Raw genomic sequence first — 72,089 nt, 5'->3', positions numbered from 1 at the left:
TGGAGACTAGTGTAATGTGCTGTGAATGCATAGAAAGAAAGCTCCTTTAACATTTAGCTACAATATAGCAGGTCAGCAGCTGGAAGCAGTTAATTCCATAAATTATCTAGGAGTAGGCGTCAGGAGTGATTTAAAATGGAATGACCATATAAAATTAACCGTCGGTAAAGCAGATGCCAGACTGAGATTCATTGGAAGAATCCTAAGGAAATGCTATCCGAAAACAAAGGAAGTAGGTTACAGCACCTCTGCCTCGTGATGACTGGGTGTTGTGTGATGGCCTTAGGTCAGTTAGGTTTAAGTAGTTCTAAGTTCTAGGGGACTAATGACCTTAGCTGTTAAGTCCCATAGTGCTCAGAGCCATTTGAACCATAGGTTACAGTACACTTGTTCACCCACTGCTTGAATATTGTTCACCAGTGTGGGATCCGTACCAGATAGGGTTGATAGGAGAGATAGAGAAGATCCAACGGAGAGCAGCGCAATTCGTTACAGGATCATTTAGTAATCGCGAAAGCGTTACGGAGATGATAGATAAACTCCAGTGGAAGACTTTGCAGGAGAGACGCTCAGTACCTCGGTACGGGCTTTTGTTGAAGTTTCGAGAACATACCTTCACCGAGGAGTCAAGCAGTATATTGCTCCCTCCTACGTACATCTCGCGAAGAGACCATGAGGATAAAATCAGAGAGATTAGAGCCCACACAGAGGCTTATCGACAATCTTTCTTTCCACGAACAATACGAGACTGGAATAGAAGGGAGAACCGATAGAGGTACTCAGGGTACCCTCCGCCACACACCGTCGGGTGGCTTGCGGAGTATGGATGTAGATGTAGATGCCCACAATCGCACATTCTTTGGACCAAACAGCAGTTTGTTGTTCATGGGTCACACACGATTACAATATTTTGTTAGTAGCTACAAATTTTTTATCTACTAATAACGTACAGTTTAAGAAGCACCTGAAAGCAGTATATGTAGCCAACTCATTCGATTCCATCGACGAATTTCTTTGCACGACTAACTCATGTGTACCGAGTGTCCAGAAATTTGCATTCAGGATGTTCACCGTGAGAAGCGGTGTGAATTTTAAAGCAAAGGTATGCTTTACGGAAAATGTTTACTACTCGCAGACACGCGGAGCGGCCGCCCGGTTGGAGGCGCCATGTCACGAATTGCGCGGCCCCTCCTGCCGGAGGGTCGAGCCCTCCTTCGAGAATGTGTGTGTGTGTGTGTGTGTTGTTCTTAGCATACGTTACGAGGGGCATTTGAAAAGTCCTGCAAAAATAAAGACTACTTATGTGTTTGGGGTAACCCTTTTTAATTTTTCGACATAGTCTCCTTTTAGACTTATACACATCGTCCAACGCTGTTCTAATTTGTTGATCCCTGCCGAATAATAGGAATTGTCCATGTCTGCAAGACAGCTATTAGTTGCTGCAATCACCGCTTCGTCTGAATAAAATGTTTGTCCCACCAGCCATTTCTGCAAATTGGGGAACGAATAGTAGTCCGAGGGAGCCAAATCTGGAGAATAGGGTGGGATGCGAAACCAGTTGGAATCCTATTTCCATTAACTACGCGAACACAACTGTTGAGGTGGGTTCTGGCGCATTGTAGTGATGGAAAAGGACATTTTGCGGTCCAATCGCCGGCGTTTTTCTTGCAGTTCGGTTTTCAAACAGTCCAATAACGATGAATAATATTCACCTGTAATAGTTTTACCCTTTTCCAGATAGTCGATGAGGATTATCCCTCCAGAATCCCAAGAGACAGTCGCCATAACCCTCCCGGCCGAAGGAATGGTCTGGAATGGTCTTCGCCTTTTTTGGTGCAGATTCTCCCTTGGTAACCCATTGTTTAGATTGTTGTTTGGCCTCAGGAGTATAGTAATGTATCCATGTTTCATCCATAGTGACGAAACGACGCTTAAAGTCCTGCGGATTCTTCCTGAACAACTGCAAACCATTCTTGCAACACTTCACAAGATTCCGTTTTTGGTCAGGCGTGAGAATCACGGAATCCATCGTACGGATAGCTTTTTGATGTCCAAATGTTTATGAGAAATATTATGTACCCGTTCATTCGAGATGCCCACAGCACTAGCAATCTCACGCATCTTAACTCTTTTGTCATCCATCACCATATCATGGATTTTATCAATGATTTCTGGAGTCTTAACCTCCACAGGGCGTCCATTACGTTCAGCATCACTTGTGCCTATATAGCCACTCCGAAAATTTTGAAACCACTTATCTGTTCTAATCGAAGGTACAGAGTCACTGTAATGTTTATCAAGCTTCTTTTTAGTCTCCTGAGGCGCTTTGCCTTTCATAATGTAATGTTTAATCATCACACGAAATTCATTTTCGTCCATTTTTTGACAGTCGCTCGACTTCCTTCATTCACAAGAATGCCAAAGATAAAGAAATAGACTAATATGGCTGAAACTTGGTGAGCGTTCTTTCCAAAGATGCTGCTACCTAAACATGACCTCGGTACGCGACGGTGGTGCCATCTCTCGGACTTTGAACGGACTTTTCAAACGCCCCTCGTAGTTTCAGTAGTGTGTAAGTCTAGGGACCGATGACCTCAGCAGTTTGGTCCCTTAGGAATTCACACACATTTGAACATTTACTACCCACATTTTGAGAGAAACATCTGATACAATACGTCATTTGACAGCGCTGCATCTTTGGAAGAAGTCTGTACTGTAGACAAATGATATTGAAAAACTAAAACTAGCTGAAGCTCAGGTTTTGTAAAGTAATCGGTCCATGTTTAACATTTACAACGCCGTTGACACAGATAGATGGTGCATGGACTCACGGTGAGCGCCTTGTTCTGCATCATTTACAGAATTAGTAGCCAGATCAGTTGATTTGGCATGGTGGCACCGTTGGGTGGCCAGTGATGTCTCCTCGTTTTAGTTCCATAGATTTCTTTCTGTGAGACAACTGGATAGCGTTGTTGCATTAATACAAACCAGACACTACGCTTGAGGTGACAACACTTCTCAATGCTGCCACGACTACCACTACTGCTGACGGGTTGCAGAATGTTCACATTCATATTATTCATACAGGACCGTGTAAAGTGGCCAACGGAAGTAATTTTTAACACTGTCAGTAAATTAATGCTAAAGCATTTAATGATTTTCATTGTTATAAGTTGTGGTTACTGCTGTGCTTGTAACTGCATCGAATTTCGACAGTGATCACCATACACCCTATATATTACATTCGATACACATATGCTGCGTAACATTCGACTCCTACACGTTGTCTGTGTGGCATAATATGATTAGTATAAGCAAACATTGTACAGGGCTATTATAAATGATTGAAGCGATTTCATAAATTCACTGTAGCTCCATTCATTGACATATGGTCACGACACACTACAGATACGTAGAAAAACTCATAAAGTTTTGTTCGGCTGAAGCCGCACTTCAGGTTTCTCCCGCCAGAGCGCTCGAGAGCGCAGTGAGACAAAATGGCCACAGGAGCCGAGAAAGCGTATGTCGTGCTTGAAATCAGTCAGTCATAACAGTGCAATGACACTTCACGACGAAGTTCAACGAAGATCCACCAACTGCTAACTCCATTCGGCGATGGTATGCGCAATTTAAAGCTTCTGGATGCCTCTGTAAGGGGAAATCAACGGGTCGGCCTGCAGTGAGCGAAAAAACGGTTGAACGCGTGCGGGCAAGTTTCACGCGTAGCCCGCGGAAGTCGACGAATAAAGCAAGCAGGGAGCTAAACGTACCACAGCCGACGGTTTGGAAAATCTTACGGAAAAGGCTAAAGCAGAAGCCTTACCGTTTACAATTGCTACAAGCCCTGACACCCGATTTGAATTTTCGGCGCGGTGGAGATCATGATCAGCAATTCATGTCATGGCCTCCACGCTCTCCCGACTTAACCCCATGCGATTTCTTTCTGCGGGGTTATGTGAAAGATTCAGTGTTTAAATCTCCTCTACCAAGAAACGTGCCAGAACTGCGAGCTCACATCAACGATGCTTTCGAACTCATTGATGGGGACATGCTGCGCCGAGTGTGGGAGGAACTTGATTATCGGCTTGATGTCTGCCGAATCACTAAAGGGGCACATATCGAACATTTGTGAATGCCTAAAAAAACTTTTTGAGTTTTTGTATGTGTGTGCAAAGCATTGTGAAAATATCTCAAATAATAAAGTTATTGTAGAGCTGTGAAATCGCTTCAATCATTTGTAATAACCCTGTATTTATTTCTTCCGCGATGCTTAGTTGCAATAGAGTATAAATTACTTTATGCAGATTAGTATATGTACAGCATGGTTCGAAACAATCTATAAAGCTTGAAAGGGTGTTGCGAGGTAGGCTGCGCTGCGAAATAATTGTTAAGAAAAAAATTAGATTCATCGCGTCGTTTCCGAGCTAATTAACATCGAAGTCAGCCAATCAGGCCATTCCGCCCGCAGATTCAAGCAGCCCGTCAGATACAACTAGTGTCAGTCGTTCTTATAGCGTAGATGATGGCGCACGAGGCTCCTCAGCTTTTGGTTCGGGTTCGATCCTTACTACCGGCCCACGTCCACTTACTGTATCGGTCTCTTGCTGTGTTTTAGGAAGCTAAACGAAGAAAATATTTGGCGACACTGTCTCTGGCGGTTGCTTGAATTTCCGCGTGCAACGGCCTAATTGGCTAATTTCAATGTTAATTAACTCGTGAACGGCGCAGCATATCAAATTTTTTTTTCTGAATAATTAATTACTCAGCGGAACCTACCTTCCCACACTCTTACAAGCTTTCCGCACTGTTTCTGACCACCATGTTTGTTTAAATGTCTATGACCACTTTCGTATTCATTTGTGAATGGAAAATTTTTTAATTATTTTATGCGTTACACATTTCTTGTGGGTCCCCTTTTTACGAATCTGTCGAATGAAAAATCCAAGCATATTAATTATACGCTGTATTACGTCTTCCTGACATGTTCCACGCTCTTTAGAACAAACTAACTAAGGACCCATTTTTTAAAAAAGTATGTAAGAAGTAAATAGTTCATTTTGAAAAGAAACGAAGTTTTCTGAGCATAACTACTTCTGTTCTCGGTATAAATTATTTCTTTGAAGAAAAAAACAAAGACCAGTTTCCGATACGTCACGTCGAAATGGCTTCACAATTAACGATTTTTTCCAGTACAAAACAAGTTTGTCTTCCCTTTACTTATAGAGTTTTTCCCAAAAAGTAAGTGAGGATATTGAATGGTCGTAGTAGTCATTACTATAAAGCTGTAAGTAATTTAATAAATAAGTAAATGAAATAAAAAGATAAATAGCACAGAAATTTTAATAGCCAAACAATTTTGTAACGTGGTTTACACATGCAGCGGTTCACACAGAATTTTGTGCGTAGCGGCAGTATTTCTTATGTTGTTTTAATATATCTGACAAAACCTTCCCCGTTCCAATTTGGCAATGCTTAACCTCTGCTTATATTATTTTAACACAGTTAATTGCTGTATCATAATTCTAACTAGAATGCATAGGGCAGTCAGCTATATGTACTATTTGTATTTTGTGCATTTATTGACGACCTGCTAAGATATTCCGGATGGCAAACTTCATTGTAACGATCAAATCGATTAAAAATTATGTACGGGAAGTAAAAATCACACGTCTGGACCATCGCATGTAATACGGCTATCAGGACCATGGGTATTACGTAGTTTAGTGTGTATGCCACGGAAGTTCAAAAGGAAATAGTCGATATTACACATTGGGTAAGACGATGTCCAAGTTGTTATTCTAATCCGGAGCTCTTTGCACCATTAAAGGTTGGGTATACGTCCAAAACCACTTATTACATGCTTCCTGCGTTACTATCTTAAATCTTTATCATAATTCTCCACCAATAACTTTTGGAATCTAAAACGCAGTACACATCAAAAATTTTCCGTGCGAGGTGACGCACTGACAGGAGATGGCCGACGTTTCAAATCCTCAGCCGGTCATCGAGATTTTGGTTTTCCGCAGTTCCCCAAATCGCTTTCAACGGAGAGCCCTCTTTGAGCGCATAAAAAATATGTGATGTTCGCAATTTTTTAAGTAGATTAAAATGTAGTGCTAAATCTGATGATATAGTTTTATTCCTTACACTTTTGTCTACAGTTTGTTTCATGGTTATTGATATTTCAACCTGGACTTTTCATTGTTTGATTTTACATTTTTGTCTTTAAGAAATGATTTTTGTGTTCACATCGGTCGCTCTCTGTAACCGTTGCATCCAGCTGAAGGAACCATTGCAGCCGGAATATTGATCATCGGCAGAAATTCCCCAAGCCCTGCTTTTCGGCCAGTAACAAATTAATTTTGTGGAAGTAATTTTCAATATACACTGAGCGCCAAAGAAACTGCTATAGGCATGCGTATTCAGATACAGAGATACGAAAACAGACAAAATTTGGCGCTGCAATCGGCAACGCCTATATAAGACAACAAGTGTCTCGTGCAGCTGTTAGACCGCTTACTGCTGCTACAATGGCAGATTATCAGGATTTAAGTGAGTTTCAACGTGGTGTTATAGCAGCATCTCCACGGTAGTGATGAAGTAGGAATTTACCCGTACGACCATTTCACGAGTGTACCGTGAATATTAGGAAACCAGCTAAACACCAAATCTCCAATATCACTAAGCCCGGAAAAAAATCCTGCAAGAGCGGGACCAATGACGACTGAAGACAATCGTTCAACGTGACAGAAGGACAATCCTTCAGCAAATTGCTGTAAATTTCAGTGCTGGACCATCAAAAAGCGTCAGCGTGGGAACCATTCAACGAAACATATCGATATGGGCTTTCGAACCGAAGGTTTACTCGTGACTGTACGACACAAAGCTTTATGCCTCGCCTGGGCCTTCAACACCGACATTGGACTGTTGACGACTGGAAAAATGTTGCCTGGTCGGACGAGTCTTGTTTCAAATTGTATCGAGTGGATGGACGCGTACGGGTATGGAAACAACCTCACGAAACCATGGACCTTGCATGTCAGCAGGGGACTGTTCAAGCTGGTGGAGGGTCTGTAATGATGTGGGACGTGTGCAGTTGAAGCGATATGGGACCCCTAATACGTCTAGATACGACTCTGACAGGTGACACGTAAGTAAGCATCCTGTCTGAACACCTGCATCCATTCATGTCCATTGTGCATTCTGATAGACTTGGGCAATTCCAGCAGGACAATGTGACACACCATATGTCCAGAATGACTAGAGTGGCTCCAGGAACACTCTTCTGAGTTTAAACACTTCAGCTGGCCACCAGTCTCCCGAGACATTAACATTATTGAGCATATCTGGTATGCCTTGCAACGTGCTGTTCAGAAGAGATCTCCACCCCCTTGTATTCTTACGGATCCAACCCTGCAGGATTCATAGTGTCAGCACCACGTCAGACATTACTCGAGTCCATGCCACGTCGTGTTACGGCACTTCTGGGTGCTCGTGTGGGTCTTACCCGATATTAGGCAGGTGTACCTGTTTCTTAGACTCTTCAGTGTATTTTCAATCAGCATACATACCGTAATCGAAAAATATTAAGTTCTACCACGATGAGGAGGCGTTGAAACAAATGTCATTTTCTTCGCCCAAAAAATCTAGACGAAAGCAGGTACCTAAAACAGACTTTTGAAAATATTACTGAACGACTCCGTACGCTGACAGAGAATTCAGTTTAGAATGCCAGCATCAAATTCCGATCAGAATCGTATGTACCGTTCTCTGGTTATGTTAACTACAACGTTGAAAAATACGTTTTCGGGGAAAACGCGTTTAAAATTTTGGGTTCCGTTTTTTGTAGTTAAGCTAAACATACCCCTAGACAGTGATATCTGAATCATACAGCAACCCTTCCACATCCAAAAGTGAGTCATCCTCCATCTTCTTCGTGCCCATGGTGGTACTGCGGGCCACTTCGGCAACTTCTGTCATCTGCTGCTCTGCCTGCTAGATACGATTTTCGTCCGCTTTTGTGCAGGAGTTATAGCAGGCTGGCGCGATCTAAAGTCCGACGACGTTCGTAATTTTCATAATGTCTGTTAGTCCGGCTTTGAAATAACATGCTGCCACATCGGCCGCGATGTCGACCAATCTTTTCGCACTGTGATTTGTGTTCGGGGACAGTTTTTCACAAGTCACCGTGTTACTTGTTAACGGAGTTTCTGGGGGATATAAGATTGACACTAAAACTAATTAGACATCCCAGAGGATATTTGAAGCAAAATAACATTTTTTTTTTACTTTTCATAGAGGGCTACCCCCCCCCCCCTGCCTCCCCCCCCCCCCTCTTCAAGGGAAATGCCGGGGTTGTTCCTTTTGAAAGGACGTGGTCGATTTTCCTACACACCCTTCACTATTTAGAGTTTGCGTTCCGTCTCTAATGAGTCGTCAATGACACGACGTTAAATCCTAACCATCCTTTTCTTTACATTAAAAGTTCATACTCTAAAACTCTTAAAATACCTCTCAACCATGTTCAACTAATCAGGTATGAAGTGCAATATTTTCTTCCCAGTGTTCGCTTTGTATCTCATGAAATATCTGCCCTTGTGGAAGTTTAACTGAAGATGAGTAAGGTGTATATAGCCCGCCCGGTTAGCCGAGCGGTCTAACGCACGGCTTTTCGGAGTGCGAAGGAGCGCCTGGTCCACGGCACGAATCCGCCCGGCGGATTTGTGTCGAGGTTCGGTGAGCCGGCCAGTCTGTGGATGGTTTTTAGGTGGTTTTCCATCTGCCTCAGCGAATGCGGGCTGGTTCCCCTTATTCCGCTTAAGCTACACTAAGTAAGCGATTGCTGCGCAAACAAGTTCTCCACGTACGCGTACACCACCATTACTCTACCACGCAAACATAGGAGCTACACTCGTCTGGTGTGAGACGTTCGCTCGGGGAGTCCACCTGGTTCCGAACAGCACAATAACCCTGGGTTCAGTGTGGGACGGTTCAAATGATTCAAATGGCTCTGAGCACTCTGCGACTTAACTTCTGAGGTCATCAGTCCCCTAGAACAAACCAAACTAACCTAAGGACATCACACACATCCACGCCCGAGGCAGGATTCGAACCTGCGACCGTAGCGGTCGCTCGGTTCCAGACTGTAGCGCCTAGAACCGCACGGCCACTCCGGCCGGCAGTGTGGGACGGCGGAGGGGTGAAGTGGACAACGGTAGTCGTCGTGGGGTTGTAGACCACTAAGGCTGCGGCTGGGACGGCACCTCGCCGTCGTTTCTAGGTCCCCGGTTAACATACAATACAATACAATACAAGGTGTATATAAGCAGATCTATATTTACTCGCCACAAAATTGTGTCTGTCGTCCACCAAGAAGTTCCGTGGCGCGGTTGTCTTACTGTACAAGGACTTTACAGCAAACCATTGCACCACACCCCACCAAGACATCGCTGGATGGCAGTAATTACGCAATTCACCTCTCATCCGACAGTTAATGTCAGATTTCGAGGTACTATTGCTCAGTCAAGCAGCTGCTCACTCCTCCTTGCGAACCTGACTAGCAGCCGCCCCCGGTAGCTTAGTGCTCAGCGCGACGGAATGTCATTCCTAAGGGCCCGTGTTCGATTCCCGGCTGGGTCGGAGATTTTCTTCGCATCAGGAACTGGGAGTTGTGTTGTCCTAATCATTATCATTTCATCCCCATCGACACGCAGGTCGCCGAAGTGGCGTCAGCTCGAAAGACCTGCACCCGGTGAATGGTCTACCCGACGGGAGGCCCTAGCCCCACGACATTTGCATTTACCTGACTATCGCAAGTTTAAATCTCATTATAAAGTAAATGAATTACACGTTCAATATCTCAAATTACATATGAAGTATAAGATGATGAACAGTAAAGAAAATACTTGGGGACTGATAAACCAAAAAGGTCTCAAAATTATACCACAAACGTTGAACGAAACCCAGCACAAAACTCGCTCTTACTGTCCGGCCAATTTTCCTTTCTTTGTGTCTTTTATTAGAAGAAGCTGCGCAAGATATACACTCCTGGAAATTGAAATAAGAACACCGTGAATTCATTGTCCCAGGAAGGGGAAACTTTATTGACACATTCCTGGGGTCAGATACATCACATGATCACACTGACAGAACCACAGGCACATAGACACAGGCAACAGAGCATGCACAATGTCGGCACTAGTACAGTGTATATCCACCTTTCGCAGCAATGCAGGCTGCTATTCTCCCATGGAGACGATCGTAGAGATGCTGGATGTAGTCCTGTGGAACGGCTTGCATACCATTTCCACCTGGCGCCTCAGTTGGACCAGCGTTCGTGCTGGACGTGCAGACCGCGTGAGACGACGCTTCATCCAGTCCCAAACATGCTCAATGGGGGACAGATCCGGAGATCTTGCTGGCCAGGGTAGTTGACTTACACCTTCTAGAGCACGTTGGGTGGCACGGGATACATGCGGACGTGCATTGTCCTGTTGGAACAGCAAGTTCCCTTGCCGGTCTAGGAATGGTAGAACGATGGGTTCGATGACGGTTTGGATGTACCGTGCACTATTCAGTGTCCCCTCGACGATCACCAGTGGTGTACGGCCAGTGTAGGAGATCGCTCCCCACACCATGATGCCGGGTGTTGGCCCTGTGTGCCTCGGTCGTATGCAGTCCTGATTGTGGCGCTCACCTGCACGGCGCCAAACACGCATACGACGATCATTGGCACCAAGGCAGAAGCGACTCTCATCGCTGAAGACGACACGTCTCCATTCGTCCCTCCATTCACGCCTGTCGCGTCACCACTGGAGGCGGGCTGCACGATGTTGGGGCGTGAGCGGAAGACGGCCTAACGGTGTGCGGGACCGTAGCCCAGCTTCATGGAGACGGTTGCGAATGGTCCTCGCCGATACCCCAGGAGCAACAGTGTCCCTAATTTGCTGGGAAGTGGCGGTGCGGTCCCCTACGGCACTGCGTAGGATCCTACGGTCTTGGCGTGCATCCGTGCGTCGCTGCGGTCCGGTCCCAGGTCGACGGGCGCGTGCACCTTCCGCCGACCACTGGCGACAACATCGATGTACTGTGGAGACCTCACGCCCCACGTGTTGAGCAATTCGGCGGTACGTCCACCCGGCCTCCCGCATGCCCACTATACGCCCTCGCTCAAAGTCCGTCAACTGCACATACGGTTCACGTCCACGCTGTCGCGGCATGCTACCAGTGTTAAAGACTGCGATGGAGCTCCGTATGCCACGGCAAACTGGCTGACACTGACGGCGGCGGTGCACAAATGCTGCGCAGCTAGCGCCATTCGACGGCCCTGGCCAACACCGCGGTTCCTGGTGTGTCCGCTGTGCCGTGCGTGTGATCATTGCTTGTACAGCCCTCTCGCAGTGTCCGGAGCAAGTATGGTGGGTCTGACACACCGGTGTCAATGTGTTCTTTTTTCCATTTCCAGGAGTGTAGGTTACAATTATTACAACTCAGGGGACAGTGCCACGTCAGGGACTGCCCTCCCTATCGAAAGATTGATGCCAGCAGCTATAGCCACGCGAGTGAGACCATAGATTCATGTTGACTTAGTGCGTCACGTTATCGCCTGGAGATTTCCTGATGGTCTTCGGCAGTAACTCGACTGAATTAACACAGGGAAAGTACCAGCAGCTAGCCGTGAAGTCCATACCGGCATTCCCCTGAGGTGACTTAACTCAGCAAGACATGTGAGCACCGCTCCTCTCCTTACGCCACCTAGTACTGTAAATAGAACTTCGCAATATCTGACCTGTACTTGAAATCTAAAATCAGGTTTATGACCCTGCGCAAAAACTGTGGCCTTTCTACGCCGTCTCTTGCGGCGCGTCATGTAGCTTGTCCAAGCGAGATGCATGACGAAAAAACAGATGCAGTTTCAAACTGTCTGAAGAGTTCTAGGACCTGGGCGTCTTAGCTGTTTATTACATTTCATCCTTTTTCCGGAGAGGAGGCTAACAGAGGCAATGAATGTTTGCCAGCCATTCCATTTGTCATTTGCACTGAGAGAGTGAAAAACTCAATCTTCTTTCCTCCAAAGCACACTTGGTTTAGTCGGTCTGTCTTCATACACGTGTCTTTTGTTTGTAAGCACTGTGTCCAGTCAGAAGTCGCAGAAGATGAGTGGGAAGATACTGCGAGTCTCTCATCAACAGAGAACGTGGCAAGAAAGATTGTTTCACTGAGATTAGTAGGTCGTCGTGTAAGCTCTGGTGCCCGGCACAACGTGATTCATTGCTTTCTGGCCCATCACTGTTAACCGCACAACATTAATAAATGTTTCTGCTTGGAACTTCGTAAGTATAAATCATAGATAGCAATCTCACATTAAATGACGTAGTACACCGTAACACTCATTTACTTCTCAGAGTTAAGATGAAGCGTAATTAACTCATACCTTACTACGCTACTGCTGTGCTCTTACCGCCTCCCAGTTCTCGTTAGAGGAATTTATAGCTTGGCACTTTTGCCCGTGCAGCCTGAAATGCCAGTAGTTTCGAAAAAGAAGTTAGAGGTGTGGAATACTGACATATCAAAATATGATGACGTTATTTATTTAAAGATAAACACATACATTTTGTATTACGATTCCGGCTTTACTTCTCTAATTTATTTAACTCGATTAAATAGAATACTATCTTCTACTCCCAGAACATGATGCTTCATTAGTAATGACTAGAGCTCGGAATTTTAGCTAAATAAATATTTTTATGCAAATACACCTCCTAAACATTTTTTTCTACAGTAACAAAAATTTCTGTTTTTTAGTCATTGTCACATAATATTTACATATTTTTAACTATATGCTAGATTTTTAAAAATACTTAATTTATTTTTTATGTTACTTAAAGGACGATAAATGCTCTGAGCTGTTTAATCTAAATATACTAGACTAAACTAAACTCCACCCAAACAGGCTATGAAGGCCCAACGGTACCGACCGGCCGCCGTGTCATCCTCAGGCCACAGGCCTCACTAGATGCGAATATGGAGGGGCATGTGGTCAGCACACCACTCTCCTGGCCGTATGTCAGTTTAGGAGATCGGAGCCTCTAGCCCAGCCCGACAGCATCGGTGATCTGAGGGGGACCAGTGCTACTACTGCGGCAAGGTCGTTGGCAATCTTAATATAAGGGGCAGTCAAATGAAAATGAGATAGATATATAGAAAAAAGTATTGTACGAGGTGCATTCAAGTTCTAAGGCCTCTGACTTTTTTGTAATTAACTCCTCACCTGAAATCAATGAAACTGGCGTTACTTCTCGACGTAATCGCCCTGCAGACGTACACATTTTTCACAACGCTGACGCCATGATTCCATGGCAGCGGCGAAGGCTTCTTTAGGAGTCTGTTTTAACTACTCGAAAATCGCTGAGGCAATAGCAGCACGGCTGGTGAATGTGCGGCCACGGAGAGTGTCTTTCATTGGTGGAAAAAGCCAAAAGTCACTAGGAGCCAGGTCAGGTGAGTAGGGAGCATGAGGAATCACTTCAAAGTTGTTATCACGAAGAAACTGTTGCGTAACGTTAGCTCGATGTGCGGGTGCGTTGTCTTGGTGAAACAGCACACACGCAGCCTTTCCCGGACGTTTTTGTTGCAGTGCAGAAAGTAATTTGTTCTTCAAAACATTGTCGTAGGATGCACATGTCACCGTAGTGCCCTTTGGAATGCAATGGGTAAGGATTACGCCCTCGCTGTCTCAGAACATGGACACCATCATTTTTTCAGCACTGGCGGTTACCCGAAATTTTTTTGGTGGCGGTGAATCTGTGTGCTTCCATTGAGCTGACTGGCGCTTTGTTTCTGGATTGAAAAATGGCATCCACGTCTCATCCATTGTCACAACCGACGAAAAGAAAGTCCCATTCATGCTGTCGTTGCGCGTCAACATTGCTTGGCAACATGCCACACGGGCAGCCATGTGGTCGTCCGTCAGCATTCGTGGCACCCACCTGGATGACACTTTTCGCATTTTCAGGTCGTCATGCAGGATTGTGTGCACAGAACCCACAGAAATGCCAACTCTGGAGGCGATCTGTTCAACAGTCATTCGGCGATCCCCCAAAACAATTCTCTCCACTTTCTCGATCATGTCGTCAGACCGGCCTGTGCGAGCCCGAGGTTATTTCGGTTTGTTGTCACACGATGTTCTGCCTTCATTAAACTGTCGCACCCATGAACGCACTTTCGACACATCCATAACTCCATCACCACATGTCTCCTTCAACTGTCGATGAATTTCAATTGGTTTCACACCACGCAAATTCAGAAAACGAATGATTGCACGCTGTTCAAGTAAGGAAAACGTCGCCATTTTAAGTATTTAAAACAGTTCTCATTCTCGCCGCTGGTGGTAAAATTCCATCTGCCGTACGGTGCTGCCATCTCTGGGACGTATTGACAATGAACACAGCCTCATTTTAAAACAATGCGCGTGTTTCTATCTCTTTCCAGTCCGGAGAAAAAAAAATCGGAGGCCTTAGATCTTGAATGCACCTCGCATTGTATGGAACTGGGGATCTAGAAACGACGAAGAGGCTTCGTTCCCGCCATTGCCCTCACAACCCTCAGTGGTTCACAACCCCATAACAGGCGACAGCAGTCTACTCGCCTCACCATCGCCCCACACCGAATCCAGGGTTATAGCGCGGTTCGGTGCCCCCCAGCAGTGGAAGCCTCCTGCCCTCCCCTCCTTCCCCCCCCCCCCCCGGGGACGTTTTACTCCCACCAAACGAGTGTATCCCCAATGTTTGTGTGGTAGAATAATTATGGTGTACGCGTGAAATGGTTCAAATGGCTCTAAGCACTATGGGATTTAACATCTGAGGTCATCAGTCCCCTAAGCTTAGAACTACTTAAACCTAACTAACCTAAGGACATCACGCACATCCATGCCCGAGGCAGGATTCTAACCTGCGACCGTAGCAGCAGCATGGTTCCGGACTGAAGTGCCTAGAACTGATCGGCCACAGCGGCCGGCCTGTATGCGTACGTGGAGAAAGTGTTTGTGCAGCAATCGCCGACATAGTGTAACTGAGGCGGAATAAGGAGAACCAGCCTGCACTCGCCGAAGCGGATGGAAAACCTTCTTATAAACCATCCACAGACTGGCCGGCACACCGGATATCGACATTAATTAGCCGGGCGGATTCGTGCCGGGGACCGGCACGCCTTCCCGCCCGGAAAGTAGTGGGTTAGACCGCACGGTAGAAAAAAATTAAGTAAACTGTTCATTATTTCAAAAGTAATTACCATAACTGTCAATTCATTTATCCCACTGTAAGACGAGACATCAATGCCTTCATGGAAAAATGTTTCTTTGCCTACGGAGCCATGATTGTACCCACGAGTGAACCTCTCCATCCAGAGAAAATCGATGGCCACCAAGGTCTTTCTTCAGAGCTCCAAAAACATGCAAACCGCATGGGGAGAGAGCGGAACTGTATTGAGGATGTATATGGACTTCCTAGCGAAACGTCTGCAGCGTAGTCGAAACTACAACTACCTTGGCAACATGTTTGCGGGGACTGTATCAGATATTTATACCGGAGACAGGGTAAGCGGGAAACATCTTCCGTTAAGTCACAACGCAGACGAAAGTGTGTGTTGAATGATGGTGATGGACAGTACTGAAGAAGATTGTGAAGAAAAATAATAGGACGACAGCTGCGAAAGTCATTACAGAACTTTATGTCGAGCTCGCAGAAGCCGCCTCAAAAAAAAAAAAAAAAAAAAAAAAAAAAAAAAAAAAAAAAAGGCTAAGGAAGATCCATTAGCTGGGAATTGCAGGGGTCAGTTGGACGGACGAATCTTGTTTTACACTGCTTCTGACTTCTGACAGAGTTTACGCCCAAAGAGTGACACATAATTGGAGTCGATGATTTGGGCAGCCGTATCGTAGTATTCCATTGGTCCCATGGGTACTCTGCAAGGACGCAGTACTGCCAAGGGTTATGTGACCAATTTGGCTAATGATGAAGACGGCAGGGCTTCTCATACAGCTCGCATCCCCATGACTACGAACACGGGGATGAATTTTCGTATCTACCCTGGCCACCACAGTCATCAGATCTTAATATTATTGATCCTTTCTAGTCTACTTTGGAGAGAAGAATGCGTTATCGTTATACACCTGCGTTATTGTTACCTAAACTTGCCAATATTTTGCAGGAAGAAGGGCCTGCATTTATCCATTCCGAGATGATTGGAAGCAGTTTTGAATGCCAACGGTTTTCTTTCGCGGTATGAGGCATGGTAAAGTGCTGAGTTTTTGGTGTTTGCATATTTTAGTCCCTCCCCTGTATTCCTGCATATCAACTTGCAGCTTTGTGTTTGTCGTCGTATCGGTCGCAGTCATCACAGAATCCGGGATTTCCTCGCTCAACGCCAAACTGCACAATGTTTCTCACGTTCCTCCTAACTCACTCACATGTAGTTCTCAGGTCCTGTGAATTGCAAGACAACAATAGAGCGGCTAAAGTAAAAGAAAACATAAGTGATCGTCTGCAGCAGTACTTTGCGTAATTTATGGATGATTGTAGTTCAAAAGGACGCGTACTGTTTTGCCAGCCATGTGAGAAAACAGTAAATGCTGAATAGCGACCTTAAGTTACGCAACACCTGTAGGGCAAAAACCATATCTCTGCAATTCCGAGCCTGATGGAAAAACAACCTCCAATAAGTAATGAAGCTTCAGGTTCTTCTGCTGCACCTGGTACATTTTTAGTTTATCGTGAAGATTTGTATCTAGCACTTGTGTCAGCCAAGATACCTCTTTCTAAGGTAAATAATCTAGAGTTAAGAGAGTTTGTCTCGAAATATTCAAATCTTAACTCTCCTGAAGGGCCAACGGTGAGAAAAGAGTGTCATCCAAAATGTTACCAACAAACCCGTTCCCTGTGTGAAAATCAGAAAATCTAGATTACATTAGTCGAAACTTCAGATTCTGTTTCCAGGAAGGTTGGTCATGTCATTTCTGGGATGTTAAAAAACGATGAAGTGATTTCGAAGTAGTGTTGCCTGCTGACACGCCAAGAAATGACTACTGTTATTTTGGGCCTAGGCGGAGTAAAGTCTGAAAGGCACGAAGAAGGCAGCGTCACATTCACTGTACATGATTTACCCAAAGTGAATAAATTAGAGCAGTATATCCTCTCGTGAGTAGCTTGAATGCTGATGGGAAAAGAATGTTCCTTACGTCACCAAGAATTCGCGTTTTCAAAACTAAAAATTCCACCGCACCATTGCCACCTACACAAGTTATAGAGCGATGGGGAACATTGCTCGCTGCAGTCCGGTATTTTGCAGAAAATTTTGATGGTTTTGCCTTAGTAGTTAATGCACTAGTCAAATACGACACAATTTCAATTGGAATCCTGCAGGAATTGTTTAGTTGCACAGTGTTAAGAAATGACTTGGCATATAGACCTGTTAACTTGGGTCTCCTTAGCAGCACAGCCGACAATCTTGAAGAACGAGGGATCCTTCTGGTAGAAACAGCTTAGCATGTTCATAACGTCGAAAGAAAACTTAGCGATTTTAAAGGATCTACAGAGCAAATGTTACGAAATAAATTCAGACATGTGTTTAAAAACAATATTTGGTTTCGGACTATGTGCAGAATTTCAAATGTGTGAGATGACCATCAAAAAGAAGATATCGATCTGAATGTGAGCGACGTGCCCTGCTATAAACTTGCCTGAACGATTCTTGTGACACAGAGCGCTCATTTTCCCAGTACGAGGCAGTGTTTCGGGATAATCGTCAGTCATTTTTGGTGGACAGCTTGAGGATGAATGTCATGGTGCATTGTACTTCTTCAGTAGGCAGTGAGGCATAGCATAAATTAGATTCGTGAGTACGGCATATTGTTCACATTCGTGTATATAAACTGTGTTATAATTAGATATTTTTACTTTTTGTCATATATTTCAAGTATTTTAAAACATAAAATTTCCTGATTTTTAGGACCTAAAATTCGAGCCCTAATCATGGCTGTTAGAAGGACGTCATGTTCAGCTTAAGCTGTCTTTCTTGCCATTTCAACTGCAACATCTGTGTCATTACATGAATAATTGGGGTGAAAGGAGTGAAAAGGAAACGGGATGGGAGAGAGAAAGGAAGGAAAAATGTCTTATAATGCCTTCTAGCCGCACAGGACGTTGCAGCAATGAAACAGTGACAGTTGAAAACTTGTGCCGCACCAAGATTCAGACTCGGAAGCTTCGCTTATCTAGAACTGTTGGTTTAACCGCCTTCGCCATCCGGACACGCTTTCCATCAGACCCACATTCCCAACTCCCTGCTTGCCGCACCGCATTGACCTCCTCGTATCAACCCCCTAATCGCAATACTTCAAATGGCTATGAGCACTATGAGACTTAACATCTGAGGTCATCAGTCCCCTAGAACTTAGAACTACTTAAACCTAACTAACCTAAGGACATCACACACAGCCATACCCGAGGCAGGATTCGAACCTGCGACCGTAGCGGTCGCGCGGTTCCAGACTGAAGCGCCTAGAACCGCTCGGCCACTCCGGCCGACTCCCTAATCCCAGATCTCTGATACCCGTGGGAGTTCGGACGTTGGTTGTGCGTTCCCTCTGGAACTTTGTCATCAAACAACAGTCGCGCCCATAGAATTATACATATTAGTGGTGTTTGTTCTGTCGGAAGTATCCAACACAAGAGACACCATTCATAAATATAAATTTATGTAATTCACAATCATTTCGTGCCATTGAATGCTATAGTTTCATCTTGGGTGATAGGAACCATTTTACACCACGATCCACTTCGCAAATCCATAGCAAATGACAACACACGCGTCTGAGCGACCTACGCTGATCCGATAATGAGGGATCGTGATAAGTTCTTAATTATCATCTAGAAAAGACCGTACTGCTGCGACGAAACTTGACGGTGCTAGCCTTACTCTGCATATTCAGCCTTGAATGCGACACTGTTTTGGCCAACGATGGATGACTTGGCGGAGACCTTGGCTATAGAAGTCTTCTTTTTTTTAACTATACCAAGTGTTCCATAGTTCCTACAACAGGCTTCTAGAAGTTACAGAGAGGACATTGGAGGTAGTTTTGATAAGAAACTCGTGCATGAAAACGCACCGTTTGGATGTAAAATAAGTTTGAAACTCAGATTACTTTCATATTTTCAAAATATTGTGAATCAGATATATCGATATTTAAACAAATGACACCGTCGGCTCACGATATATCGAAGAAAATTATAGATATCGATAGATCGGCGGAAAAAATGTCGCTGTACTGGCCAAAAAAATATCGGCTGCACTTTGTAAATATACTTCCAGTTTTAGAACTGTATATTTAAGTAATAATTTATTGTCACATAATCTGTACATCATCGAGCTAACAGTCTGCGTATCCCCCTTAAGAGGAAGATTTGAAAGTAAAACGATGCACATTCTTACTTGGAGATAACCACTTTGCTAACAACGGCAGCTGCATGTAAGTGACACAATAAAAGATGTCGTATCGGTACGTCGTCCGGTTTCGTCACATATCAGATTTGTCTGGAACGCTTCATGCCAACTTCCGTCTGCCCCGATAGCTGAGTGGTCAGTGGGACAGATTGCCGTCCAACGGGCCCGGGTTCTATTCCCGGCTGGGTCGGGGATTTTCTCCGCTCAGGGACTGGGTGTTGTGTTGTCTTCATCATCATTTCATCCCCATACGGCGAGCAGGTCGCCCAACGTGGCGTCGAATGTAATAAGACCTGCACCAAGGCGGCCGGACCTGCCCCGCAAGGGGCCTCCCGGCCAATGACGCCAAACACTCATTTCCATTTCCATGTCAACTTCCCTGCTTTTTCATTTCTGCAGACACCAGCGAACTAGCGGTCGTAGTGTCAAAACTGCGTGACGAAGTTAAATGTTGCAGCTACTGTTGGTAGCGACGATCTCCGATTACGTCAGCATTTCCCCCTCACACGTCTTCGACCAATCTTGTCATCCTGATTGTTGTCCGCCTCGATAGCTGAGTGGCCAGTGTGGCGGAATGCTATGCAAAGGGGCACGAGCTCTACATCTGCATCTACATATATACTCCGCTAGCCGCAAGGCGGTGTGTGGCGGAAGCGGAGGGCACTATTCGCGCTAAAGTCATATTTATCCCCCTCTCCCCCCGCCCCCCCACCCCTCTGTTCCACTTGCGGATCGCTCGAGGGAAAAACGATTGCTGAACGCCTCAGTAGGAGCTCTAATTACAATCACCTTTGAATGGTGATCATTGAGCGATATGAAAGTTGGTGGCAATAATATATGCTCTACATCCTCGGCGAAGATCGGGTTTTGGGATTTAGTGAGCAGCCCCTTCCGTTATGCGCGTCGCCTATCTGCAAGTGTGTCCCACTTAAAACTTTCTGTGAGGTTTGTAACGCTCTCGCGATGGCTAAATGTATGAGTCACGAATTTTGCCACTCTTCTTTGGACCTTCTCAGTCTCCTGAATCAGACCCAGCTGGTAAGGGTCCCACACAGACGAATAATGCTCTAAGACTGGACGAACTGAAGTATTTAAGTAATTTCCTTTGTTTAAGGACTGCGTCGCTTATGATTCTACCAATAAACCGCAATCTAGAGTTCGCTTTACCCGTTACTTGTGTAATCTGATCGTTCCATTCATTTCGAATAGCCACACCCAGATACTTGACGGATGTTACCACTTACAAAGACTGGGCATTTATTTTGTACTCTTACATCAATGGGGATTTTCGCTTTGTTATACGCAGTAGGTTACACTTACTAATATTGAGAGATAACTGCCAGTCATTACACCACGCATTTATTTTCTGCAAATCCTCATTCATTTGTTCACAACTTTGGTGTGATACTACTTTCCTGTAGACTACAGCATCATCGGCAAACAGTCTAATGCGGCCGTCAGTACCATCAATCAGATCGTTTACGTAAATAGTAAAAAGCAGAGGACCTATTACGCTGCCCTGGGGTACTTGATGTTACGCTTGTTTCTGTTGAAGTTTCCCCTTTCAGGACGACATACTGCTCTCTGTCTGTTAGCAAACTTTCTATCCAACGGCATATGTCATCGGACAGACCGTAAACGCGCACTTTTTGGAACAAGCGACAGTGCGGAACTGAGTCGAACGCCTTTCGAAAGTCGAGGAATAGGGCATCAACCTGGGAGCCGGTATCTAGAGCCTGTTGTGTATCATGCACAAGGAGGGCCAGCTGTGTCTCGCATGACCGCTGTTTCCTAAAACCGTGGTGGTTTCTGCAGATGAGCTTCTCAGAGTCTAGAAATGTCATTATGTCTGAACACAAAATATGTTCCATGACTCTAGAACAAATCGACGTCAGTGAAATTGGCCGGTAATTATGTGCATCCGATTTTCTACCCTTTTTATAGATTGCTATGACCTGGGCCTTCTTCCAGTCCCGTGGAACTTCCCGCTATTCCAATGGTCTCTGATAGATGATGGATAAGAATAGTGCTATATTTGTAGCATAGTCAACAAAAAATCTTACGGGGATACCGTGTGGGCCAGATGCCTTCCTGGCGTCTAAGGATCTTAACTGTTTTACAGTCCCAGATACACTAAACACTATGTCAGCCATCCTTGCGTTTGTTCGATAATTGAAAGGGGGAATGGTGTTGCAGTCCTCTGCCGTAAACGAGTGTTTGAAAGCTAGAAATAGAATTTCGGACTTCTGCTTATCATCATCCGTTACGTCATCCGTACTGTCAGCAAGAGAAGGTATTGAATTATTTGTAGCGTTAATAGATTTTACGTACGACCAAAATTTCTTGGTGCTATTTTTAGAATCTGCAGATAAAATATTGCTTTCAAATTCGTTAAAAGAATATCTCGTTGACCTTTTGACAGCTGCTTTCATTTCGCATAATTTCTGTATGTCAGCGGGGCAGCGAGTTCGATTCCCGGCTGGGTCGGAGGTTTTCTCCGCTGAGGGACTGTCTGCTGTGTTGTCATCATCATCTCATCCCCATCGACACGCAAGTCGCCGAAGTGGCGTCAACTGAAAAGACTTGCACGAAGCGACCGGTCTACCCGACGGGAGGCCCAAGCATAGGACATTCCATTACATCTAGATTGTTGTTCATAACTTTCAGCAATTGCTTCTGAAGAATGCCGACGTAAAGCAGTAGCACACTAGTTGCGTTAAAAAATTGTTAAGGCAACTGGTGAGCTGTTGCTTCACATCGGGTATCTTGTTATTCCATTCACACCGCCACTCCCCACTGCAATCGAGACTACTTCTTTGCGCCGCATATACTTGCCTCACACAGCCAAAGAGAGAGACTGGACGTGAAGAAAGCTCAAAAAGTAGTAAGGCTCCTTCACACAGTGAAAATAAAATTATGTTCTACCACAATTTAAACTATTTGTCGAATATATATATATATATATATATATATATATATATATATATATATATATATATATATATATGTGTGTGTGTGTGTGTATTGAAACGCGTACGTTTCATATGTATTCATTACCAGCGATGGCGAGGCATGACAGAATCTCTGACCAGAGAGTTATTTATCGTTGCTAGTCTGCGCTTGACCGCGCGAGAGTTCAGTTGCGAGTTGCACTCTGTCTGTAGTAGAAGTCGGATACAGTTGTGTGTGGCGAGGCGGCATGCGTCCGCGGTGTGCTCTGCCCACGAGTCTGGTCAGGAATGTGGTGGACGATATGTATATTATTGTAGAAGGTAATGAAGCAGCATTGCGCTCAGCTAATAACGTATGTTAATTGTAATTAATGTGTTCAAAAAAATGCCCCAATAATATTTTTTATTAAGTAAATCTTTTAAAGAAAAGTAATCATTTCAATTTAAAGAATTTTTCCACTCTGTTGAAGAAAAAGCTTTCATTTCAATTTAAAGAATATTTCCTATGCATTTCCTCCAAGAATCAAAATTAAATATACGCCAGCATTGCACAGAGCTGTGCCGAAAAATAAGAGCAGATATAGACGCAGTTTTACTGAGGTAAGAATTTATCAGGTTTAATTATTTCACAGGGCCGAAGGTCAGCGGTGCTGCCCTTATAAAATTTATCAGGTTTAATCATTGCTGTTGAGATGTTACATTCAGTTCCTAGATCATTATTTAATTAACATTATTATGGGTTTAATGATCAATTATTATTCTTTAATTTTGCAAGGAGGTTACGCTTGACTCATTTTTTATTATTCACTTTTGTGGAAAGACAACATTTGGCACACTTTTTTATAATCATTGACTTTAAAATTTTTGATATATATATATATATATATATATATATATATATATATATATATATATATATATATATATATATATATATCAGCACACGATATTGGCCTTTCGACATTAGTATATCGATATATCAGTAAAAGAATTATCGACAACGTACATCGATATTTTCTGAAACACTATCGGTATATCAACAGCACTAGGATACAAACTGAAAAGAAGACTCCGTTGTCAGTCCGTTCAAAAATGGCTCTGAGCACTATGGGACTTAACTTACATCTACATCTACATCTACATCTATACTCCGCGAGCCACCTTACGGTGTGTGGCGGAGGGTACTTATTGTACCACTATCTGATCCCCCCTTCCCTGTTCCATTCACGAATTGTGCGTGGGAAGAACGACTGCTTGTAAGTCTCCGTATTTGCTCTAATTTCTCGGATCTTTTCGTTGTGATCATTACGCGAGATATATGTGGGCGGTAGTAATATGTTGCCCATCTCTTCCCGGAATGTGCTCTCTCGTAATTTCGATAATAAACCTCTCCGTATTGCGTAACGCCTTTCTTGAAGTGTCCGCCACTGGAGCTTGTTCAGCATCTCCGTAACGCTCTCGCGCTGACTAAATGTCCCCATGACGAATCGCGCTGCTTTTCGCTGGATCATGTCTATCTCTTCTATTAATCCAACCTGGTAAGGGTCCCATACTGATGAGCAATACTCAAGAATCGGACGAACAAGCGTTTTGTAAGCTACTTCTTTCGTCGATGAGTCACATTTTCTTAGAATTCTTCCTATGAATCTCAACCTGGCGCCTGCTTTTCCCACTATTTGTTTTATGTGATCATTCCACTTCAGATCGCTCCGGATAGTAACTCCTAAGTATTTTACGGTCGTTACCGCTTCCAATGATTTACCACCTATGGCATAATCGTACTGGAATGGATTTCTGCCCCTATGTATGCGCATTATATTACATTTATCTACGTTTAGGGAAAGCTGCCAGCTGTCGCACCATTCATTAATCCTCTGCAGGTCTTCCTGGAGTACGTACGAGTCTTCTGATGTTGCTACTTTCTTGTAGACAACCGTGTCATCTGCAAATAGCCTCACGGAGCTACCGATGTTGTCAACTAAGTCATTTATGTATATTGTAAACAATAAAGGTCCTATCACGCTTCCTTGCGGTACTCCCGAAATTACCTCTACATCTGCAGATTTTGAACCGTTAAGAATGACATGTTGTGTTCTTTCTTCTAGGAAATCCTGAATCCAATCACAAACCTGGTCCGATATTCCGTAAGCACGTATTTTTTTCACTAAACGTAAGTGCGGAACCGTATCAAATGCCTTCCTGAAGTCCAGGAATACGGCATCAATCTGCTCGCCAGTGTCTACGGCACTGTGAATTTCTTGGGCAAATAGGGCGAGCTGGGTTTCACATGATCTCTGTTTGCGGAATCCATGTTGGTTATGATGAAGGAGATTTGTATTATCTAAGAACGTCATAATACGAGAACACAAAACATGTTCCATTATTCTACAACAGATTGACGTAAGTGAAATAGGCCTATAATTATTCGCATCTGATTTATGACCCTTCTTGAAAATGGGAACGACCTGTGCTTTCTTCCAGTCGCTAGGTACTTTACGTTCTTCCAGAGATCTACGATAAATTGCTGATAGAAAGGGGGCAAGTTCTTTAGCATAATCACTGTAGAATCTTAAGGGTATCTCGTCTGGTCCGGATGCTTTTCCGCTACTAAGTGATAGCAGTTGTTTTTCAATTCCGATATCGTTTATTTCAATATTTTCCATTTTGGCGTCCGTGCGACGGCTGAAGTCAGGGACCGTGTTACGATTTTCCGCAGTGAAACAGTTTCGGAACACTGAATTCAGTATTTCTGCCTTTCTTCGGTCGTCCTCTGTTTCGGTGCCATCGTGGTCAACGAGTGACTGAATAGGGGATTTAGATCCGCTTACCGATTTTACATATGACCAAAACTTTTTAGGGTTCTTGTTTAGATTGTTTGCCAATGTTTTATGTTCGAATTCGTTGAATGCTTCTCTCATTGCTCTCTTTACGCTCTTTTTCGCTTCGTTCAGCTTTTCCTTATCAGCTATGATTCGACTACTCTTAAACCTATGGTGAAGCTTTCTTTGTTTCCGTAGTACCTTTCGTACATGATTGTTATACCACGGTGGATCTTTCCCCTCGCTTTGGACCTTAGTCGGTACGAACTTATCTAAGGCGTACTGGACGATGTTTCTGAATTTTTTCCATTTTTGTTCCACATCCTCTTCCTCAGAAATGAACGTTTGATGGTGGTCACTCAGATATTCTGCGATTTGTGCCCTATCACTCTTGTTAAGCAAATATATTTTCCTTCCTTTCTTGGCATTTCTTATTACACTTGTAGTCATTGATGCAACCACTGACTTATGATCACTGATACCCTCTTCTACATTCACGGAGTCGAAAAGTTCCGGTCTATTTGTTGCTATGAGGTCTAAAACGTTAGCTTCACGAGTTGGTTCTCTAACTATCTGCTCGAAGTAATTCTCGGACAAGGCAGTCAGGATAATGTCACAAGAGTCTCTGTCCCTGGCTCCAGTTCTGATTGTGTGACTATCCCATTCTATACCTGGTAGATTGAAGTCTCCCCCTATTACAATAGTATGATCACGAAACTTCTTCACGACGTTCTGCAGGTTCTCTCTGAGGCGCTCAACTACTACGGTTGCTGATGCAGGTGGCCTATAGAAGCATCCGACTATCATATCTGACCCACCTTTGATACTTAACTTAACCCAGATTATTTCACATTCGCATTCGCTAATAACTTCACTGGATATTATTGAATTCTTTACTGCTATAAATACTCCTCCACCATTGGCGTTTATCCTATCCTTGCGGTATATATTCCATTCTGTGTCTAGGATTTCGTTACTGTTCACTTCCGGTTTTAACCAACTTTCCGTTCCTAATACTATATGCGCACTATTTCCTTCAATAAGAGATACTAATTCAGGAACCTTGCCCTGGATACTCCTGCAGTTTACCAATATTACGTTAACTTTTCCTGTTTTTGGTCTCTGAGGACGGACGTTCTTTATCAACGATGATAATGTTCTCTCTGGTAAGCCGTCAGGTATTTTATCGTTTCGCCCAAGGGGGGGTCCCTCTAACCTAAAAAACCCCCGTGTGCACGCCACACGTACTCTGCTACCCTAGTAGCTGCTTCCGGTGTGTAGTGCACGCCTGACCTGTCTAGGGGGGCCCTACAGTTCTCCACCCAATAACGGAGGTCGATGAATTTGCAACCATTATAGTCGCAGAGTCGTCTGAGCCTCTGGTTTAGACCCTCCACACGGCTCCAAACCAGAGGACCGCGATCGACTCTGGGCACTATGCTGCAGATATTAAGCTCAGCTTGCACTCCGCGTGCGATGCTGGTTGTCTTCACCAAATCAGCCAGCCGCCGGAAGGAACCAAGGATGGCCTCAGAACCCAAGCGGCAGGCGTCATTCGTTCCGACATGTGCTACTATCTGCAGCCGGTCACACCCAGTGCGTTCAATAGCTGCCGGAAGGGCCTCCTCCACATTACGGACGAGACCCCCCGGCAAGCACACCGAGTGCACACTGGCATTCTTCCCCGACCTACCCGCTATTTTCCTGAGGGGCTCCATAACCCGCCTTATTTGGTCATCAGTCCCCAAGAACTTAGAACTACTTAAACCTAACTAACCTAGGACATCACACACTGGACTCGCATTCGGGAGGACGACGGTTCAATCCCGCGTCCGGCCATCCTGATTTAGGTTTTCCGTGATTTCCCTAAATCACTCCAGGCAAATGCCGGGATGGTTCCTCTGAAAGGGCACGGCCGACTTCCTTCCCTAATCCGATGAGACCGATGACCACGCTGTCTGGTCTCCTTCCCCAAACCAACCAACCAACAACACACACATCCATGCCCGAGGCAGGATTCGAACCTGCGACCGTAGCGGCCACGGGGTTCCAAACTGTCAGTCCGTGTTGCAACAACGCCTGCGAGAAACTGGAACGTCCGTAACCAGGAGGTTTGGAAGTGGTGTTCCACGGACATGCCGTACTATCGACGTTGAAGTCAACTTCCTTCGTCACCTAGGAGAGCACCCGACGACGAGTACTCGAAAAATTAAAAAACTCTCCCTGTTTTGTGGTGGGACTGTATCGCTGAGGGCTATCTGTCACGCAAATAAAATGCTTAATATTATCTACCTGCCCTTGAGCGCCTAGTCGTCTAAGGTTCCATGAATATTACTTGAGTATTAGCCATTGTTTCTGTCTTACGGAGAAGACTGCGCAACCCAAAGCTAATTACCGAACTCCAGAGCGACCGGTCAGGGATTCCACTTTACTGAACATTCCAAGTAATTTTCTCTCGCAGGGTACATGAGGCTCGATACTACGGGAGAAGGGAAGGGGCGCTGGTATACACGTTGTGGCGAAGTTTAACTATCTAAGCAGCTGCGTCACGAAAATTTATTTAACAGCTCGAGAGCTGTTCTGAAACTGGATTTACGTGGAACACGCATAAAAGTACTAATCCTATGGTTCCATATGAGCAAACGAAGATAACGTCTTGATCATTATTAGTCAACAAGAATTTGTGGACTTAGTCGTCTGAACATGGAATGTGTTTTCTAACGTCAACGTTGAGCGTGTGGAGTTGAACGTGCTTGTGAACGCTCAGTAGCTTACGTCAATGTTGTATACAGGTGGCGGCTGGAACTGGCTCAAAGATCGCAGAGTTTACGAAACGGCCGGGCGTAAAATTCCTATGTTGTTCTGTCTGTAGTATACATAAACAAAAACTTTGTAAGGTGGCCTCATTTTGAGCCACATTACAACTACCACTCCGGAAAGAAGACCCTTTAATAGTATAAACATCGAGACAGGAAACCATTAACGATAATGACATCGGCTAGGGATCTTAATTTGTAGCAGAATATCTGCACGTTGGGCAATAGTGCAGCGGACGGAGACGGGAGGCTGGCAGGAGAACGGAAAAAGACACAAGCGAGGCAGGCAGGCCTGAGAGGTGAAGACAACAGCGCCCATAAGCTACTGGAATCCCCAGGCGGGTGGACCGCGGCTTAGCGCTAGACACGTGGCCGAGGACAAGGAGAAGACACGAGGGCTCCCCCACAAAACGCGTGGCGGTGTGTAGGTGGTTTTCCCAACAGCCGGAGCGGAAGCTTCTGGAACAGTCTGGAAGCTTCTAGAAGCTTCGGTCAGTTGCAAAACTGAGATTGGTCGGCGCTCGGAAACGAACGCCTTCCAGCAACATGATTGGCCACACACATTAAAGGGGGGAAGAAAAAAAGAACAGGAGCTACGAAAAAGTGTAGCGACCAGGGAACACTTGTTCCTGGGGCGTCGAGGAGAGAGGTTGGTCCTGGCGAGGTAGGTGTGCGACCTCGTTACTGGGACAGAGTACTTGTAGCGAGAGCCTCAGGACCGTGTGGTGTTCCACGGCAGCCGTGGAGGTGCCTACGGGAGCTTTTGGTGAGGTAGAATTTGTTATCTCGCCGAGGCGAGAACCTTTGCAGCGATAAGCGTTAGATCACTGTAGTGGTCATACATTCGCGACGGCGACTAGGGAAGTAAAGTAAATTGCTGATCACGTGTCTTTTTCGTTCTATGCTGAGGCTTCACGTTGCTAGTCGCGAGTGTAGTTCTAAATATAATTGCAATTGCCATAGCTGATGTCAGTGTTTCGCGCTCGAATTAACGACCGCGAAAATATCACAGGACAGCGCCAGACAGAGCGATTACTAAATGTGAATAGGCAGAACTATAATGTTGCTCATACAGTGTAATCTTGTATAGAGAAGAATAAAGAATTTAACACTACTGAGTGTATCATTTCATAGCTAGTACTTTCCTTTGTCATTTTATTATCTCCTTATCGTGTATTTCATGTTTGCAACCACCTGGTGGAGGCAGTGTTTTTTGTAGATCAGCACATCTGAACATTCTAGCGTATACTGAGGATATGGTTAGAAACCAGATTTGCATATTGATATTACATATAGAGCAAAGGATAAGCTTACCCTCCTGGAGAGCGTATAAGTGTCAGGGCGCCAAATTAGCGTTATAAAATCCGTTGTGCAAAATTTTTCACTTATACGTTCGGCTCGCAGGCTTAACCATCAGCAGGAAAGAGCAAAACAGAAGCGGTAGCTTACAACTTCAATATCTGTAAACGTATTATAAGGCAAAAAGAAAAGTACCATGTCCAGTCATTAAGGACATCCACTTAGAAGAGTCACGTTACAAATAGTGCGACACAAATTTAAAATAGTACTACACAAAAAAACACCATCTGAACAGGCCTTGGAATGCCTAACGGTACCGACCGGCTGCCGCGTCGTCCTCAGATTGTATGCGTCATCAGATACGGATATGGAGCGGCACGTGGTCAGCACACCGCTCTCCTGGTCGTTGTCAGTTTTCGAGACCGGTGCCGCTACTTCTCAGTCAAGCACCTCATCAATTGGCCTCACATGGTCTGAGTGCAACCCGCTTGCCAACAGCTGTCAGCAGATCCGGATAGTGCCCAATCCAAGTTCCAGCCAAACCCCATAGTGCTTAACTTTGGTGATCTGACGGGAACCAGCGTTACCACTGTGGCAAGGCCGTTGGCGATTCTCCAGGTAAGACAAAAATTCTTTCATCATTCTCAAAAAATGGTTTAAATGGGTTTGGTTCAAATGGCTCTGAGCATTATGCGACTTAACTTCTGAGGTCATTAGTCACCTAGAACTTAGATCTTATTAAACCTAACTAACCTAAGGACATCACACACATCCATGCCCGAGGCAGGATTCGAACCTGCGACCGTAGCGGTCGCGCGGTTCCAGACTGTAGCGCCTAGAACCGCACGACCACACCGGCCGGCCATCATTCTCACTTTTTAATAAAATCCTAACGTCATTCTTACTAGATCACTTTTCCTATTCAGCACCAGAATCTTTACAACATGTGAAATACAAAACTTAAAACAAGTAAGTGTAAAAATCTTGCTGCAAATAGTGCAAGCTGCCTTATAGATGAAGCCAACAGGACAAACTCAATCCCCAGCAAGAGTGATCTTATATTCAAATAACGTCGAATATTATTGAATATACGTCTTTTAAACTAATAATATTGTAGGACACTCGCTGTGAGTGGGCATTGATTGAAATCAATGGGGGAAGTTAAAAATTTTGGGGGGACCATCGGACCAAGATTCGAACTCGAGACTCCTGTTTACTACACAGATGACCTTTTATTTGGAGAGGGGGAATCAGGTCGTGGGTCTCCTCCCTCCCATCCACGGTTTTCATTTATTTATGTGTTTAGCGACATACGGGCGAGAAAAACTCTACATACCGAAACGAAACGTGCTATTCAACACACCCAAATGCAAAACGGCACCCAACGCCGTCTAGACGTAACGAATTCACTAACGAAAAAAAGCGAGACTCTGTAACAGTCCAGTTGGCGTGTATCCAGGTTGGTTCCTCGCCAACTTAAAACTGATGTATAGGCCCCTGACAACATCAGACATGAACGTTAGGTGCTGAACCATGATTTAGCTTCTCACTTCACTTCTCGCACCCGGAACACCCAAGTTAGCTGGAGGGTCCGTGAATAACGAGCACAAGTAATTGGCAAAACATGTCCTATATTTTACGTGTCGCTACAAGATCATATGTTGCTCTTGCAGTATGTACCAGGAGCCCAAGGCATCCTTGTCATCGGCACGATACAGATGGAAATGGAAATATCGTGTAGCTAGGGCCTCCCGTCGGGTAGACCGTTCGCCTGGTGCAAGTCTTTTGAGATGACGCCACATCAGCGACTTGCGCGTCGATGGGGATGAGATCATGATGATGAAGACAACACAGTACCCAGCCCCTGACCGGAGAAAATCTCCGATCCAGCCGGAAACCGAACCCGGGTCCCTTGACATGACAGTCCGTCGCACTGACCACTCAGCTAGACACGATACACATAATACGACACCATTCCCTTTATCCAGTTCACGGCATTTTTGCGGGCGGTAGGAAAGTATATTTCGACAGGGAAGAGTAGATTGTCAGCTGTGATTGTCGTGTGCACCGTATGCAATAGAAGGGCCAACATTTTCTTCTTGAGCACCCAACAAACCAAACGATGTTCGTCGGAGTCGACGACCGCACAGTGGGGGGCATAGCGATGTGCCGACCAGAAGAATAGAGTGCAGTCGTTGACGGTTCGGGAATTTGCCGTTCACCACTACATACCACGACTCACTTATGTCCATAGGGAGAGAGAGGACATGAACCGCTCTCCAGTTTCACTGCCACTGTTTTGCCGGGGACCACATTGCGAGGGTGTTGTTGGAGGAAGCATCGATAAACATCTTTCGTTGCGGGAGGCCTACTCTCCGACAAACCGTCTTAAATTTAAGTTTATTCGACGAAGAATCCCAGAAGGTGTGCTAGCGGTGCCGTTATGTGGACAATATTGACTGCTGGACCGAGTGAATGGGGGGAGGGAGGGGGCACTTCGACAATCACAGTCCCCATTGAGTTGACGTTCTCCGTCCTCCAAAAGCGTTGCGTTGTACTAGGAAATATCGCACGCGCCCTATTCCTCAGGTTTACGAGTCCGATGCCGCCTTCTCTCGTTGGCAGCATCAAGGTACCGTAGCGGATTTTAAAGAGGAGGTCAGTACTCACTAAATGTATGAAGGCTGACGTGATCGTGGTGGGCGACGGCAGTAAGTGGCCAAACGATCTTTTTTTGTGCCAAGTAGACATTGACATACTGAACGCGTTGGAAAATCTGTTGAATCCAGTGCGTATTGTCGCACTGACGCACGAATCTGCCACAGTGAAACCATCCCAGCACCGCCTGGAATTCGTCTCCTGACTTGACCAAAGAACGACGCCGTCGGCGTATGCGCGTCAGCGGAAAGCCTTCAAGGCGTCGTCAAAGGCCGTGTACTGCAGTCTCAAGAGCGGCTCTGAATAAGATGGCCGAATGGTGGCAACTTTGCCGAACTGAGAGCTGGATTGTGATAGGTTCTGTGCTACCACCGTTCACCAAGACTGTCAAGAGGGCGCCATGAATCACAACCGCAATATCGCATCCACAAACATGAGAGTATTCCCATACGTTCCATGAGCGTGCGTAGAAACAAATGACCCACTTGGTCGAAAGCGTGATCGAGATCCACTGCCACCAGTTCCCCGTAACTTGCATGCCGACATCAATGCTACGCCATCCCTGTAGGCGCCTAGTGTGTGTTGCTCTTCTCATCTAGAGGCGGTTGATCGAAATATATCCTGTCCTTTACATCTACATCTACATCTACATGGTTACTCTGCAATTCACACTTATGTGCTTGGCAGAGGGTTCATCTAACCATTTTCATACTACTTCTCTACCATTCCACTCTCGAATGGCGCGTTGGAAAAAAGGAACACCTAAATCTTTCCGTTCGAGCTCTGATTTCTCTTATTTTATTATGATGATCATTTCTCCTTACGTAGGTGGGTGTCAACAAAATATTTACGCATTCGAAAGAGAAAGTTGGTGATTGAAATTTCGTAAATAGATCTCTCCTTTGTTTCAGTGACTGCCATCCCAACTCCCGTATCATATCAGTACACTCTCACCTCTATTGCGCGGTAACACGAGACGAGTTGCCCTTCTTTGCACTTTTTCGATGTCCTCCATCAATCCTACCTGGTAAGGATCACATACCGCGCAGCAATATTCCAGCAGAGGACGGACAAGTGTAATGTAGGCTGTCTCTTTAGTGGGTTTGTCGCATCTTCTAAGTGTTCTGCCAACAAAGCGCAGTCTTTGTTTCGCCTTCCCCACAATATTATCTATGTGATATTTCCAATTTAAGTTGCTCATAATTGTAATTTCTGTGGCCTAAAGGCGGGCACGAAAGATACGTAAAAAGATTTTGAAATCTGCTCTCAATAATATCAGAGGCCAGCAGTCTTGTGGTCTACGAACACCGCTTGGTTTGGAACGGGTATCGTTATGCCCTCCGTGAACTCTGTAGACCTGTAAGGCAGATATTAAGAGATCGTTGTAAATCAGCATCCATGTCGGCCCTATCAGAGGAGCAAAGCTACGGTAGACTTCAAGAGGGAGTCCGTCTAGTAGAGGAGATCTGTTTAACGCTTCGCATTTTAGGGCTACGTCCAGATAGACTACCGAAATTTCAGCCATAAAGTCGTCCACTTCAGTGGAATGTTCGGCAGCTGGCATTTCTCGAAGGACTTCCGCGAGTGCCAGTTGACCCTCGGAGTAGAAACTCCGATAGTCGTGATTGAAAGTACGTGCAACATCCTTGTGCACGTGGCCTGCGATCCATCGGCCATTTTGATATTTGCACCTCGCCGCTGCCGTCCTTCTCCCCCTACATAGCGTAATGACGGTCGTTTGTTGTGCAATCCATAGAGTATCCTCGCGCTTTCTTTGATTCATTCCATCTTCCCCGCCGTAAGACGCAGCAGTTGTGCTTTTACACGTTGAAGAGCCTGCTGACGGTCGGGAGACGGTGGTTGCGTCGCCTGCTCACGTAGGGCTGTGAAATAAAATTTGGAAGTCGCCCGTTGCCAACATGACTTACCTTGACCATATCAAATGGTTCAGATGGCTCTAAGCATTAAGGGGCTTAACGTCTGAGGTCATCAGTCCCCTCGACTTAGAACTACTTAAACTTAACTAACCTAAGGACATCACACACATCCATGCCCGAGGCAGGATTCGAACCTGTGACCGCAGCAGCAACGCGGTTCGAGACTGAAGCACCTAGAACCGCTCGGCCATAGCGGCCGGATTGGCCATATCTTGTGAACCTTCTGTGTAAAGGTGGTATAACCCAGCAGAGCCACCATTTTAGCGTTGAATCGTAGGTGCGTTGACGCCATTGACACTGACGTCATGTGTCATCAACCTCCTGGGAACAGTTGTCATCCCATAGTTGGGTAACATTTAGCTTCCATGGTCCGCTGCTGTGCCATGTCTCTTCGCTTGGCAGAGTGATGGTGCATATGTAAGCCTGCTGGTCTGTAAAGGCCGTAGGCCACACCTCAGCGACAATCGTCGCCGTGCGTAGCCCAAGCGACACATATACCCTGTCTAGAGGACTGGCTGAATGGCTCCTAAAGTATGTATATCTGCGGCTGTCGCCGTGCTTCATTTCCCAGGTATCAAGCAGTCCATGGTACTGGACCAGCGTTTGTAACGCTGGGCAGGGGACGAAGTGTGAGCATTGGTCCTCGGGCCGCAGAACGCAGTTAATGTTGCCTTCAATAACGTAATTCTCCTGACGTCCTCGGAAGGGCGGTGTCACTTCCTCTGTGCAAAAGGTTGTGCCTTCGTGTCTCTTCGTCGAGCCACACGGCGAGTAGTCACCCAGCGGACATCCACTACGCTAAGAGCAACACCACTATTCCTTCTCGTAACAGTGCGGCTGTGCCGTCACTACCGCAGGCGCTCGTTGAACGATAGGCGTCTTAACCATAAAAATCTAGAAGGGTAACTTCTGCCGAAACACTATGTCGACTTCCGCTGCCCATTTAATATCACACAACATTTGGAACTTTATTTGGGGGGGGGGGGGAGGATAGTTAATACCATAGATGTTAACTGTACTATTACGGTAGACGTCGTATCGGCTGTGCACTCCTAGAACGTTACGCACCAACGAATAGGCTGACAACGGAGCCGTTTTCCTCGTCCACGCCCGCAAGACACCGCCTCATTGACCGCCGTGGAAAGGTTCCTTCACAACTCATTATCGGTGAGAGCCAGTGACTGAACGCCCCCCTCCTGCATCTCGTCAGTTTGGTCCATTTCTTGTAGCCAATCTCCCAAAGAATTGATGGAAATAGTCGCTGCTGACGGGCGTTCATCTGTACTATTGACAAGTGGGTGGCTATCCTGTTGCATAGTTGTCTCCATCGCCTCTCTTTGAGGTTGTAGCAAAGATGCTGTGGGTGGGAAATCGTCCTCGCCAGTCGGTGGAGACGAATCATGACCATTCCCTCTATCTTGTTTGTCGCCTCGGTTGTGCTGCTCGTCTTATGTTGACAGCCGCAGCTTCTTTCGCTTCTTCGGCGACCGCTGTTTTCGCAGTCGCACCTCAACTTCTGCAGAAGGATCCGCTTCCATATATAAATATGGGTTCGACGGGAGCGCAGGACGACCCTTACTTCGCAGCTATGTGGGGCGCCTGGCTGATGGTGCGACAAGTTCGTCTGCGCCGTCGATGACGTTGGTTCGGGGAGTGACACTAGTAGATTCTATAGGCGACCGTTTGTCATGTACGTCGTCAACGTACGCAGTAGTCAGCGATTTCACCTGCTCTGTCGGACGGTGGATGTCCAAAAATAAATAAATAAATAAACAATAAAAATAAAAAAATAAAAATTCAAATGTGTGTGAAATCTTATGGGACTTAACTGCTAAAGTTATCAGTCCCTAAGCTTACACACTACTTAACCTAAATTATCCTAAGGACAAACACGCCCATCCATGCCCGAGGGAGAACTCGAACCTCCGCCGGGCTCAGCCGCACAATCCATGACTGCAGCGCCTGTTGATGTCCCGAGGTAAGTTGGTTGATTGGCTTAAAAATGGTTCAAATGGCTCTGAGCACTATGGGACTTAACTTCTAAGGTCATCAGTCCCCTAGAACTTAGAACTACTTAAACCTAACTAACCCGAGGCAGGATTCGAACCTGCGACCGTAGTGTGAAACGCCCGATTTCGTGCGCTTTCGGGCTTGTATATTGTGCCACTTTCCGGTAGGAAAGCTCTATCTTGATCTGTAGTAAGCAATACACAGCTATGTGAAGCCTCACGTATGTAAACAAAGTTCGCGCTAACGGAGCGCCGCCTGAGCGCTAGGCACGTCCGAGCCGCTATAACGCCGAAGGCGGACTGACAATGAGACATTGAACCATATGGACACAGTGGACAGTGGTCATTGATTGCAGCTGCACGGACTAGCCCTGCAAGCTTGCCGTCAGACGCATACTCTCAACTTTTCCGCACACTAGTAATGTAGAGCTGTTTGTCTGTTATCCTCATAACTCGTAAGAGTTCGAGCCTGTTGTGCTTCTGCGCTGAAGAGATCATTGGCCGTCACGCCTTAATTATGGTATCTATTCTTTCGGACATATCCAAAAGAACCGACAACACACACACACACACACACACACACACACACACACGCACACACGAAAGTATCAGAACCTATTAGAAAAGCAAATAGTAAGAAAACGTCTCTATCCAGTAAGACGTGACTCAGCAACACATCACCTGTTTCCTTACAATATGACGTGTCTACTCGTTATGCTACACCAAGTACGAAGGGTTGTTGGTTGTTTTTGAGGGAGGAGACCAGACAGCGAGGTCATCGGTCTCATCGGATTAGGGAAGGAAAAGGATGGATGTCGGCCGTGCCCTTTCAAAGGAACCATCCCAGCATTTGCCAGTACGGAGGGCTTACAACCATATTTACACCCACTATTTCTTGAAAGCTTTAGTTGTAGATATGTAATTATAACAAATTGTACCAAAACAATGGGTTTTTGATGGTCCCTCAATGTGGCGTTGCCTTGAAATGGTACACTTTCATAATACGGAGGACACACTAATTCTCTAGCATCGATATGAGGCTTCCCGTCATTTTATTACATGAAATCGTACAAATAACGACAGGTCTTCGGGGGATCCTCAATTTTCTGTTACTTAGAAACGGCATATATACATATGGGCTTCAACTGAAAGCAATGTGGCGTCTCGCGACTCGGTAATTAAGAGAGATGGCGTCATGTGACGTACGTGGCGTACTTTCATCTAATTGGTCTACGTTCAAACGCACGTTCAGAATATCTCATCTGTTGGATATTGTTGTTCACGTTGGGAAAGACACTGCAACGTGCTTTTCCGCGCTGTGACGTCAGAAACTCGTCAAGCTCAACTTTCGAAAGCACGGTCCTTGCGCAACGACTTAAAGAAACGCAACAAGGACGAGCAAATATTCACAACAAAGACCCAGAGCCAGCGAGTAATAAAAAGCAAAGTCTACTACTTTCTATTAATACCTGAATCCTCAAAGCCAACTAGTGACGCATAGCGAAAAAAATAATGAAAGTTAACTGGGCACATGCTGCATGAAGTGATCCTGACTTAGTAGGCACCAAGTGTGATTCCATCAGAAGTTACGTAAACGATACTAAAATACTCAAGGGATTCCCATACTGCTCCTAACTATTGAGTTAAATCGTTATAGTGAATTCCAACTCAAAATCGAATTATGTTGTTGTGTGTTGTATGTTAACCAGGGACCTAGAAACAACGGAGACGCTCCGTCCCCGCCGCAGCCGCAGTGGTCACAACCCCACGACGAGTACCGCAGTCCACTTCACCCCTCCGCCACCGCACACCGAACCCAGGGTTATTGTGCGGTTCGGCCCCCGGTGGACCCCCGCAGGGAACGTCTCACACCAGACGAGTGTAACCTCTATGTTTTCGTGGTAGAGTAATGGTGATGTGCGCGTACTTGGAGAACTTCTTTGGGCAGCAATCGCCGACATAGTGTAGCTGAGGCGGAATAAGGGGAACCAGCCCGTATTCTCCGAGGCAGATGGAAAACCGCCTAAGAACCATCCACAGACTGGCCGCCCGGCGGATTCGTGCCGGGGACCAGGCGCTCCTTCCCACTCGAGAAAGCAGTGCGTTAGATCGCTCGGCTAACCGGGCGGGCAAAAACGAACTAACTCCTATCCAAATATCAGCGCTCCAGTATGCACGGAAGCAGCACGTCATGCTTACTTGACCACGGGGCAGCGACTGAATGTTGTGTATAGACTCTATAACCTCCTCCGTCTCTGCGTAGAGCGCGGAAAAACTTGGTAGGAGCGCACTGATCAGTCAGCAAGACGTCTGTGCCAGAGGTTCCACGCGTTTACTCCTATCAGAGCACAGGAGAGGAAGCGCCTGGTTCCTTCCGCATAAAAGTTCCCACTGATTTAACGTCAGAAGATTTAAAGACGGCGTCCCTACGCTTTGATTCGAAAGGATTAGTGGCGTGACCGCACGTTTAGGAAAGAGCAGCCGAATCTGGCAAAGAGCTGGTGGCTTCGAAGGTTACGTTCTACTGCCTTCCCCAGGCTGCTGTTGTAAAATTGAACCAAAAATTTCCACCTGAATTAACGTAGTTGCATGCTTTTGTAGCTACACCCGTATGCATTCTAACGACCGATAATCCATGTTCAGGATATGTGGCAATAACAGGTGTACATGTTGCGCCGACTGTCAGTTGTAATAAAATGAATATAAAACACAGTCCCAGGTTCCCAGCGTGACCTTCGTCCCTGGCAATAAAAAGTGAACAAAAGCAGGCAGTAAAAAGCTACTCAACCGAAACTGATAAAGCAAAACCACACAATTACGAGGGGCGTCCAATTGGTAATGCAACACATTTTTTCTGAAAGAAGGTTGGTTTGGATTCCAATAAAACATTTAATCCCCTCTCCTTTGGCTAGAAAAACCTATTTCTCAACATAATCTCCGCTCGATGCGACGGCCTGTATGCCCGCATAGTTTCACTCTACCGTTCGACGTCAAGGTCAATGTGTTTTTGCATCAGTAACCTCGCCATCACCCATGTACTGCTTCCCGCAGAGCGCATTCTTGCTTCATCCAAACAGATGGAGGTCGGAAGGTGGGAGAACCGGGCTGTAGGGTGGATTAGGAAGAACAGACTAATGATTTTTTGTGATCTCCTCATCCAAACAGATGGAAGTCGGAAGGTGCGAGAACCGGGCTGTAGGGTGGATTACGAAGAACAGTCTAATGATTTTTTGTGATCTCCTCATCCAAACAGATGGAAGTCGGATGGTGCGAGAACCGGGCTGTAGGGTGGATTACAAAGAACAGTCTAATGATTTTTTGTGATCTCCTCATCCAAACAGATGGAAGTCGGGAGGTGCGAGAACTGGGCTGTTAGGTGGATTACAAAGAACAGTCTAATGATTTTTTGTGATCTCCTCATCCAAACAGATGGAAGTCGGAAGGTGCGAGAACCGGGCTGTAGGGTGGATTACGAAGAACAGTCTAATGATTTTTTGTGATTTCCTCATCCAAACAGATGGAAGTCGGAAGGTGCGAGAACCGGGCTGTAGGGTGGATTACGAAGAACAGTCTAATGATTTTTTGTGATCTCCTCATCCAAACATATGGAAGTCGGAAGGTGCGAGAACCGGGCTGTAGGGTGGATTACGAAGAACAGTCTAATGATTTTTTGTGATCTCCTCATCCAAACAGATGGAAGTCCGAAGGTACGAGAACCGGGCTGTAGGGTGGATTACGAAGAACAGTCTAATGATTATTTGTGATCTCCTCATCCAAACAGATGGAAGTCGGAAGGTGCGAGAACCGGGCTGTAGGGTGGATTACGAAGAACAGTCTAATGATTTTTTGTGATCTCCTCATCCAAACAGATGGAAGTCGGAAGGTGCGAGAACCGGGCTGTAGGGTGGATTACGAAGAACAGTCTAATGATTTTTTGTGATCTCCTCATCCAAACAGATGGAAGTCGGAAGGTGCAGGAACCGGGCTGTAGGGTGGATTAGGAGGAACAGTCTAATGATTTTTTTGTGATCTCCTCATCCAAACAGATGGAAGTCGGAAGGTGCGAGAACCGGGCTGTAGGGTGGTTTACGAAGAACAGTCTAATGATTTTTTGTGATCTCCTCATCCAAACAGATGGAAGTCGGAAGGTGCGAGAACCGGGCTGTAGGGTGGATTAGGAAGAACAGTCTAATGATTTTTTGTGATCTCCTCATCCAAACAGATGGAAGTCGGAAGGTGCGAGAACCGGGCTGTAGGGTGGATTAGGAGGAACAGTCTAATGATTTTTTGTGATCTCCTCATCCAAACAGATGGAATCTGAAGGTGCGAGAACCGGGCTGTAGGGTGGATTACGAAGAACAGTCTAATGATTTTTTGTGATCTCCTCATCCAAACAGATGGAAGTCGGAAGGTGCGAGAACCGGGCTGTAGGGTGGATTAGGAAGAACAGTCTAATGATTTTTTGTGATCTCCTCATCCAAACAGATGGAAGTCGGAAGGTGCGAGAACTGGGCTGTAGGGTGGATTAGGAAGAACAGTCTAATGATTTTTTGTGATCTCCTCATCCAAACAGATGGAAGTCGGAAGGTGCGAGAACAGGGGCTGTAGGGTGGATTACGAAGAACAGTCTAATGATTGTTTGTGATCTCCTCATCCAAAGAGATGGAAGTCGGAAGGTGCGAGAACCAGGCTGTTGGGTGGATTACGAAGAACAGTCTAATGATTTTTTGTGTTCTCCTCATCCAAACAGATGGAAGTCGGAAGGTGCGAGAACCGGGCTGTAGGGTGGATTAGGAAGAACAGTCTAGTGATTTTTTGTGATCTCCTCATCCAAACAGATGGAAGTCGGAAGGTGCGAGAACCCGGCTGTAGGGTGGATTAGGAGGAACAGTCTAATGATTTTTTGTGATCTCCTCATCCAAACAGATGGAAGTCGGAAGGTGCGAGAACCGGGCTGTAGGGTGGATTACAAAGAACAGTCTAATGATTTTTTGTGATCTCCTCATCCAAATAGATGGAAGTCGGAAGGTGCGAGAACCGGGCTGTAGGGTGGATTAGGAAGAACAGTCTAATGATTTTTTGTGATCTCCTCATCCAAACAGATGGAAGTCAGAAGGTGCGAGAACCGGGCTGTAGGGTGGATTACGAAGAACAGTCTAATGATTTTTTGTGATCTCCTCATCCAAACAGATGGAAGTCGGAAGGTGCGAGAACCGGGCTGTAGGGTGGATTACGAAGAACAGTCCAATGTTTTTTTGTGATCTCATCCAAACAGATGGAAGTCCGAAGGTGCGAGAACCGGGCTGTAGGGTGGATTAGGAGGAACAGTCTAATGATTTTTTGTGATCTCCTCATCCAAACAGATGGAAGTCGGAAGGTGCGAGAACCGGGCTGTAGGGTGGATTACGAAGAACAGTCTAATGAGTTTTTGTGATCTCCTCATCCAAACAGATGGAAGTCGGAAGGTGCAGGAACCGGGCTGTAGGGTGGATTAGGAGGAACAGTCTAATGATTTTTTTGTGATCTCCTCATCCAAACAGATGGAAGTCGGAAGGTGCGAGAACCGGGCTGTAGGGTGGTTTACGAAGAACAGTCTAATGATTTTTTGTGATCTCCTCATCCAAACAGATGGAAGTCGGAAGGTGCGAGAACCGGGCTGTTGGGTGGATTAGGAAGAACAGTCTAATGTTTTTTTGTGATCTCCACATCCAAACAAATGGAAGTCGGAAGGTGCGAGAACCGGGCTGTAGGGTGGATTACGAAGAACAGTCTACTGATTTTTTGTGATCTCCTCATCCAAACAGATGGAAGTCGGAAGGTGCGAGAACCAGGCTGTAGGGTGGATTACGAAGAACAGTCTAATGAATTTTTGTGATCTCCTCATCCAAACAGATGGAAGTCGGAAGGTGCGAGAACCGGGCTGTAGGGTGGATTACGAAGAACAGTCTAATGATTTTTTGTGATCTCCTCATCCAAACAGATGGAATCTGAAGGTGCGAGAACCGGGCTGTAGGGTGGATTACGAAGAACAGTCTAATGATTTTTTGTCATCTCCTCATCCAAACAGATGGAAGTCAGAAGGTGCGAGCACCGCGCTATAGGGTGGATTAGGAAGAACAGTCTAATGATTTTTTGTGATCTCCTCATCCAAACAGATGGAAGTCGGAAGGTGCGAGAACCCGTCTGTAGGGTGGATTAGGAGGAACAGTCTAATGATTTTTTGTGATCTCCTCATCGAAACAGATGGAAGTCGGAAGGTGCGAGAACCGGGCTGTAGGTTGGATTACGAAGAACAGTCTAATGATTTTTTGTGATCTCCTCATCCAAACAGATGGAAGTCGGAAGGTGCGAGAACCGGGCTGTAGGGTGGATTAGAAAGAACAGTCTAATGATTTTTTGTGATCTCCTCATCCAAACAGATGGAAGTCGGAAGGTGCGAGAACCGGGCTGTAGGGTGGATTAGGAGGAACAGTCTAATGATTTTTTGTGATCTCCTCATCCAAACAGATGGAATCTGAAGGTGCGAGAACCGGGCTGTAGGGTGGATTACGAAGAACAGTCTAATGATTTTTTGTGATCTCCTCATCCAAACAGATGGAAGTCGGAAGGTGCGAGAACCGGGCTGTAGGGTGGATTAGGAAGAACAGTCTAATGATTTTTTGTGATCTCCTCATCCAAACAGATGGAAGTCGGAAGGTGCGAGAACTGGGCTGTAGGGTGGATTAGGAAGAACAGTCTAATGATTTTTTGTGATCTCCTCATCCAAACAGATGGAAGTCGGTAGGTGCGAGAACCGGGCTGTAGGGTGGATTACAAAGAACAGTCTAATGATTTTTTGTGATCTCCTCATCCAAATAGATGGAAGTCGGAAGGTGCGAGAACCGGGCTGTAGGGTGGATTAGGAAGAACAGTCTAATGATTTTTTGTGATCTCCTCATCCAAACAGATGGAAGTCAGAAGGTGCGAGAACCGGGCTGTAGGGTGGATTACGAAGAACAGTCTAATGATTTTTTGTGATCTCCTCATCCAAACAGATGGAAGTCGGAAGGTGCGAGAACCGGGCTGTAGGGTGGATTACGAAGAACAGTCCAATGTTTTTTTGTGATCTCATCCAAACAGATGGAAGTCCGAAGGTGCGAGAACCGGGCTGTAGGGTGGATTAGGAGGAACAGTCTAATGATTTTTTGTGATCTCCTCATCCAAACAGATGGAAGTCGGAAGGTGCGAGAACCGGGCTGTAGGGTGGATTACGAAGAACAGTCTAATGATTTTTTCAGATCTCCTCATCCAAACAGATGGAAGTCGGAAGGTGCGAGAACCGGGCTGTAGGGTGGATTACAAAGAACAGTCTAATGATTTTTTGTGATCTCCTCATCCAAACAGATGGAAGTCGGAAGGTGCGAGAACCGGGCTGTAGGGTGGATTAGGAAGAACAGTCTAATATTTTTTGTGATCTCCTCATCCAAACAAATGGAAGTCGGAAGGTGCGAGAACCGGGCTGTAGGGTGGATTACGAAGAACAGTCTAATGATTTTTTGTGATCTCCTCATCCAAACAGATGGAAGTCGGAAGGTGCGAGAACTGGGCTGTAGGGTGGATTAGGAAGAACAGTCTAATGATTTTTTGTGATCTCCTCATCCAAACAGATGGAAGTCCGAAGGTACGAGAACCGGGCTGTAGGGTGGATTACGAAGAACAGTCTAATGATTATTTGTGATCTCCTCATCCAAACAGATGGAAGTCGGAAGGTGCGAGAACCGGGCTGTAGGGTGGATTACGAAGAACAGTCTAATGATTTTTTGTGATCTCCTCATCCAAACAGATGGAAGTCGGAAGGTGCGAGAACCGGGCTGTAGGGTGGATTACAAAGAACAGTCTAATGATTTTTTGTCATCTCCTCATCCAAACAGATGGAAGTCGGAAGGTGCGAGAACCAGGCTGTAGGGTGGATTACGAAGAACAGTCTAATGATTTTTTGTGATCTCCTCATCCAAACAGATGGAAGTCGGAAGGTGCAGGAACCGGGCTGTAGGGTGGATTAGGAGGAACAGTCTAATGATTTTTTTGTGATCTCCTCATCCAAACAGATGGAAGTCGGAAGGTGCGAGAACCGGGCTGTAGGGTGGATTACGAAGAACAGTCTAATGATTTTTTGTGATCTCCTCATCCAAACAGATGGAAGTCGGAAGGTGCGAGAACCGGGCTGTTGGGTGGATTAGGAAGAACAGTCTAATGTTTTTTTGTGATCTCCACATCCAAACAAATGGAAGTCGGAAGGTGCGAGAACCGGGCTGTAGGGTGGATTACGAAGAACAGTCTACTGATTTTTTGTGATCTCCTCATCCAAACAGATGGAAGTCGGAAGGTGCGAGAACCAGGCTGTAGGGTGGATTACGAAGAACAGTCTAATGAATTTTTGTGATCTCCTCATCCAAACAGATGGAAGTCAGAAGGTGCGAGAACCGGGCTGTAGGGTGGATTACGAAGAACAGTCTAATGATTTTTTGTGATCTCCTCATCCAAACAGATGGAATCTGAAGGTGCGAGAACCGGGCTGTAGGGTGGATTACGAAGAACAGTCTAATGATTTTTTGTCATCTCCTCATCCAAACAGATGGAAGTCAGAAGGTGCGAGAACCGCGCTATAGGGTGGATTAGGAAGAACAGTCTAATGATTTTTTGTGATCTCCTCATCCAAACAGATGGAAGTCGGAAGGTGCGAGAACCCGTCTGTAGGGTGGATTAGGAGGAACAGTCTAATGATTTTTTGTGATCTCCTCATCGAAACAGATGGAAGTCGGAAGGTGCGAGAACCGGGCTGTAGGTTGGATTACGAAGAACAGTCTAATGATTTTTTGTGATCTCCTCATCCAAACAGATGGAAGTCGGAAGGTGCGAGAACCAGGCTGTAGGGTGGATTACGAAGAACAGTCTAATGAATTTTTGTGATCTCCTCATCCAAACAGATGGAAGTCAGAAGGTGCGAGAACCGGGCTGTAGGGTGGATTACGAAGAACAGTCTAATGATTTTTTGTGATCTCCTCATCCAAACAGATGGAATCTGAAGGTGCGAGAACCGGGCTGTAGGGTGGATTACGAAGAACAGTCTAATGATTTTTTGTCATCTCCTCATCCAAACAGATGGAAGTCAGAAGGTGCGAGAACCGCGCTATAGGGTGGATTAGGAAGAACAGTCTAATGATTTTTTGTGATCTCCTCATCCAAACAGATGGAAGTCGGAAGGTGCGAGAACCCGTCTGTAGGGTGGATTAGGAGGAACAGTCTAATGATTTTTTGTGATCTCCTCATCGAAACAGATGGAAGTCGGAAGGTGCGAGAACCGGGCTGTAGGTTGGATTACGAAGAACAGTCTAATGATTTTTTGTGATCTCCTCATCCAAACAGATGGAAGTCGGAAGGTGCGAGAACCGGGCTGTAGGGTGGATTAGGAAGAACAGTCTAATGATTTTTTGTGATCTCCTCATCCAAACAGATGGAAGTCGGAAGGTGCGAGAACCGGGCTGTAGGGTGGATTAGGAAGAACAGTCTAATGATTTTTTGTGATATCCTCATCCAAACAGATGGAAGTCGGAAGGTGCGAGAACTGGGCTGTAGGGTGGATTAGGAAGAACAGTCTAATGATTTTGTGTGATCTCCTCATCCAACCAGATGGAAGTCGGAAGGTGCGAGAACAGGGGCTGTAGGGTGGATTACGAAGAACAGTCTAATGATTTTTTGTGATCTCCTCATCCAAACAGATGGAAGTCGGAAGGTGCGAGAACCGGGCTGTAGGGTGGATTACGAAGAACAGTCCAATGTTTTTTTGTGATCTCATCCAAACAGATGGAAGTCCGAAGGTGCGAGAACCGGGCTGTAGGGTGGATTAGGAGGAACAGTCTAATGATTTTTTGTGATCTCCTCATCCAAACAGATGGAAGTCGGAAGGTGCGAGAACCGGGCTGTAGGGTGGATTACGAAGAACAGTCTAATGATTTTTTCAGATCTCCTCATCCAAAGAGATGGAAGTCGGAAGGTGCGAGAACCGGGCTGTAGGGTGGATTACGAAGAACAGTCTAATGATTTTTTGTGATCTCCTCATCCAAACAGATAGAAGTCGGAAGGTGCGAGAACCAGGCTGTAGGGTGGATTAGGAAGAACAGTCTAATGATTTTTTGTGATCTCCTCATCCAAACAGATGGAAGTCGGAAGGTGCGAGAACCCGGCTGTAGGGTGGATTACGAAGAACAGTCTAATGATTTTTTGTGATCTCCTCATCCAAACAGATGGAAGTCGGAAGGTGCGAGAACCGGGCTGTAGGGTCGATTACAAAGAACAGTCTAATGATTTTTTGTGATCTCCTCATCCAAACAGATGGAAGTCGGAAGGTGCGAGAACCGGGCTGTAGGGTGGATTAGGAAGAACAGTCTAATATTTTTTGTGATCTCCTCATCCAAACAAATGGAAGTCGGAAGGTGCGAGAACCGGGCTGTAGGGTGGATTACGAAGAACAGTCTAATGATTTTTTGTGATCTCCTCATCCAAACAGATGGAAGTCGGAAGGTGCGAGAACTGGGCTGTAGGGTGGATTAGGAAGAACAGTCTAATGATTTTTTGTGATCTCCTCATCCAAACAGATGGAAGTCCGAAGGTACGAGAACCGGGCTGTAGGGTGGATTACGAAGAACAGTCTAATGATTATTTGTGATCTCCTCATCCAAACAGATGGAAGTCGGAAGGTGCAGGAACCGGGCTGTAGGGTGGATTAGGAGGAACAGTCTAATGATTTTTTTGTGATCTCCTCATCCAAACAGATGGAATCTGAAGGTGCGAGAACCGGGCTGTAGGGTGGATTACGAAGAACAGTCTAATGATTTTTTGTGATCTCCTCATCCAAACAGATGGAAGTCGGAAGGTGCGAGAACCGGGCTGTAGGGTGGATTAGGAAGAACAGTCTAATGATTTTTTGTGATCTCCTCATCCAAACAGATGGAAGTCGGAAGGTGCGAGAACTGGGCTGTAGGGTGGATTAGGAAGAACAGTCTAATGATTTTTTGTGATCTCCTCATCCAAACAGATGGAAGTCGGAAGGTGCGAGAACAGGGGCTGTAGGGTGGATTACGAAGAACAGTCTAATGATTTTTTGTGATCTCCTCATCCAAACAGATGGAAGTCGGAAGGTGCGAGAACCGGGCTGTAGGGTGGATTACGAAGAACAGTCCAATGTTTTTTTGTGATCTCACCCAAACAGATGGAAGTCCGAAGGTGCGAGAACCGGGCTGTAGGGTGGATTAGGAGGAACAGTCTAATGATTTTTTGTGATCTCCTCATCCAAACAGATGGAAGTCGGAAGGTGCGAGAACCGGACTGTAGGGTGGATTACGAAGAACAGTCTAATGATTTTTTCAGATCTCCTCATCCAAAGAGATGGAAGTCGGAAGGTGCGAGAACCGGGCTGTAGGGTGGATTACGAAGAACAGTCTAATGATTTTTTGTGATCTCCTCATCCAAACAGATAGAAGTCGGAAGGTGCGAGAACCAGGCTGTAGGGTGGATTAGGAAGAACAGTCTAATGATTTTTTGTGATCTCCTCATCCAAACAGATGGAAGTCGGAAGGTGCGAGAACCCGGCTGTAGGGTGGATTACGAAGAACAGTCTAATGATTTTTTGTGATCTCCTCATCCAAACAGATGGAAGTCGGAAGGTGCGAGAACCGGGCTGTAGGGTGGATTACAAAGAACAGTCTAATGATTTTTTGTGATCTCCTCATCCAAACAGATGGAAGTCGGAAGGTGCGAGAACCGGGCTGTAGGGTGGATTAGGAAGAACAGTCTAATATTTTTTGTGATCTCCTCATCCAAACAAATGGAAGTCGGAAGGTGCGAGAACCGGGCTGTAGGGTGGATTACGAAGAACAGTCTAATGATTTTTTGTGATCTCCTCATCCAAACAGATGGAAGTCGGAAGGTGCGAGAACTGGGCTGTAGGGTGGATTAGGAAGAACAGTCTAATGATTTTTTGTGATCTCCTCATCCAAACAGATGGAAGTCCGAAGGTACGAGAACCGGGCTGTAGGGTGGATTACGAAGAACAGTCTAATGATTATTTGTGATCTCCTCATCCAAACAGATGGAAGTCGGAAGGTGCAGGAACCGGGCTGTAGGGTGGATTAGGAGGAACAGTCTAATGATTTTTTTGTGATCTCCTCATCCAAACAGATGGAAGTCGGAAGGTGCGAGAACCAGGCTGTAGGGTGGATTACGAAGAACAGTCTAATGATTTTTTGTGATCTCCTCATCCAAACAGATGGAAGTCGGAAGGTGCGAGAACCGGGCTGTTGGGTGGATTAGGAAGAACAGTCTAATGTTTTTTTGTGATCTCCACATCCAAACAAATGGAAGTCGGAAGGTGCGAGAACCGGGCTGTAGGGTGGATTACGAAGAACAGTCTACTGATTTTTTGTGATCTCCTCATCCAAACAGATGGAAGTCGGAAGGTGCGAGAACCAGGCTGTAGGGTGGATTACGAAGAACAGTCTAATGAATTTTTGTGATCTCCTCATCCAAACAGATGGAAGTCAGAAGGTGCGAGAACCGGGCTGTAGGGTGGATTACGAAGAACAGTCTAATGATTTTTTGTGATCTCCTCATCCAAACAGATGGAATCTGAAGGTGCGAGAACCGGGCTGTAGGGTGGATTACGAAGAACAGTCTAATGATTTTTTGTCATCTCCTCATCCAAACAGATGGAAGTCAGAAGGTGCGAGAACCGCGCTATAGGGTGGATTAGGAAGAACAGTCTAATGATTTTTTGTGATCTCCTCATCCAAACAGATGGAATCTGAAGGTGCGAAAACCCGTCTGTAGGGTGGATTAGGAGGAACAGTCTAATGATTTTTTGTGATCTCCTCATCGAAACAGATGGAAGTCGGAAGGTGCGAGAACCGGGCTGTAGGTTGGATTACGAAGAACAGTCTAATGATTTTTTGTGATCTCCTCATCCAAACAGATGGAAGTCGGAAGGTGCGAGAACCGGGCTGTAGGGTGGATTAGGAAGAACAGTCTAATGATTTTTTGTGATCTCCTCATCCAAACAGATGGAAGTCGGAAGGTGCGAGAACCGGGCTGTAGGGTGGATTAGGAGGAACAGTCTAATGATTTTTTGTGATTTCCTCATCCAAACAGATGGAATCTGAAGGTGCGAGAACCGGGCTGTAGGGTGGATTACGAAGAACAGTCTAATGATTTTTTGTGATCTCCTCATCCAAACAGATGGAAGTCGGAAGGTGCGAGAACCGGGCTGTAGGGTGGATTAGGAAGAACAGTCTAATGATTTTTTGTGATCTCCTCATCCAAACAGATGGAAGTCGGAAGGTGCGAGAACTGGGCTGTAGGGTGGATTAGGAAGAACAGTCTAATGATTTTTTGTGAACTCCTCATCCAAACAGATGGAAGTCGGAAGGTGCGAGAACAGGGGCTGTAGGGTGGATTACGAAGAACAGTCTAATGATTGTTTGTGATCTCCTCATCCAAAGAGATGGAAGTCGGAAGGTGCGAGAACCGGGCTGTTGGGTGGATTACGAAGAACAGTCTAATGATTTTTTGTGTTCTCCTCATCCAAACAGATGGAAGTCGGAAGGTGCGAGAACCGGGCTGTAGGGTGGATTAGGAAGAACAGTCTAGTGATTTTTTGTGATCTCCTCATCCAAACAGATGGAAGTCGGAAGGTGCGAGAACCCGGCTGTAGGGTGGATTAGGAGGAACAGTCTAATGATTTTTTGTGATCTCCTCATCCAAACAGATGGAAGTCGGAAGGTGCGAGAACCGGGCTGTAGGGTGGATTACAAAGAACAGTCTAATGATTTTTTGTGATCTCCTCATCCAAATAGATGGAAGTCGGAAGGTGCGAGAACCGGGCTGTAGGGTGGATTAGGAAGAACAGTCTAATGATTTTTTGTGATCTCCTCATCCAAACAGATGGAAGTCAGAAGGTGCGAGAACCGGGCTGTAGGGTGGATTACGAAGAACAGTCTAATGATTTTTTGTGATCTCCTCATCCAAACAGATGGAAGTCGGAAGGTGCGAGAACCGGGCTGTAGGGTGGATTACGAAGAACAGTCCAATGTTTTTTTGTGATCTCATCCAAACAGATGGAAGTCCGAAGGTGCGAGAACCGGGCTGTAGGGTGGATTAGGAGGAACAGTCTAATGATTTTTTGTGATCTCCTCATCCAAACAGATGGAAGTCGGAAGGTGCGAGAACCGGGCTGTAGGGTGGATTACGAAGAACAGTCTAATGATTTTTTCAAATCTCCTCATCCAAAGAGATGGAAGTCGGAAGGTGCGAGAACCGGGCTGTAGGGTGGATTACGAAGAACAGTCTAATGATTTTTTGTGATCTCCTCATCCAAACAGATAGAAGTCGGAAGGTGCGAGAACCGGGCTGTAGGTTGGATTAGGAAGAACAGTCTAATGATTTTTTGTGATCTCCTCATCCAAACAGATGGAAGTCGGAAGGTGCGAGAACCCGGCTGTAGGGTGGATTACGAAGAACAGTCTAATGATTTTTTGTGATCTCCTCATCCAAACAGATGGAATCTGAAGGTGCGAGAACCGGGCTGTAGGGTGGATTACAAAGAACAGTCTAATGATTTTTTGTGATCTCCTCATCCAAACAGATGGAAGTCGGAAGATCCGAGAACTGGGCTGTAGGGTGGATTAGGAGGAACAGTCTAATGATTTTTTGTGATCTCCTCATCCAAACAGATGGATGTCGGAAGGTGCGAGAACCGGGCTGTAGGGTGGATTAGGAAGAACAGTCTAATGATTTTTTGTGATCTCCTCATCCAAACAGATGGAAGTCGGAAGGTACGAGAACCGGGCTGTAGGGTGGATTAGGAGGAACAGTTTAATGATTTTTTGTGATCTCCTCATCCAAACAGATGGAAGTCGGAAGGTGCGAGAACCGGGCTGTAGGGTGGATTAGGAGGAACAGTCTAATGATTTTTTGTGATCTCCTCATCCAAACAGATGGAAGTCGGAAGGTACGAGAACCGGGCTGTTGGGTGGATTACGAAGAACAGTCTAATGATTTTTTGTGATCTCCTCATCCAAATAGATGGAAGTCAGAAGGTGCGAGAACCGGGCTGTAGGGTGGATTACGAAGAACAGTCTAATAATTTTTTGTGATCAACTCATCCAAACAGATGGAAGTCGGAAGGTGCGAGAACCGGGCTGTAGGGTTGATTACGAAGAACAGTCTAATGATTTTTTGTGATCTCCTCATCCAAACAGATGGAAGTCGGAAGGTGCGAGAACCGAGCTGTAGGGTGGATGAGGAAGAACAGTCTAATGATTATTTGTGATCTCCTCATCCAAACAGATGGAAGTCGGAAGGTGCGAGAACCGGGCTGTAGGGTGGATTAGGAAGAACAGTCTAAAGATTTTTTGTGATCTCCTCATCCAAACAGATGGAAGTCGGAAGGTGCGAGAACCGGGCTGTAGGGTGGATTACAAAGAACACTCTAATGATTTTTTGTGATCTCCTCATCCAAACAGATGGAAGTCGGAAGGTGCGAGAACCGTGCTGTTGGGTGGATTACGAACAACAGTCTAATGATTTTTTGTGATCTCCACATCCAAACAGATGGAAGTCGGAAGGTGCGAGAACCGGGCTGTAGGGTGGATTAGGAGGAACAGTCTAATGATTTTTTGTGATCTCCTCATCCAAACAGATGGAAGTCGGAAGGTGCGAGAACCGGGCTGTTGGGTGGATTACGAAGAACAGTCTAATGATTTTTTGTGATCTCCTCATCCAAACACATGGAAGTCGGAAGGTGCGAGAACCGGGCTGTAGGGTGGATTAGCAAGAAGAGTCTAATGATTTTTTGTCATCTCCTCATCCAAACAGATGGAAGTCGGAAGGTGCGAGAACCGGGCTGTAGGGTGGATTAGGAGGAACAGTCTAATGATTTTTTGTGATCTCCTCATCCAAACAGATGGAAGTCGGAAGGTGCGAGAACCGGGCTGTAGGGTGGATTACAAAGAACAGTCTAATGATTTTTTGTGATCTCCTCATCCAAACATATGGAAGTCGGAAGGTGCGAGAACCGGGCTGTAGGGTGGATTAGGAGGAACAGTCTAATGATTTTTTGTGATCTCCTCATCCAAACAGATGGAAGTCGGAAGATCCGAGAACTGGGCTGTAGGGTGGATTAGGAGGAACAGTCTAATGATTTTTTGTGATCTCCTCATCCAAACAGATGGATGTCGGAAGGTGCGAGAACCGGGCGGTAGGGTGGATTACGAAGAACAGTCTAATGATTTTTTGTGATCTCCTCATCCAAACACATGGAAGTCGGAAGGTGCGAGAACCGGGCTGTAGGGTGGATTAGGAGGAACAGTCTAATGGTTTTTTGTGATCTCCTCATCCAAACAGATGGAAGTCGGAAGGTACGAGAACCGGGCTGTAGGGTGGATTACGAAGAACAGTCTAATGATTTTTTGTGATCTGCTCATCCAAATAGATGGATGTCAGAAGGTGCGAGAACCGGGCTGTAGGGTGGATTACGAAGAACAGTCTAATAATTTTTTGTGATCAACTCATCCAAACACATGGAAGTCGGAAGGTGCGAGAACCGGGCTGTAGGGTTGATTACGAAGAACAGTCTAATGATTTTTTGTGATCTCCTCATCCAAACAGATGGAAGTCGGAAGGTGCGAGAACCGAGCTGTAGGGTGGATTAGGAAGAACAGTCTAATGATTTTTTGTGATCTCCTCATCCAAACAGATGGAAGTCGGAAGGTGCGAGAACCGGGCTGTAGGGTGGATTAGGAAGAACTGTCTAAAGATTTTTTTTGATCTCCTCATCCAAACAGATTGAAGTCGGAAGGTGCGAGAACCGGGCTGTAGGGTGGATTACAAAGAACACTCTAATGATTTTTTGTGATCTCCACATCCAGACAGATGGAAGTCGGAAGGTGCGAGAACCGGGCTGTAGGGTGGATTACGAAGAACAGTCTAATGATTTTTTGTGATCTCCACATCCAAACAGATGGAAGTCGGAAGGTGCGAGAACCGGGCTGTAGGGTGGATTACAAAGAACAGTCTAATGATTTTTTGTGATCTCCTCATCCAAACAGATGGAAGTCGGAAGGTGCGAGAACCGGGCTGTTGGGTGGATTACGAAGAACAGTCTAATGATTTTTTGTGATCTCCTCATCCAAACACATGGAAGTCGGAAGGTGCGAGAACCGGGCTGTAGGGTGGATTAGCAAGAAGAGTCTAATGATTTTTTGTCATCTCCTCATCCAAACAGATGGAAGTCGGAAGGTGCGAGACCGGGCTGTAGGGTGGATTACGAAGAACAGTCTAATGATTTTTTGTGATCTCCTCATCCAAACACATGGAAGTCGGAAGGTGCGAGAACCGGGCTGTAGGGTGGATTACAAAGAACAGTCTAATGATTTTTTGTGATCTCCTCATCCAAACATATGGAAGTCGGAAGGTGCGAGAACCGGGCTGTAGGGTGGATTAGGAAGAACAGTCTAATGATTTTTTGTGATCTCCTCATCCAAACAGATGGAAGTCAGAAGGTGCGAGAACCGGGCTGTAGGGTGGATTACAAAGAACACTCTAATGATTTTTTGTGATATCCTCATCCAAAGAGATGGAAGTCGGAAGGTGCGAGAACGGGGCTGTAGGGTGGATTACAAAGAACAGTCTAATGATTTTTTGTGATCTCCTCATCCAAACAGATGGAAGTCGGAAGGTGCGAGAACCGGGCTGTAGGGTGGATTAGGAAGAACAGTCTAATGATTTTTTGTGATCTCCTCATCCAAACAGATGGAAGTCGGAAGGCGCGAGGACCGGGCTGTAGGGTGGATTACAAAGAACAGTCTAATGATTTTTTGTGATCTCCTCATCCAAACAGATGGAAGTCGGAAGGTGCGAGAACTGGGCTGTAGGGTGGATTACAAAGAACAGTCTAATGATTTTTTGTGATCTCCTCATCCAAACAGATGGAAGTCGGAAGGTGCGAGAACCCGGCTGTAGGGTGGATTAGGAAGAACAGTCTAATGATTTTTTGTGATCTCCTCATCCAAGCAGATGGAAATCGGAAGGTGCGAGAACCGGGCTGTAGGGTGGATTACGAAGAACAGTCTAATGATTTTTTGTGATCTCCTCATCCAAACAGATGGAAGTCGGAAGGTGCGAGAACCGGGCTTTAGGGTGGATTAGGAGGAACAGTCTAATGATTTTTTGTGATCTCCTCATCAAAACAGATGGAAGTCGGAAGGTGCGAGAACCGGGCTGTAGGGTTGATTACGAAGAACAGTCTAATGATTTTTTGTGATCTCCTCATCCAAACAGATGGAAGTCGGAAGGTGCGAGAACCGAGCTGTAGGGTGGATTAGGAAGAACAGTCTAATGATTTTTTGTGATCTCCTCATCCAAACAGATGGAAGTCGGAAGGTGCGAGAACCGGGCTGTGGGGTGGATTAGGAAGAACAGTCTAATGATTTTTTGTGATCTCCTCATCCAAACAGATGGAAGTCAGAAGGTGCGAGATCCGGGCTGTAGGGTGGATTACAAAGAAGACTCTAATGATTTTTTGTGATCTCCTCATCCAAACAGATGGAAGTCGGAAGGTGCGAGAACCGGGCTGTAGGGTGGATTACGAAGAACAGTCTAATGATTTTTTGTGATCTCCTCATCCAAACAGATGGAAATCGGAAGGTGCGAGAACCGGGCTGTAGGGTGGATTACGAAGAACAGTCTAATGGTTTTTTGTGATCTCCTCATCCAAACAGATGGAAGTCGGAAGGTGCGAGAACCGGGCTTTAGGGTGGATTAGGAGGAACAGTCTAATGATTTTTTGTGATCTCCTCATCCAAACAGATGGAAGTCGGAAGGTGCGAGAACCGGGCTGTAGGGTGGATTACGAGGTCAGTCTAATGATTTTTTGTGGTCTCCTCATCCAAACAGATGGAAGTCGGAAGATGCGAGAACCGGGCTGTAGGGTGGATTAGGAGGAACAGTCTAATGATTTTTTGTGATCTCCTCATCCAAACAGATGGAAGTCGGAAGGTACGAGAACCGGGCTGTAGGGTGGATTACGAAGAACAGTCTAATGATTTTTTGTGATCTCCTCATCCAAATAGATGGAAGTCAGAAGGTGCGAGAACCGGGCTGTAGGGTGGATTACGAAGAACAGTCTAATAATTTTTTGTGATCTCCTCATCCAAACAGATGGAAGTCGGAAGGTGCGAGAACCGGGCTGTAGGGTTGATTACGAAGAACAGTCTAATGATTTTTTGTGATCTCCTCATCCAAACAGATGGAAGTCGGAAGGTGCGAGAACCGAGCTGTAGGGTGGATGAGGAAGAACAGTCTAATGATTTTTTGTGATCTCCTCATCCAAACAGATGGAAGTCGGAAGGTGCGAGAACCGGGCTGTAGGGTGGATTACAAAGAACAGTCTAATGATTTTTTGTGATCTCCACATCCAAACAGATGGAAGTCGGAAGGTGCGAGAACCGGGCTGTAGGGTGGATTAGGAGGAACAGTCTAATGATTTTTTGTGATCTCCTCATCCAAACAGATGGAAGTCGGAAGGTGCGAGAACCAGGCTGTTGGGTGGATTACGAAGAACAGTCTAATGATTTTTTGTGATCTCCTCATCCAAACACATGGAAGTCGGAAGGTGCAAGAACCGGGCTGTAGGGTGGATTAGCAAGAAGAGTCTAATGATTTTTTGTCATCTCCTCATCCAAACAGATGGAAGTCGGAAGGTGCGAGAACCGGACTGTAGGGTGGATTAGGAGGAACAGTCTAATGATTTTTTGTGATCTCCTCATCCAAACAGATGGAAGTCGGAAGGTGCGAGAACTGGGCTGTAGGGTGGATTACAAAGAACAGTCTAATGATTTTTTGTGATCTCCTCATCCAAACATATGGAAGTCGGAAGGTGCGAGAACCGGGCTGTAGGGTGGATTAGGAAGAACAGTCTAATGATTTTTTGTGATCTCCTCATCCAAACAGATGGAAGTCAGAAGGTGCGAGAACCGGGCTGTAGGGTGGATTACAAAGAACACTCTAATGATTTTTTGTGATATCCTCATCCAAACAGATGGAAGTCGGAAGGTGCGAGAACCGGGCTGTAGGGTGGATTACAAAGAACAGTCTAATGATTTTTTGTGATCTCCTCATCCAAACAGATGGAAGTCGGAAGGTGCGAGAACCGGGCTGTAGGGTGGATTACGAAGAACAGTCTAATGATTTTTTGTGATCTCCTCATCCAAACACATGGAAGTCGGAAGGTGCGAGAACCGGGCTGTAGGGTGGATTAGGAGGAACAGTCTAATGGTTTTTTGTGATCTCCTCATCCAAACAGATGGAAGTCGGAAGGTACGAGAACCGGGCTGTAGGGTGGATTACGAAGAACAGTCTAATGATTTTTTGTGATCTCCTCATCCAAATAGATGGAAGTCAGAAGGTGCGAGAACCGGGCTGTAGGGTGGATTACGAAGAACAGTCTAATAATTTTTTGTGATCAACTCATCCAAACAGATGGAAGTCGGAAGGTGCGAGAACCGGGCTGTAGGGTTGATTACGAAGAACAGTCTAATGATTTTTTGTGATCTCCTCATCCAAACAGATGGAAGTCGGAAGGTGCGAGAACCGAGCTGTAGGGTGGATTAGGAAGAACAGTCTAATGATTTTTTGTGATCTCCTCATCCAAACAGATGGAAGTCGGAAGGTGCGAGAACCGGGCTGTAGGGTGGATTAGGAAGAACTGTCTAAAGATTTTTTTTGATCTCCTCATCCAAACAGATTGAAGTCGGAAGGTGCGAGAACCGGGCTGTAGGGTGGATTACAAAGAACACTCTAATGATTTTTTGTGATCTCCACATCCAGACAGATGGAAGTCGGAAGGTGCGAGAACCGGGCTGTAGGGTGGATTAGGAAGAACAGTCTAATGATTTTTTGTGATCTCCACATCCAAACAGATGGAAGTCGGAAGGTGCGATAACCGGGCTGTAGGGAGGATTAGGAGGAACAGTCTAATGATTTTTTGTGATCTCCTCATCCAAACAGATGGAAGTCGGAAGGTGCGAGAACCGGGCTTTTGGGTGGATTACGAAGAACAGTCTAACGATTTTTTGTGATCTCCTCATCCAAACACATGGAAGTCGGAAGGTGCGAGAACCGGGCTGTAGGGTGGATTAGCAAGAAGAGTCTAATGATTTTTTGTCATCTCCTCATCCAAACAGATGGAAGTCGGAAGGTGCGAGACCGGGCTGTAGGGTGGATTACGAAGAACAGTCTAATGATTTTTTGTGATCTCCTCATCCAAACACATGGAAGTCGGAAGGTGCGAGAACCGGGCTGTAGGGTGGATTACAAAGAACAGTCTAATGATTTTTTGTGATCTCCTCATCCAAACATATGGAAGTCGGAAGGTGCGAGAACCGGGCTGTAGGGTGGATTAGGAAGAACAGTCTAATGATTTTTTGTGATCTCCTCATCCAAACAGATGGAAGTCAGAAGGTGCGAGAACCGGGCTGTAGGGTGGATTACAAAGAACACTCTAATGATTTTTTGTGATATCCTCATCCAAAGAGATGGAAGTCGGAAGGTGCGAGAACCGGGCTGTAGGGTGGATTACAAAGAACAGTCTAATGATTTTTTGTGATCTCCTCATCCAAACAGATGGAAGTCGGAAGGTGCGAGAACCGGGCTGTAGGGTGGATTAGGAAGAACAGTCTAATGATTTTTTGTGATCTCCTCATCCAAACAGATGGAAGTCGGAAGGCGCGAGGACCGGGCTGTAGGGTGGATTACAAAGAACAGTCTAATGATTTTTTGTGATCTCCTCATCCAAACAGATGGAAGTCGGAAGGTGCGAGAACTGGGCTGTAGGGTGGATTACAAAGACCAGTCTAATGATTTTTTGTGATCTCCTCATCCAAACAGATGGAAGTCGGAAGGTGCGAGAACCCGGCTGTAGGGTGGATTAGGAAGAACAGTCTAATGATTTTTTGTGATCTCCTCATCCAAGCAGATGGAAATCGGAAGGTGTGAGAACCGGGCTGTAGGGTGGATTACGAAGAACAGTCTAATGATTTTTTGTGATCTCCTCATCCAAACAGATGGAAGTCGGAAGGTGCGAGAACCGGGCTTTAGGGTGGATTAGGAGGAACAGTCTAATGATTTTTTGTGATCTCCTCATCAAAACAGATGGAAGTCGGAAGGTGCGAGAACCGGGCTGTAGGGTTGATTACGAAGAACAGTCTAATGATTTTTTGTGATCTCCTCATCCAAACAGATGGAAGTCGGAAGGTGCGAGAACCGAGCTGTAGGGTGGATTAGGAAGAACAGTCTAATGATTTTTTGTGATCTCCTCATCCAAACAGATGGAAGTCGGAAGGTGCGAGAACCGGGCTGTGGGGTGGATTAGGAAGAACAGTCTAATGATTTTTTGTGATCTCCTCATCCAAACAGATGGAAGTCAGAAGGTGCGAGATCCGGGCTGTAGGGTGGATTACAAAGAACACTCTAATGATTTTTTGTGATCTCCTCATCCAAACAGATGGAAGTCTGAAGGTGCGAGAACCGGGCTGTAGGGTGGATTACGAAGAACAGTCTAATGATTTTTTGTGATCTCCTCATCCAAACAGATGGAATCTGAAGGTGCGAGAACCGGGCTGTAGGGTGGATTAGGAAGAACAGTCTAATGATTTTTTGTGATCTCCTCATCCAAACAGATGGAAGTCGGAAGGTGCGAGAACCGGGCAGTAGGGTGGATTACAAAGAACAGTCTAATGATTTTTTGTGATCTCCTCATCCAAACAGATGGAAGTCGGAAGGTGCGAGAACCGGGCTGTAGGGTGGATTAGGAAGAACAGTCTAATGATTTTTTGTGATCTCCTCATCCAAGCAGATGGAAATCGGAAGGTGCGAGAACCGGGCTGTAGGGTGGATTACGAAGAACAGTCTAATGATTTTTTGTGATCTCCTCATCCAAACAGATGGAAGTCGGAAGGTGCGAGAACCGGGCTTTAGGGTGGATTAGGAGGAACAGTCTAATGATTTTTTGTGATCTCCTCATCCAAACAGATGGAAGTCGGAAGGTGCGAGAACCGGGCTGTAGGGTGGATTACGAGGTCAGTCTAATGATTTTTTGTGGTCTCCTCATCCAAACAGATGGAAGTCGGAAGATGCGAGAACCGGGCTGTAGGGTGGATTAGGAGGAACAGTCTAATGATTTTTTGTGATCTCCTCATCCAAACAGATGGAAGTCGGAAGGTACGAGAACCGGGCTGTAGGGTGGATTACGAAGAACAGTCTAATGATTTTTTGTGATCTCCTCATCCAAATAGATGGAAGTCAGAAGGTGCGAGAACCGGGCTGTAGGGTGGATTACGAAGAACAGTCTAATAATTTTTTGTGATCAACTCATCCAAACAGATGGAAGTCGGAAGGTGCGAGAACCGGGCTGTAGGGTTGATTACGAAGAACAGTCTAATGATTTTTTGTGATCTCCTCATCCAAACAGATGGAAGTCGGAAGGTGCGAGAACCGAGCTGTAGGGTGGATGAGGAAGAACAGTCTAATGATTTTTTGTGATCTCCTCATCCAAACAGATGGAAGTCGGAAGGTGCGAGAACCGGGCTGTAGGGTGGATTACGAAGAACAGTCTAATGATTTTTTGTGATCTCCACATCCAAACAGATGGAAGTCGGAAGGTGCGAGAACCGGGCTGTAGGGTGGATTAGGAAGAACAGTCTAATGATTTTTTGTGATCTCCTCATCCAAACAGATGGAAGTCGGAAGGTGCGAGAACCAGGCTGTTGGGTGGATTACGAAGAACAGTCTAATGATTTTTTGTGATCTCCTCATCCAAACACATGGAAGTCGGAAGGTGCAAGAACCGGGCTGTAGGGTGGATTAGCAAGAAGAGTCTAATGATTTTTTGTCATCTCCTCATCCAAACAGATGGAAGTCGGAAGGTGCGAGAACCGGACTGTAGGGTGGATTAGGAGGAACAGTCTAATGATTTTTTGTGATCTCCTCATCCAAACAGATGGAAGTCGGAAGGTGCGAGAACCGGGCTGTAGGGTGGATTACAAAGAACAGTCTAATGATTTTTTGTGATCTCCTCATCCAAACATATGGAAGTCGGAAGGTGCGAGAACCGGGCTGTAGGGTGGATTAGGAAGAACAGTCTAATGATTTTTTGTGATCTCCTCATCCAAACAGATGGAAGTCAGAAGGTGCGAGAACCGGGCTGTAGGGTGGATTACAAAGAACACTCTAATGATTTTTTGTGATATCCTCATCCAAACAGATGGAAGTCGGAAGGTGCGAGAACCGGGCTGTAGGGTGGATTACAAAGAACAGTCTAATGATTTTTTGTGATCTCCTCATCCAAACAGATGGAAGTCGGAAGGTGCGAGAACCGGGCTGTAGGGTGGATTAGGAAGAACAGTCTAATGATTTTTTGTGATCTCCTCATCCAAACTGATGGAAGTCGGAAGGTGCGAGAACCGGGCTGTAGGGTGGATTACAAAGAACAGTCTAATGATTTTTTGTGATCTCCTCATCCAAACAGATGGAAGTCGGAAGGTGCGAGAACTGGGCTGTAGGGTGGATTACAAAGAACAGTCTAATGATTTTTTGTGATCTCCTCATCCAAACAGATGGAAGTCGGAAGGTGCGAGAACCCGGCTGTAGGGTGGATTAGGAAGAACAGTCTAATGATTTTTTGTGATCTCCTCATCCAAGCAGATGGAAATCGGAAGGTGCGAGAACCGGGCTGTAGGGTGGATTACGAAGAACAGTCTAATGATTTTTTGTGATCTCCTCATCCAAACAGATGGAAGTCGGAAGGTGCGAGAACCGGGCTTTAGTGTGGATTAGGAGGAACAGTCTAATGATTTTTTGTGATCTCCTCATCGAAACAGATGGAAGTCGGAAGGTGCGAGAACCGGGCTGTAGGGTTGATTACGAAGAACAGTCTAATGATTTTTTGTGATCTCCTCATCCAAACAGATGGAAGTCGGAAGGTGCGAGAACCGAGCTGTAGGGTGGATTAGGATGAACAGTCTAATGATTTTTTGTGATCTCCTCATCCAAACAGATGGAAGTCGGAAGGTGCGAGAACCGGGCTGTAGGGTGGATTAGGAAGAACAGTCTAATGATTTTTTGTGATCTCCTCATCCAAACAGATGGAAGTCAGAAGGTGCGAGAACCGGGCTGTAGGGTGGATTACAAAGAACACTCTAATGATTTTTTGTGATCTCCTCATCCAAACAGATGGAAGTCGGAAGGTGCGAGAACCGGGCTGTAGGGTGGATTACGAAGAACAGTCTAATGATTTTTTGTGATCTCCTCATCCAAACAGATGGAATCTGAAGGTGCGAGAACCGGGCTGTAGGGTGGATTAGGAAGAACAGTCTAATGATTTTTTGTGATCTCCTCATCCAAACAGATGGAAGTCGGAAGGTGCGAGAACCGGGCTGTAGGGTGGATTACAAAGAACAGTCTAATGATTTTTTGTGATCTCCTCATCCAAACAGATGGAAGTCGGAAGGTGCGAGAACCGGGCTGTAGGGTGGATTAGGAAGAACAGTCTAATGATTTTTTGTGATCTCCTCATCCAAGCAGATGGAAATCGGAAGGTGCGAGAACCGGGCTGTAGGGTGGATTACGAAGAACAGTCTAATGATTTTTTGTGATCTCCTCATCCAAACAGATGGAAGTCGGAAGGTGCGAGAACCGGGCTGTAGGGTGGATTACGAGGTCAGTCTAATGATTTTTTGTGGTCTCCTCATCCAAACAGATGGAAGTCGGAAGATGCGAGAACCGGGCTGTAGGGTGGATTACGAAGAACAGTCTAATGATTTTTTGTGATCTCCTCATCCAAACAGATGGAAGTTGGAAGGTGCGAGAACCGGGCTGTAGGGTGGATTAGGGGGAACAGTCTAATGATTTTTTGTGATCTCCTCATCCAAACAGATGGAAGTCGGAACGTGCGAGAACCGGGCTGTTGGGTGGATTACGAAGAACAGTCTAATGATTTTTTGTGATCTCCTCATCCAAACACATGGAAGTCGGAAGGTGCGAGAACCGGGCTGTAGGGTGGATTACGAAGAACAGTCTAATGATTTTTTGTGATCTCCTCATCCAAACAGATGGAAGTCGGGAGGTGCGAGAACCGGGCTGTAGGGTGGATTACGAAGAACACTCCAATGTTTTTTTGTGATCTCCTCATCCAAACAGATGGAAGTCGGAAGGTCCGAGAACTGGGCTGTAGGGTGGATTAGGAGGAACAGTCTAATGATTTTTTGTGATCTCCTCATCCAAACAGATGGAAGTCGGAAGGTGCGAGAACCGGGCTGTAGGGTGGATTACGAAGAACAGTCTAATGATTTTTTGTGATCTCCTCATCCAGACAGATGGAAGTCGGAAGGTACGAGAACCGGGCTGTAGGGTGGATTAGGAGGAACAGTCTAATGATTTTTTGTGATCTCGTCATCCAAACAGATGGAAGTCGGAATGTGCGAGAACCGGGCTGTAGGGTGGATTAGGAGGAACAGTCTAATGATTTTTGTGATTTCCTCATCCAAACAGATGGAAGTCGGAAGGTGCGAGAACCGGGCTGTAGGGTGGATTACGAAGAACAGTCTAATGATTTTTTGTGATCTCCTCATCCAAACAAATGGAAGTCGGAAGGTGCGAGAACCGGGCTGTAGGGTGGATTACGAAGAACAGTCTAATGAATTTTTGTGATCTCCTCATCCAAACAGATGGAAGTCGGAAGGTGCGAGAACCAGGCTGTAGGGTGGATTACGAAGAACAGTCTAATGATTTTTTGTGATCTCCTCATCCAAACAGATGGAAGTCGGAAGGTGCGAGACCGAGCTGTAGGGTGGATTACAACGAACACTCCAATGATTTTTTGTGATCTCCTCATCCAAACAGATGGAAGTCGGAAGGTGCGAGAACTGGGCTGTAGGGTGGATTACAAAGAACAGTCTAATGATTTTTTGTGATCTCCTCATCCAAACAGATGGAAGTCGGAAGGTGCGAGAACCCGGCTGTAGGGTGGATTAGGAAGAACAGTCTAATGATTTTTTGTGATCTCCTCATCCAAGCACATGGAAATCGGAAGGTGCGAGAACCGGGCTGTAGGGTGGATTACGAAGAACAGTCTAATGATTTTTTGTGATCCCCTCATCCAAACAGATGGAAGTCGGAAGGTGTGAGAACCGGGCTTTAGGGTGGATTAGGAGGTACAGTCTAATGATTTTTTGTGATCTCCTCATCGAAACAGATGGAAGTCGGAAGGTGCGAGAACCGGGCTGTAGGGTTGATTACGAAGAACAGTCTAATGATTTTTTGTGATCTCCTCATCCAAACAGATGGAAGTCGGAAGGTGCGAGAACCGAGCTGTAGGGTGGATTAGGAAGAACAGTCTAATGATTTTTTGTGATCTCCTCATCCAAACAGATGGAAGTCGGAAGGTGCGAGAACCGGGCTGTAGGGTGGATTAGGAAGAACAGTCTAATGATTTTTTGTGATCTCCTCATCCAAACAGATGGAAGTCAGAAGGTGCGAGAACCGGGCTGTAGGGTGGATTACAAAGAACACTCTAATGATTTTTTGTGATCTCCTCATCCAAACAGATGGAAGTCGGAAGGTGCGAGAACCGGGCTGTAGGGTGGATTACGAAGAACAGTCTAATGATTTTTTGTGATCTCCTCATCCAAACAGATGGAATCTGAAGGTGCGAGAACCGGGCTGTAGGGTGGATTAGGAAGAACATTCTAATGATTTTTTGTGATCTCCTCATCCAAACAGATGGAAGTCGGAAGGTACGAGAACCGGGCTGTAGGGTGGATTACAAAGAACAGTCTAATGATTTTTTGTGATCTCCTCATCCAAACAGATGGAAGTCGGAAGGTGCGAGAACCGGGCTGTAGGGTGGATTAGGAAGAACAGTCTAATGATTTTTTGTGATCTCCTCATCCAAGCAGATGGAAATCGGAAGGTGCGAGAACCGGGCTTTAGGGTGGATTAGGAGGTACAGTCTAATGATTTTTTGTGATCTCCTCATCGAAACAGATGGAAGTCGGAAGGTGCGAGAACCGGGCTGTAGGGTTGATTACGAAGAACAGTCTAATGATTTTTTGTGATCTCCTCATCCAAACAGATGGAAGTCGGAAGGTGCGAGAACCGAGCTGTAGGGTGGATTAGGAAGAACAGTCTAATGATTTTTTGTGATCTCCTCATCCAAACAGATGGAAGTCGGAAGGTGCGAGAACCGGGCTGTAGGGTGGATTAGGAAGAACAGTCTAATGATTTTTTGTGATCTCCTCATCCAAACAGATGGAAGTCAGAAGGTGCGAGAACCGGGCTGTAGGGTGGATTACAAAGAACACTCTAATGATTTTTTGTGATCTCCTCATCCAAACAGATGGAAGTCGGAAGGTGCGAGAACCGGGCTGTAGGGTGGATTACGAAGAACAGTCTAATGATTTTTTGTGATCTCCTCATCCAAACAGATGGAATCTGAAGGTGCGAGAACCGGGCTGTAGGGTGGATTAGGAAGAACATTCTAATGATTTTTTGTGATCTCCTCATCCAAACAGATGGAAGTCGGAAGGTACGAGAACCGGGCTGTAGGGTGGATTACAAAGAACAGTCTAATGATTTTTTGTGATCTCCTCATCCAAACAGATGGAAGTCGGAAGGTGCGAGAACCGGGCTGTAGGGTGGATTAGGAAGAACAGTCTAATGATTTTTTGTGATCTCCTCATCCAAGCAGATGGAAATCGGAAGGTGCGAGAACCGGGCTGTAGGGTGGATTACGAAGAACAGTCTAATGATTTTTTGTGATCTCCTCATCCAAACAGATGGAAGTCGGAAGGTGCGAGAACCGGGCTTTAGGGTGGATTAGGAGGAACAGTCTAATGATTTTTTGTGATCTCCTCATCCAAACAGATGGAAGTCGGAAGGTGCGAGTACCGGGCTGTAGGGTGGATTACGATGTCAGTCTAATGATTTTTTGTGGTCTCCTCATCCAAACAGATGGAAGTCGGAAGATGCGAGAACCGGGCTGTAGGGTGGATTAGGAGGAACAGTCTAATGATTTTTTGTGATCTCCTCATCCAAAGAGATGGAAGTCGGAAGGTACGAGAACCGGGCTGTAGGGTGGATTACGAAGAACAGTCTAATGATTTTTTTTGATCTCCTCATCCAAACAGATGGAAGTCGGAAGGTGCGAGAACCGGGCTGTTGGGTGGATTACGAAGAACAGTCTAATGATTTTTTGTGATCTCCTCATCCAAACACATGGAAGTCGGAAGGTGCGAGAACCGGGCTGTAGGGTGGATTGGCAAGAAGAGTCTAATGATTTTTTGTCATCTCCTCATCCAAACAGATGGAAGTCGGAAGGTGCGAGAACCAGGCTGTAGGTTGGATTACAAAGAACAATCTAATGATTTTTTGTGATCTCCTCATCCAAACAGATGGAAGTCGGAAGGTGCGAGAACCGGGCTGTAGGGTGAATTACAAAGAACAGTCTAATGATTTTTTGTGATCTCCTCATCCAAACATATGGAAGTCGGAAGGTGCGAGAACCGGGCTGTAGGGTGGATTAGGAAGAACAGTCTAATTATTTTTTGTGATCTCCTCATCCAAACAGATGGAAGTCAGAAGGTGCGAGAACCGGGCTGTAGGGTGGATTACAAAGAACACTCTAATGATTTTTTGTGATCTCCTCATCCAAACAGATGGAAGTCGGATGGTGCGAGAACCGGGCTGTAGGGTGGATTAAGAAGAACAGTCTAATGATTTTTTGTGATCTCCTCATACAAACAGATGGAAGTCGGAAGGTGCGTGAACCGGGCTGTAGGGTGGATTAGGAAGAACAGTCTAATGATTTTTTGTGATCTCCTCATCCAAGCAGATGGAAATCGGTAGGTGCGAGAACCGGTCTGTAGGGTGGATTACGAAGAACAGTCTAATGATTTTTTGTGATCTCCTCATCCAAACAGATGGAAGTCGGAAGGTGCGAGAACCGGGCTGTAGGGTGGATTAGGAGGAACAGTCTAATGATTTTTTGTGATCTCCTCATCCAAACAGATGGAAGTCGGAAGGTGCGAGAACCGGGCTGTAGGGTGGATTAGGAAGAACAGTCTAATGATTTTTTGTGATCTCCTCATCCAAACAGATGGAAGTCGGAAGGTGCGAGAACCGGGCTGTAGGGTGGATTAGGAAGAACAGTCTAATGATTTTTTGTGATCTCCTCATCCAAACAGATGGAAGTCGGAAGGTGCGAGAACCGGGCTGTAGGGTGGATTAGGAGGAAAAGTATAATGATTTTTTGTGATCTCCTCTTGGGTGCGCAGATTTGTGTGAGGCCTTGCGTTGTCATGGAGAAGGAGAAGTTTGTTTGCATTTTTGCGGCGACGAACACGCTGAAGCCGTTTCTTCGATTTCCCGAGGGTAGCACAATACACTTCAGTGTTTATTTTTGCACCATAGGGAGGACTTAAAATGCAGTAGCCCCTTTTGGGTCTCAGAACACCGTCGCCATAACTTCACCGGCTGGAGGTGCGTCTTTGAACTTATTCTTGGGAGGTGTGAGGCGCCGCTCCATGTGTAAGGTGGGCATGTCATTTTATTGTTGTAAGTTATCGATGTGCGCGTGAGAGAGAGAGCAAGTTATGCTACTGTTAAACAATCTTCGTGCTTGGTGTGGCACAATATTTGCCTCTACGCATCCTGATACATTCTTAGTTGAAAGCCTGATACATTCTTAGTTGAAGTATGGTAGATGATGGATGTTTTCAGTAGCGTTGCATTGACTTGCCATTGTATGTTAGAGGACGAAAGATTTATTGTCAAGTACAGCAGGAATGAATATGATGTTTTTATTGAAAAGAATATAAGGCGAAAAGAATATAAGTTTGAATAATGTTGTTTGTTTGACGGGAAGAAGTTTGAGGTAAGACTGCAGCATTGCGCAGCCAGTTTGTCGGAATGATTATTGCCAGCTAGTTAACTTGCTCACAGCTGAAAGAAAGACCATCCCGCCGGCCGCTGTGGCCGGGCGGTTCTAGGCGCTTCAGTCTGGAACCGCGCGACCGCTACGGTCACAAGTTCGAATCCTGCCTCGGGCATGGATGTGTGTGATGTCCTTAGGTTAGTTAGGTTTAAGTAGTTCTAAGTTCTAGGGGACTGATGACCTCAGACGTTAGGTCCCATAGTGCTTAGAGCCATTTGAACCATTTGAAAGACCATCCCACTTTCTGAGTCGTGCAGTAACATATCAACTGATTAAGTTGTTTTATTTTCATAGAAATTCACTGTTAACATTGTACCCTTTTGAAACCATTGTTCAGTTTGCTGTGCATAGTGTTATTCAGAATAATGTTATATGTGAAGATCGCACGAAGCTTTACTCTGTCTTTCTAAATACATATTTTATTCTAAAGTCTTGGAATATCGTTTCACAGGAGTGGTTTCTCTCTCCATCCCACTGTTTAAAGAAGGTTTATCAATACGCATTACCACACTTCCAAACAAGGCGTGTAACAGTTTTAATATTGTTTACATATTTTATTAAAAAAATAGAAATCTAGCTTACCCGCCGCCTGCTTGCAGTTTGCTTTTGTGATTTCGAGAAATACGCAATAATGTTGTCAAGACGCGGGGTAAGTGGAAATTTTGTTTAGGGCCAGATAATTGTTTTACTTTAGTTGCGCATTTAATGTAAAAACAACTTGTACAAAAACGGTTCAAATGGCTCTAAGCACTATGGGGCTTAACATCTGAGGTCATCAGTCCCCTAGACTTAGAACTACTTAAACCTAACTAACCTAAGAACATCACACACATCCATGCCCGAGGCAGGATTCGAGCCTGCGACCGCAGCAACAGTGCGGTTCCGGACTGAAGCGCCTAGAACCGCTCGGCCACAGCAGCCGGCCCAAAAACAAGTTGTACTCAGACCACTTACAGTTCGATTCAAATTAGGTGATGTTTAATCAAAGGTTAGCATACGAATGTAAATTGGTTAACAGTTTGTGGGTACATAGTTTTGGTAATACATACACTACTGGCCATTAAAATTACTACACCACGAAGATGACGTGCTACAGACGCGAAATTAAACCGACAGGAAGAAGATGCTGCGATATGCAAATGATTAGCTTTTCAGAACATTCACACAAGGTTGGCGCCGGTGGCAGACACCTACAACGTGCTGACACGAGGAAAGTTTCCAACCGGTTCCTCATACACAAACAGCAGTTGACCGGCGTTGCCGTGTGAAACGTTGTTGTGATGCCTCGTGTAAGGAGGAGAAATGCGTACCAACACGTTTCCGACTTTGATAAAGGTCGGATTGTAGCCTATCGCGATTGCGGTTTATCGTATCGCGACATTGCTGCTCGCGTTGGTCGAGATCGAATGACTGTTAGCAGAATATGAAACCCGTGGGTACAGGAGGGTAATACGGAACGTCGTGCTGGATCCCAACGGCCTCGTATCACTAGCAGTCGAGATGACAGGTATCTTATCCGCATGGTTGTAACGGATCGTGCAGCCACGTCTCGATACCTGAGTCAACAGATGGGGATGTTTGCAAGACAACAACCGTCTGCATGAACAGTTCGACGACGTCTGCAACAGCATGGACTATCTGCTCGGAGACCATGGCTGCGTTTACCCTTGACGCTGCATCACAGACTTGAGCGCCTGCGATGGTGGTTTCAACGACGAACCTGGGTGCAGGAATGGCAAAACGTTATTGTTTCAGATGAATCCAGGTTCTGTTTACACATCATGATGGTCGCATCCGTGTTTGCCGACATCGCAGTGAACGCACATTGGAAGCGTGTATTCGTCATCGTCATACTGGCGTATCACACGGCGTGATGGTATGGGGTGCCACTGGTTGCACGTCTCGGTCACCTCTTGTTCGCATTGACGGCACTTTGAACAGTGAACGTTATATTTCAGATGTGTTCCGATCCGTGGCTCTACGCTTCATTCAACCCCTGCAGAACCCTACATTTCAGCAGGATAATGCACGACCGCATGTTGCAGGTCCTGTACGGGCTTTTCTGTATACAGAAAATGTTCGACTACTGCCCTGGCCAGCACATTCTTCAGATCTCTCACCAACTGAAAACGTCTGGTCAATGTTGGCCGAGCAAGTGGCTCGTCACAATACGGCAGTCACTACTCTTGATGAACTGTGGTATCGTGATGAAGCTGCATGGGCAGCTGTACCTGTACACGCAATCCAAGCTCTGTTTGAATCAATGTCCAAGCGTATCATGGCCGTTATTACGGCCAGAGGTGGTTGTTCTGGGTACTGATTTCTCAGGATCTATGCACCCAAATTGCGCGAAAATGTAATCACATGTCAGTTCTAGTATAATATATTTGTCACCTCTCAGTCCTCCAACTGGTGGACGAGTATGTCAGCAGTACCAACAGAGGCTCCAGCCGAGCAGCGAGGTGTTTCTTTGTAATCCGTCGACCACCTCGAATGAGAGTGTCCGCACGTTCCAACTTTGCAGGTGTCACAACTGTGTAAGGACGGCCGGCAGGCGGCAGATCGGACAGGGTTGCGCGACATTGTTACGATGATGACAGATGCTTCGCCCAACGACTCGGCGTGCTTATCTTCACTGCTTGGTCTCCATAGAAACTTCGCAAGCGCCTATGAATATCTACGACAGTCTGGTTTTCCGCCAATGACTGCTCTCTTCTTGTAATACACTTCCGTTACAGACTCCGTTTTTGAAGACTATATATAGCGTTACCCACCTCTCTGAACTTGATGAAACCATGGTTTCTGAAACGGGAATATTCCATGATTAAAAAATGTGTTGCATTATTTATTAAACGCACCTCGTAAGTGCGAGACCGATTCAGTAACATCTTTCAGATTGCCAATGCCATGGGCTGGCTCATCGTCTCCACTGTGTGCGTAATGTATAACGAGAGATTTGTAAGTGGTCAGATCCTCAAACTTATTTTACATTCACGCGGTACATTTCCGCGTCAAAACTTTACCTATTTAGTCTCCTCTACAACCCTAGTGGCTTGTAATAGGAATTGTGAAACACTCTGGATAGCAAACGTTTCATCTCGAAAATCACTTCGTCGTATTTCTGGAAATAGCTTCCATGCATGGGTTTCTTTATCCGAGGAATAGAGGAAGAAGTCCCTGGGTGCCATAAAAGGAGAATACGGTGGGGAGGGGACGGGGGGAGGGGGAGGAAAAATTTGATAGCCCGGAGAAGCAGCATGAGCGACTGTGTTCCGCATACTGAGCTCGGGCGTTGTCGTAAAACATGCCCTTGGAAAATTTCCCTCGACGCTTAGCCTTGACAGCCTCCCATAACCTCTTTTTAATCTTCTGATGTGTCTCAGAATATAAGTTTGCAATCGGTGTGTATTACCTGTCGTGACCGGGCGGATAGGCGTGGACATTCAATGCAAATAAAAATATTCAGAACTGGAAAATACTCAACGAACAGTGGTGACGTGCGAGATAGGTCTCCTCAGAACAGACGGCAGACGGTAAAACAAAGAAATTCTTGAGGCAACTAGCTGAAGAAGAAGACGTTATTAAGACTACGATTAAGATTCAAATGGAGGTGGGCAGAATACAAACCAAGGCTGTAGATCATTGATTATGTTAATCACAAAATATTGCTCCAGAAGTTGGGCCATTACGGAATACGGGGAGTAGCTCACAATTGGTTCACCTCTTACTTTAGCAACAGGCAACAAAAGGTCATTATTCACAATGTTGATAACGGCTGCGGTGTGGGGTCTGAGCGGGATACTGTCAAGTGGGGGATGCCCCAGGGATCAGTGTTGGGGCCACTCCTGTTCCTTATTTATGTAAATGATATGCCCTCTAGTATTACGGGTAACTCTAAAATATTTCTGTTTACTGATGACACTAGCTTGATAGTAAAGTAAAGTATTTTGACATTGGCCTCTCAATACGTATATTCCTTATTGCCGTTTCTTGTTACCAATATTAGCTTATTCCCAAGAATAAGCAGCTTTCACTCGGTTAATACTCGGCAGAAATCAAACCTGCATTTGGATCGGACTTCCTTACCTCTTGTGCAAAAAGGTGTGCAGTATACTGTTGCATCCATTTTCAATAAGCTGCCACTCGAATTCAAGAACCTTAGCAGTAATCCACGCGCTTTCAAATCGAAACTGAAGAGTTTCCTCGTGGGTCACTCCTTCTATTCTGTCGAGGAGTTACTTGAAAAATTAAGCTGATTTTTATTGTATTGCTGATAGCGTACTTAAACTTATAGATCGACTTTTTTTAAGGTTCATGAACATTTATTTCTATCTGCTATTACGTTTATGTTGTAATTTCATGTACTGACACGTTCCATGACCTTGGAGATTTACTCCTCAATTTGGTCCTACGGAACTTGACGAGTAAATAAAAAAAATACAATCAACCTAGGACCTGAGTGGATAGACGTCATTCGAAAATATGCAAGAATAAAATTAATGCCGACGCCAAGATTGTAAAGCGGAGAGAAGCCTAGAGGACTTTTCCATTCAGCAGTGGATGGCGAGCGAGCGACAATGATGATTACATTTTGTGTTGATTGGTATAAGATTCGTTCGCGTTTCGTTGATGGTTATTATCAGTCACTGAGCTAGTACACTTTATATCGACAGTCGTAGGTTTTAATAGCCTCAGACCATCTTGAAATTATTGGAGTTAAGAACTCATCACTCGTTATTGTTTACGACAGTAGTTCTCCTCCAGTGGCCATTTACGTCGCTGTGAGCAGCATCCGGAACGCCAGTTCTCATTGAAGTTCCGCAAAAAAAAAAGCAACGACGATGAGCACTTTACTGGAAGCGACAAGCTGCTTTCGGGCTGCTGTTTTTGTCGGTCGGTCGCTCGCCATTGAGTCAGTGGACGTTTCATGGCTGCCGCAGACAATGAAATTCGTCCTCGGCCCGCTTCGTCGCGACCAGAACGCTTTGGTAGATGAAGCCTGCCCACGGTCGCAGACTAACGACCGTT

The sequence above is a fragment of the Schistocerca nitens genome, chromosome 4, assembly GCF_023898315.1.
Source record: "Schistocerca nitens isolate TAMUIC-IGC-003100 chromosome 4, iqSchNite1.1, whole genome shotgun sequence".
NCBI lineage: Eukaryota > Metazoa > Arthropoda > Insecta > Orthoptera > Acrididae > Schistocerca > Schistocerca nitens.
Note: the sequence above shows the minus strand (reverse complement) of the source record.